This window comes from Oreochromis aureus, linkage group 17 (assembly GCF_013358895.1).
Source record: "Oreochromis aureus strain Israel breed Guangdong linkage group 17, ZZ_aureus, whole genome shotgun sequence".
Lineage (NCBI taxonomy): Eukaryota > Metazoa > Chordata > Actinopteri > Cichliformes > Cichlidae > Oreochromis > Oreochromis aureus.
Genome location: NC_052958.1, coordinates 19,770,536 through 19,831,483, shown reverse-complemented (window position 1 = coordinate 19,831,483; position 60,948 = coordinate 19,770,536). Strand labels below are relative to the sequence as shown.

At 41.5% G+C, this 60,948-nt stretch overlaps 1 protein-coding gene across 1 annotated transcript; it reads right to left on the bottom strand.

Annotated features, from left to right (window-relative positions):
- Nucleotides 1-955: 955 nt before the first annotated feature.
- On the bottom strand, nucleotides 956-45,868 carry LOC116336461 (SLIT-ROBO Rho GTPase-activating protein 1-like). Its single transcript, XM_031760348.2, has 23 exons — nucleotides 45,401-45,868; nucleotides 29,161-29,356; nucleotides 26,405-26,459; nucleotides 24,714-24,821; nucleotides 21,913-21,975; nucleotides 19,892-20,089; nucleotides 19,471-19,599; nucleotides 18,912-19,133; nucleotides 18,651-18,752; nucleotides 16,376-16,573; nucleotides 14,273-14,357; nucleotides 14,146-14,173; nucleotides 14,001-14,034; nucleotides 13,197-13,257; nucleotides 11,887-11,964; nucleotides 11,658-11,792; nucleotides 10,480-10,585; nucleotides 8,098-8,322; nucleotides 6,582-6,661; nucleotides 6,030-6,210; nucleotides 4,464-4,595; nucleotides 3,343-3,676; nucleotides 956-1,489 (listed from the first exon to the last, which is right to left on the bottom strand). Exons 1-23 carry the CDS (start codon nucleotides 45,465-45,467, stop codon nucleotides 1,028-1,030), a joined length of 3,279 nt encoding a protein of 1,092 aa, XP_031616208.1. The 5' UTR covers nucleotides 45,468-45,868; the 3' UTR covers nucleotides 956-1,027.
- Between the last annotated feature and the right edge of the window lie 15,080 nt (nucleotides 45,869-60,948).

The window sequence follows — 60,948 nt, the reverse complement described above, 5'->3', positions numbered from 1 at the left end:
TGACCTTTCGACTCTATTCGCAAAATTTAAAAAATAAATTTAATTTTTTTTCATAACTTGGCGCTGATGCTCCTTGATACACACTTACAACCGCTCACAAACACACAGCAACAAAATCGTACACCCACCCCACCCCTCACCCGTCCCAGAAAAAGCTCTAACCAAACTCCACCACTCACTCCACAACCCTGTTTGAATGAAGCTCTGGTCTGGGCGTGAGGTTCCCCCGTCTGAAAACACAAGAAGGCTGTTAAAAAGTTTAGCGAGCCGCCGCTGCAGCTCGCCGAACATTCAATAGATGGCTGAACAGTCGTTAAAATACAGGAAACATTCATTAAGTAGCTGGACGTTGGTTAAATAACAAGTTTTCTTTCACTGACGACCTCAGGAGGCGTTTTCGTGGTTTTGAGGTGCAAGTGAGCTTAGCAGCTGAACCGAGTGAAAAAATTAAAAAAATAAATTATAAAGTCCCGCAGACGTTGTTGAACCATCGTTTGCCGCGTCCTCTTCCCAATCGAGTCGCTCGTCCTGGATACAGCAGCCAATCGTGCTCGTTTCTTTTTTTTTCTTTTTTTTGTGGCAACAGTCACATCACTTAAACTACAGTTTTACTGGAGCTGAACTACACTCCCCAACTCCCCCCACACCCCCCACGCGTCTCTCTCTCTCTCTCTCTCTCTCTGATTACGATCTCACACAGGAAGCCCCGCCCACACTCGTACCTGCATCTCCGCATCAGCAGTTCTTTTAGCTAACCTTTGATAAATGCTTCGATACATGGAGAAAGTAAACTCCTACACACCAAGAGAGTACACACCAACCTGACAACACATAAATATCATGGCATATCATATCATAAGTCATGTCATATATTATATTTTATTACTACATTAAAAGCCTTTTTCATCTTTCCTACCATTTCTACCCTCATGTTGATTATAAACATTAAGCAGTACCCTGATCTCCTCTTCTGGCCCATTTTTGGCCCGGGTAGGCCTGATTCGGCCTCTTATTGGCCTGGTTTGGCTCACATGGTGCAGGATTTGTCCAGCGGCGGGGGTAGAGGCGGGGTGCTGCTCTTGGGTGGGACCATAGGTTTGGGTCTCAGGGCAGGTGGTCGCAGCGGACCCCCGATGCGAGCGGCCGCCACCGGCTTGAAGGAGCCCAGAGCGTCAGGGGATGGGTTGGCAGGTCTGGGAGGTCCAGATGGAGGTCCAGGGAGTGGACTGATGGGGCTCAGAGGACTCAGGGGGCTTGGGGTGCCTGGGGTACCAGGCGTCCCGGGAGTTCCGGGGGTGCCAGGGGTTCCCGGTGTGCCCGGTGTGCTGGGGGTGCTGTGTGGGCTGGGAGACTCGGAGGAGCAGGTGGTGACGGGGCCGTTCTTCACCTGCTCCAGGGTGTCCAGGACCACGTCGGGGGCCGGCCGGCAGCCCTGTCGCTCCAACTGCCTCAGCTCCCCCAAAGCCACACTCACGGTCTCCTCGATGTCCTGCAGGCGGGGAGGACGATTAAAGAATAAGTTAACAGTTTTAAATGAATCCATTCACACATTAAGTGAGATTTTGGTTCCTTGGATGATTGTTCAAAAATTAATACATGTATATTTTAGGGGACCTATTACGTTCTTTTCCAGCTCCATCTATTATTCCTGGAAAGTAGCTTTTCCGTATTCAGAGCTTAAAATAATCCTTACTTATCCTTTCTTAGGCTTCTAAAAGTAATTTAATTTTGACAAATCAGTTAAGTCTAATTTAACTTCTGATTATTAAAACGAGAAAATCAAGATGCAGCTGTTATTGTGCTGCTGTGCTGTGCTGTTCTTGTTTCCTTTATCTGCCAAAAAACGTATTCATTCAATTTAGCACAGTTCATTTAAATCAACTTAATTAAAAAGACAATTTATTTGAAAGTTTAATAAATCCACATTTTTTCCAGAGTGTGAGTAATCATGGTAAAAGTAATTATCACAGTATTGGCCAGAGAAAATGACTTCTCTGAAACAAACCATTTTACCTCCTCTCCTTTAAATGTGCTTTTTTCGCTATTGGCTGCCCCTCGCAAACAGAGCCGAGGGTAGAAAAAACTTTCTGAAAGAGAGTGTTGTATTAAAACCCAAACACACACAATTTGGAAGGTAGAGCCTTCAGTCGAACCGTATCTTTCTGTAGTAAATCATGAAAACCTCTGGCTGAATCTTGAGACAAATAAGGTAACAGATAAGATTTTACTTTTTAAAAAGTAACATAAATATATTATTTCTGCATGATTTATAACTTTCATTAGACTGGAACCTGTCGTTGTTCTGACTTAACATAGAAGCATTTCGACCTCAAAGAGGACCCCCCTTTCATTTTCGCCTCCAGATTAAAACAGCCCCTAATGATGTCATACAGAGCAGGAGTAGAAAAAAAACTGCCTGACCTGAGTGTTTAGTTCACAAGGATTACTTCGCATATGAGGACCTCATGATTTGAATTTTGTCCCAATATTAGAGAAATTAAGAAAAAGCAAACTTTTTTTAAGGAGTAAAAAAAAAAATCCAATAAAAATGTCTAAACTTAAAAAAAATGGTAAATGGCCTGTATTTATATAGCGCTTTACTAGTCCCTAAGGACCCCAAAGCGCTTTACATATCCAGACATCCACCCATTCACACACTGGTGATGGCAAGCTACATAGTAGCCACAGCCACCCTGGGGCGCACTGACAGAGGCGAGGCTGCCGAACACTGGCGCCACCGGGCCCTCTGACCACCACCAGTAGGTGAAGTGTCTTGCCCAAGGACACAACGACCGAGACTGTCCAAGCCGGGGCTCGAACCGGCAACCTTCCGATTACAAGGCGAACTCCCAGCTCTTGAGCCACGATTGCTCAATTAAACTTAAAACTGAAACCACAAATTTAGAGCTACTAAAGTATTTATAGCTTGTCACAAGAAGGACCAGTTTGAAGCAACTCGATATAAAATCCCTTAAAGCTTTTCTATTTTTTTTGCTGTCCAGAACTGGGTTGTATTTTCTCCCACTGGCAACACTGTGAGAAGTGTGGTGCTCACTCGAGAGGCGTTGTGGTACTACTGTGATTAAAATGGATGTGTCATTGTTGCCGTTCAGATTTGGCAGAGTCGTAGCTGAGAATTTTTAGAGTCTGATACCATCAGTGTCACTGGCTCACTGATATATAAAGGTGTTACTCAGCTGTGGATTTAGGATTTCAATCAGAGGTAGGTAAGTGAATTTCTGTCTGTTTTCAGATCCCCCTCCAGTCTGGTGACAGCTGCACGCAATGAAAACAAAGATTTTTTTCAATATTCATCTCACGTTACATGTTTTCTTGACGTACCTGTGCCAGCGCGTCGGGGTCGAGAGCTCGGGATCGATGGGAGTCTCCAAAGCCGTGCTGCCCGCTGTTGGAGCGTCGGATAGGTGTGTCCTCAGGCCTCCGCAGAGAATCGTGTCGGCTCACCGTCATGGTCACGGCTGCAGAGCGGCGGCGGCGCTCCGGGCTGTCTAGGGGCGGGGTCAAGCCCTGACCCCGTCCCAGCAGCAGCTCCCTGGGGCTGAAGTGACCCGTCACTGGAGGAGAGCTGCGCTCCATCACGCCTCCGTTCCCGTGGTTGTCGTTAGAGCGGCAGAGAGGGCGGCGGAATAAACCATCAGTTCGCTTCCTCCTGTGGCTGTCAGCAGGAAGTGTAAACAGCATGAGCTCAGGTAGAATGAAACAAATCATATTCACCAACTACTGAACTACCTTCCCTTTGGAGAACCCGCAAGCTCGTCTCTGCTTGTACCAAAGCTTCTCTGACTTTTTTTTCTTTAATTCAAATAATTAAACAGCTTTGTGGATTTTATAAATTCAGCTCCTTATATGTAATACTTAAGTGACGCTTCAAGTTTTCGAGTTTTACAAAAGTCCAGTTTCTATAAATCTTTAAGTAACTGCAGATGAACCAGGAAATCATGAAAATGCTCCCATTTTTTATTATACACAGCATAAAACATGGATGCAGCTACCGAGTTGGAGAAATGAAGCCAATGTGAAAGTGCCTAAAAACCTATTTGACAGCCACTAGATGGTGATAGGTGTGAGGTTTTTTTGTGTTTTTTTTAAAGAGTCCAACATAAAAACCACAAAATCTTATGCAAAGTATCAGAAAACGTTTGGTCTAATAAGCATGTCCACACAATCACACTGGTACTGACTGCTTTTTAAGCCTCTTGCACAGATTAGCTTAGCCACACTTGGGTCGCCTTCCTTGACGTGTTGTGAGGAATGACTGCGAATAAAATAAAAGGTGTCTGGAGTCTGCAGATGGGGAAACTGGTCACATGAGAACAGCTGTGACACCAGCGTGATGAGATCCGCAGGTATTTTTAGAGGTGAGAGAACAGGATGGGCTTAAAACGCGCCGCAGAAAATCCTCCCTCGTGTCACGATAATGAAAGGTGTCTTACATGACAGACCTGTTGTAGGTCTCTGGAGGTCTCATGTCGGTCGGGGAGCTCAGCTCGCTCCTGGACCGCTTATCGTCCGTGCTGCTGCTTCCTCCGTCGCTGTCGGCTTTCTGACTGAGTGTGTCTGACATGGCGTCGGCCCTGAAGACAAAGACTCTCAATCAGGACAAATCACTCTGGAAACTGGAGAGCTGAACTAGCACAGCGCACCAATCATCAATTAACTGATCAATAGTATGTGGTTAGTGACTGCCTCAGCCCAATCAGTCTGTTAATCAACAAGGTGTGCAATCCAGTGAGCAGCAATCCAGCCAAATCCATCACTGCAGCTCTTCAATGAGGCCATCAAGCCACTCATGCTAACAAGAACTTCTACAAAGAAAGATTTCAACTCAAAACTACAACTAAACTAAACCATTTACACACACAATGGATCCACTTTGTTCTTGTTCTTGTATTGGAAAACTGAAGATAAAAACTACGTAAATATGAATATTAAAAATGTAGATAAGACACTATATATCTGTCTATGTATATCTATACACATATATCTATATAAATTTATATATTATATTTACTGGAAAACAGAAATACTTACATTAAAATAAAGCTTGAACCAAATTGAAATATTTTGAAAAATATTTTTAAAAATGCTTGAGTAAAATTAAACTTTGCAAACACAGTTTATGCTGTGATAACATTACACTGTAATTTTAAAAAATGTGAAACGGAAGTGAAGGCTAAATTATGTCTAGAAAATATGTAGGAAACAAAAATAATTATACTATTTTTTGTAATTTTTTCCAGTGCTCTCATGTGGTATAATATACATGTTACATTGCGACGATGTGACACAAAGAAATGCAAATGAATTTAAAATGCTCTTGTTCACCTACATGCTGTATATGAACCCCCAAATTCTCAGTGTAATGTTTTTATATCAGAATATTATAAATTATTACGCGAATAAAAAAATGAAACAAAAATGAATCAAGTGTTAAAAAAATGAAATGGCTTTTCCCTTTCTTCCTCATTCTGATCCTGTCTACATGCCTAATCTCTACATGCTACATGCAATGAGCTGCTGTCGTATGATTGGCTGATTAGACATCTGCATTAACAAACTGTGGAACAGTTGTGTGTGTTATTTATTAAAAAAAAATCTGGTCACATTTAAGATGTAGTCACACAAAAAAGCCCTGAATGCACTGGCATTATTATCCTGCAAAATCATTAAAAAGTACATAAACAGTACAAACATATGCATTTCTGAATAATGGCATGAACTCAATAAACGACAACAGTTTTTGTAATTTATAAACGATATTTTGCAGTTTTATGAGGACGCAAACCAAAAAGAGGAATCATTTCAGAAGCCTGCAATCAGGAAAAAAATCAAATCAATGTGTTTCAGTGAAAAAACACAAACTAAAAATCATTGTTTTCTAAACATTTTAACACATTTTATGATGAACTTTGATTATTTTATAGATTCGAGTATTTTCAGACTGTGCTGCAGCTAATTTTAACTTTGTGTTTTTGATGTGTACAAACCATCTCGGGCTGTGCACTCGCCTGTCCTTCACCACGATGTACTGATGAGGCACCAGGCCGTGGTTGCCATTGTGCCGGCCCTCCCACCAGTCATGTGATGCACGCTGGAAGAGCTGTAGGGAGGCTCCCTTCTTGAAGGAGAGCTCGCGGCCCGACCGGCCCACGTAGTCGAACCTCGCCACCGCCTCCACAGCTTCACCCTCTGCCAAAGAGACAGAGAGAGAAAAGAGGAGGAGGAGGTGAAGATAAGAGCCAGACATCGAACTGGAGGTGAACCTGAACTTGTCAATCAACGGTCCCTGAGGCTTTGTTCCACCCACCGCTCCACCAGTCAGAAAAGAGCTTTAAAAAGAGTCTTTTCTATTAATTCAGATGGAGAGATGGGGAGGAGGGAGGGGAGGCTGGGTGGGGTGTGGATGAAAGGAGGGAAGGAGGGTGGTGGTGGTGGTCGTAGTGTCTCCATGGCTGCTGTTGCCGTAGCAACCACTCTCCAGCACCACCACCACCACCACCACGAGGGAGTACGAGTATGGGAGTGTGGGCGATTGTGTGAAGGTCAGGGGTCATGCGTACCCTCGTCGCTGGTCTGGGTCTCGGTGCCGGCGTCGGGCTCAGCCTCCTCCAACGCTCCCGGCTCGCTGAACGGACTCTCGCTGCGGGAAGAAGAAGCAGCAGATTGACACACACCCGTCCATTCAGTGTGGGAACAAAGGGAGAAACACGCACAGCAGGAGGCGAGCCCGCTCATCGAGTCTGAGGACGTTTACGGCTACAGCAGAATGTCAAGATTCAGAAGATGGTGGGAAAAGAGAAGCTGTAGGAGGTTTCCCACAGCAGAAGGATTACTGTCTGCTCCAACACCTCGTGTTCCTGACAGGCTGCCAGGTGTCTGCTCAAACCAACAGCTCAATTTATTCAAAGGCCCCACCCTGCAGTTAACCTTTATTTATATACTTTAAATGCCATTAAAAGAATGCAGAATTGCCTATAAGCACTTCGTCTTTGCAGTACACGTAGTGATAAACATAGAACTCCTGCTGAGTTACTGTGACAGTAAAGGAAACCTAAAATTGTTCTGGTTTAGGTTCTGCAGGGTGTTTCTTTCTCTGCCCTTTTAAGGAACTCTGAGGTATTTTCCTCTGTTTAAAAATAGCTTAAAGCCTGTATTGTATTGTGCAGAAGAGTTACCAACTCAAGCGGAACCACAGCCAGACTGTACTTTGGTGTCATTTTTACTTCCAGCAGCAGTGGGACATAAGGTAAAGCCTGTGGAAATGAAGGAAACCTAAAAAGAAATATTAGAAATTAAACAACTGCACACATCTGGAGACATTGCTACACACCCAGTGGTAAAAACAAATATTCTGCCCCCTTGTGGTGAAAGCTTTAGTTAAATCCTGCAGAGGATCATTACAGAAGGTACCTTTAAGCAGATTTGTGGTGTTTATTCTTGATGAACATCAGAATTATTGATGTCCTCGTGAAGTGCAGGTCATACTGCATGATATCAATGTGTGATTTATTTCTGCATTTTTGAATTAAAGATGTTTGAATTAAAGGTGAAATACCAGGGAATACGTGCTTGAAGCTGTCAAAGTAAGAATTTACCAAATTATCAGAAATGAAACGGTTAATCTGGAAACATTAAAATATAAAAACAAAATTCAAGGCTGGCGAAGAAATGGGCATATAGATGCCTTAAATCCTGGACTCTTATTAGCTGTTGTGCTAATGAGTCACAGAACACTTCAGTGAAAACTCAAACGCTTAAGTTTTTGTTTTCCTAAACCAAATATAAAGCTGTCCAGTCAAATCTTTAGTAGGTTTTTGTTTAAGTGTAGCCCTTGGAATTATAAAAATGGCATCAAAGTTTGATATTTAACACCAAATGGTGGACTTCCTGTTTGGTTAAGGGAATATTTCCCAGAGGTTTTTACTGCATCTGTCTTAAAATGTTACATGTGTGTAACAATTTCAAACAAATGTCTTTCTGTGTTCAGGACATCAAGTAATTTACTTTTGTTATTAATCAAATAAATGAATTTAAATTCCAACAGAGTGTAATAAAGGATAACATCCTGATGCTCACCAGTACTGGTCTCCAGTCATACACTTCTCATACACTGGGCCGGGCAGCTCCTTGGTGTCAGGGAAGATGTTGTCGTGGTGCAGGATGACCGTTTTGATGACCTCATTTACGTGCGCCTGGCAGGCCACCTGGTCCAGGGTCTCCGGTGTCGGCAGTAGGGTGGGGCCGAACACAATGGCCAGGTTTCCAGCATCCATCATGTTTTCATCGCTGTACTGGGAAAGGCTGCAGAAACGTGGGCAATGTGGCCAGACTTTACTTGATTACAATTAAACTGTTAATTACCAAAACTGAGAGAAACAGAAAAGTATGACTTCTTTTAATGTTTCACTGTATAGTTGTGTCTAAATATTAGAAATATGGCTCTGAGGAGCAGTGAGGAAAAAGAAAAGTGAGCGCTAAAAAAGACTGTAAACACTTTTCCTCATCTGTCTTAAACTGACATTATTTTTAATGGAGTCTAGTTTGAGAAGTGAAGGGAACTATAATTTTCCCCGAAATAAAATATCAAATCTTGCTTAAATAATAACTGTTTGAAAATGAGACTGTTATTAAAATAATTGCCAATTAAACTTCTGTCGATTAAGTGATTGATCACCATTTCGCTCTAAATGAGACCTACAGTGGCACAACAGTAGGTTTCTCATGTAACCATGGTTCTCTGATTCTTAATAGCAACATAAAATCATGATTTTTTTTCTGACTTTTTAATCAATAAAAGTTTTCTTCTTTTTGTCTGAGCAACAGTTCACACCTTAAAATATTGAATCTACCTTCAGATAAGACAAAGAAAAACTGCAAATGTTTTTGTTTGGTATTGCATTTTAAGCATTTTTGATGCTTAAATATGACTCACCAGATTAATTATGCAAAAGTCTGTAGTTTTACACTTCTGTGTTGTTTGCTGGTTTCAAAAGGTGACAAAGCAATAAGACTGTAATGGAGAATACAATCTCTATGCTTTTTATTTATTTTTAAATAAAAAAGTTAAAGAAGTTAGTAGATTACAGTCATAAAAGATTAAATAATAATTAAATAATTAAAGATTAGTTATTGATGTAACCACAGTTCTATGAATTTTTATGAAAAATAATAAAATGATAAATTAAAATGAAACATGAATGTTTCTGAACTTCGAAGCAGCAGCCCCCAATCCTCAGAAATATGTAATTTATGATCATATGAGATTTACGAGGTTATTGCTTTATTTTTTATTATTATTACTTGCTGTGTTCTTTGCATTAATTTAGAAAGTTTTGTAATTTTTTAAGCTTTGAGAACGTATAAAATAAATACATCCTATAATCCTGAATTTTTATAATTATTTTTAATTTAAAAAAAGGGAAAAAAATCTTGTATTTTCTGAATTATTTTATCAAAAAATATTCTAAGATCACCAGAAAGTTCCTAATATTGTTACTCTCTGCATGTTTTTTAACGTTCTCTTTTCTGCTATGAAACCATGTGTCAGGATTTGTGTCGTGTGGAGGCGAGGAAGTGACCCAAACGCAGGACTCGTGGATAGTGAAGAACTGAAGATTATGAAGCGTGGATGAACAGGGCAGGAACGAAAGGACTGACTGGCTGAAAGACTGAATGGCTGGCTGAACTGAACGCAGGCGGAAACGACAACATAACATCAATGACACGACAGTGAACGGGTGGAAACAGAGGACTTAAATACACAGACTGATGAGGATGATAATGAGAGACCGGTGAGTACACAGCTGAACATAATCTGGCTAATAACACAAGAGACGAGCTGACACAGGAAAAGCAGGAAATGAGAACGTTGATGTGGCAACATAACCTAAATGTGACAAAACTGAAAACACTGGATCACCGACCCAGGAACCCTGACACCATGCAGCGAATTACCTGCAAACTACGACTCCAGAGCTCTTTATGTGATGCTCTACTTTGTCTTATTATTTTAAAAATGCTTGCCTTAATACACTTCTAAAGCCAAAAGGCTGTATTCAATAAACTCTGGCATTTTTCCATTATTGCAGCTTTCATTTCAAATAGTGATTAAAATATCTTCTCTGCGCTCGACCGTGAAGCTCCTGGTTTAATAACACTGAAGCTGAATGCATTTCAGAGCCCTGCTAATAAACACACCAGTACATCACTCGCCTGGTACATCGCACCAGCTCATCACACTTCCTGTTCACACCTCCTGCCTCTCCATGCTGCTCTCTCATTCTATATTTATTTGAGAGGCTGTAGAAACAAAATGAGCTGTGTTTTATCATCTATACAAGTGTGCACTTCGAACCCTTTTCACTACAGGAGAGGCATCTCCCCACCCAGCTGGGAAAACACAAAAATGGGCAATTATCATAAATGTGAGGGCCCGGTTTTGTATAAGTGGATACTCACTGGTTGAGGAAGGCGAACAGGTAGCGCATCACCACCAGCGTCGCCCTCGGGACACCCAGCAGGATCTTACGGATACACTGCGCTCTCTCGTACAGGTTTTCTATCCCTGCAGCAGGAAAATGCACATAATCTAAAGTCATTATGAGTCCCTGAGACATCACGAGGTGTCTGTAACACGATGACACATCCTGAAACACGCCAGTCGGCGCCGCAGAAAGGGAAGCAGGCGGCTCCATGTCTCTGCTGTGGAGGGGATGGGTTTCAAAGAGACAAAGAGACACTAACGAGAAACAAAGACGAGGAAACCGAGAGGGAAAGTGACTGCGTGTGGGCTGAATAGATAGACAGAGATTCCCGCTGAGCTTCACCGCAGCAGATGGAAGCTGCACAAACGGTTCAGACTCAAGTGTTAAAGCAAATGAAAGTTGAGCTTCACAGACAATCACTTGATTTGAACATTTCACTGGGACACAAATAACCAACTGTTGGATCTTTTCACATTTCACTGCATCTACACCACCCACGTTGGTTGGAGCTCTGCATAACTTCATCCACTATGTAGCTTGTATAGGTTATACTTGTTCGCCATGTGCAAAAAGTACATGCACTAGTTGCTAGCATCTAGCAACTAGTGCATGTCATCGAGTGTTATGAAGGTTGGTGATTCCATCCCAAGCTCCTTCAGGAGTTTTTTCAACCCCAAGGTGTTGTATAGGTAAAAAGTGCTTAATTAAGACTTTACATTTTTAATTAACCTCCTGTTAGGAGTGATAGTTGTTTTTTTGGTTTGTTTTTAAAAAAAAGGAGTGATAGTTGGTCATATTTTCCCATGCTTTCTCCTAAAACACTGCCTGCTTCATCAGTGAGAATGATAATGTGGTTAAGCTATATTTGACAAGGGTTGAACGCCATCAAGTGGCAAAAACACACTGAAATTTGACCAAAGTTCAGTCAAGAGAACATCCAAAATGAGCCCATCCACAGGACGAGGTCAGTGGTTTGGATTATTTGCTATGAAAAAGTCCTGATCCTTAACTTAATATAAACATCTTAATATCAATATCAAATCTTTGTGATTCTTTTCTGAATCGTTAACATGTTCTGTGGATTTTTGGTTGCTCTGTGATCAAACTGTTTCTTTTACATTATTTTTCTGTTTTTATCAGTACAGTACTTACGGACGCAGGAGATGAGGTCATTAAACCTGTCCTTGGGAAACAAAGGGTTCTCTAAACCCCTGAAGTAGAGCTTCAACACTCCAGCCACAGAATTAATGTCATGGTTGCTTTCCTCGTCAATCAGCGGATCGTTACCTGGACGAGAGGCAGAAGAGAGAAATCCTCAAATACAAGTTTGCCGGCCTACTTATCATGTGACAGTCAGGTTACCTTCCCGTTGACCTCTCACCTCTTTCAAACGAGTTCTTGATGTCATTGACCTCCACTTGTGATCCTGATACCCGGAATATGCCTTGATGCTGAAGACCTGTTGGGAACAGCAGAGGGATGGAGGTTGCACATAGTCACAATCTAAGCCTAGCTGATCTGTCCCAAATGCTGAGAAGCAAATGTTGACATAAGTTGTAGTATGAACACTTTCTAGTTTTTTATGGCTAAGTGCCAAAGACTGATTTATCTACTGATTTAACAGGATAAAGTACTAATTAATCCATGAATCTTGTAATTCATATGCCTACTCACATAAACTACTGACCACTTCAAAATTGTAGTTGATAGCAGAGGGATGCTAGTAACTAGCTTCAAAAAGGTATTTATTAGCCATGTGACACCAGTGCCTTCGACATCAATGCCTAGTTGATAATACTGGATTGCTAGGGACTAGCATAACAGTCTGCCAAAAAATGGTGTTAGTTAGGATTGTAGTTCTTAATCTAGAAGTGCTAGCTGCCAACTTGGGCTACTAGGTGCTAGCCTAAGGATCTAATGACGAGTTACGTCTTTTGCATATTCAGTAGGCGGCCAAGTAGGCGCTGCCGAATAAACAACACAATCACAATGTCTATGAACTCTTGGGTTGGACTGTTTAGTGCATTTCATAGCATTTCAGACAAAAAGAGCTTTTATTCATGGTCTCTACCTGTTATTTTGCTATTGATTACATAAAATGTAAAATATATCAGGATATGAATATTTGAGTACATTTTACATGCCACCAAAAGTACATTGTAGAACACCATGTCGAGTATGAGGCTAAATTCATTTTTATAGCATAATTATAAAACAATGATTATCAGCTGCAGCTTGGGAATGATTGAATTAAAATGAAATCACTGTTTTGTACTTGTTCAGCTGTCAGATGCTGGCTGTGATGCAGTTTTGTTGTTTGCAGAGTGAAGAGAGTGAAAGGATGCCAACACGAGAGTTTGACAGTTAAGATTTAGGCGGCTTTATGTGATCAACAAAAAAGGATTTAACTGCCTCCTGCAGCACTACTCACAATGTCCCTCTTTTAGTTTATAAGTGTAAAACACCTCTGGACAGCCCACAAATGCACACAACAACATTTCTGAACCAGAATTATAGCTGATGGCAAGCAGGAAGAAGTACTTCAGTAAATTAAATTCATACCTTCCAGTCATTTTCTTTGCTGTAACTATGAAACCCTTCATCCCTTTCTCTAATTTAGCCCTTCATCTGACAGCATCAGCCACTACAGCATTTATTTCACATTGTTTAAAGCTGAAAAGTGACACTCACCATGTAGGTTGATGTAGCGGATGCAGCTCTCCACAAGCAAGGGTATGGCTTTGGTTGAATCCTACAAAAACGCAATTAGAGTGCAGAGTATTTTTAATTTTAGTATATTTATAATATTTTTGAAGATTTTTTCATGTACATTAATGTATGAATATGTTGTGTATTATGTGTAGACAGGTTGTGGACATGCACCAATAAACAGACATGCAAAACATTACATTTTTATGGTATATCCCTTGATTATGAGATTGATGGCAGATTGATAGCAGAAAAGAGAATTGTGGTGTAAATTGCTTTATTATTGTAAAACTAACATATTTATGTTTGAAATGTAGTTTTTGCTGTGTTACATTAATATACTAATATTACTACTAATACTTTATGATAAATATTGTGTGTGCAGCTTCACTGTCCTGCTATCTTTTAAGCCAACAATTGATCAAAAAGTATGCAATAAAAGTTCAAGGAGTTATTTTTTCTGCCCCGAGTAATGTCTCACATGGTGCAGGTGCAGGGATGGGTAATACTATGGGTAAATGAATCATAAAAATGAGTCATTATTGCTTCTTAAGCTTGCTGTTCTGAGGGCAACATTAATACACTTTCATTGCATTGTAGATAACAACCTTATTTATATTGCTAATATTTTTCCTCAGTGGTTACACACTCTGGGCTTTCAAATCCAAATTGTAGCCTTTGACAAATTAGCAGATTGCGCAGCTGATATCTTGCACAGACTACTGTTGAGGAGAACATTAACCCCCCCCCCAAATCCTCAAAAGCCCAGATGAGGTCAAACTTTACCTGGTGCTTGCTATGGGAGTTCTTCCGCCCACGGCTGAAACAAGTACAAAAAGGAGAAAGAAAGTGAAAGATGAGAGTTTTAGAGAGCTAAAGCACAGCAAAGAGATGCAACACTTATTATCAACGTGACAGGAAAACAGCTTACCTGGTAGTCAGCAGTTCAGCTTTGTATCCTGCAAGAGAAAAAAGGAGAAGATTTAAAAGTGAAGAAATGCTGATCAGAGTCTGTCTGACAAAGTACAAGACTAAAGAAGACTGAGAGAGACTCTTACCCTCTGCCAACGCTTTCTTTAATATATCGTGTTTAGCCTGAAGTTTGGAAATAAGATTACTTCCCTCCAGGTACTCGCGGAATTTCTGAATATAGGAAATCACATAAATGACAAACACAAAGGCTAAATTATACACAATCAAATAAAGTATGAGTGTACAGAATGCAGTGATAACAGTACACACTGTACATTAGTGCAAGTAAAGCAGCTAAAAGCAGAATGAACTTCACATTGAATCAGTACATCTGGTAAGCGTATGTAGAGACACCACCAGAAGACAGATGAATCTGAAATATAAAAAATGTGATAAATGAATAAAAAAAATCAAGGACAGCATTATGTGGTGTTATAAAGGAAACTAAGTTAACAAAACACTAATATAGAAGTTCAGAAATCTAAAGTATAACTGTATTCTGCAGCTGTAACAACTTATTTCAAATGTGATTTATCTGACTAAATGTAGTGTGTTTTGGATGTCACGCCGCCCTTTACTCTATACTTATTCAATATTTGCAACTTTTAAAACCAGCCTTCATCTTTTTTTTTTTTTTTTTAACCTGTCCCGTTTGGTTCTTTTGCCATCAGAATTATTGTCTAAAGGCGAAGAAAGATGCCCAACGGATTTACTTTACCAAATTGACCATCCCAGCCTTGCCGTAATGGTCCATTTGATTCACCTTTTATTGTTTATTTTATTTTCACTTGCTGAATACGGGACAGACTTAACTGGGGAAAGAAAGGGAGAAAGAAAGAGGAAAAGAAAAAAGCAGCGGGGAAGAGGGACGGGGAAAAGGGCAAAAACCAAAACCAACAGAATAAGCAGACAAAAAAAATACATATATCGATCATCTGGATCACCTGTTGAGAAAGAAAGAGAAAGCAAGCAGAAGAAAACGAGAGTAATAAACAACATCACAATGATCTATGGGAATATGACAGTAAAAACTAAATATTAAACATTATTGTGCAGCACGTGAGATCGACAGCGCACAGTGTGCTTTGAGGTAGGAGCCAAAAAGGGTGTAGTTTGTGTGTGATCACCTGTGTGTACACCTGTGAGCATGGACGCGCTTGTTTTTTTTTTTTGTTTGTTTGTTTGTTTGTTTGTTTGTTTTTTTAAAAGGTTCCTTCATGTAATGATCGGCTAGAGGGTGTGGGGGGCCACTGCCCCGTCCTCCAGGGCATGAAGCAGGTATGGAGGAGATCAAGACTCCAGACATCCAGAGGCCCCCAGAACACAAGAGACCAAGGAAGACCAACAGAGGGGCAGCTGCGTCACTATCCCAGAAAGAGCTGAGGAGAGTCCCAGATGAGGGGTCACTCAGCAGCCGCGGAGCAGAAGCCGGGGGGGTTGCAGTGACGTGCCCGTGAGCTCCGCCGGCAGCCAGCTGTGCCTGAGTGACCGAGCCCCGGGCCGAGAGGCCGAGGGCACCCCGCCTCCGAAGTGGCCCGAGCGAGCCCCAGGCTCCAGGCCCCGATCAGCAGCCGCCAAGGAGTGAGCCAGTGTGTACCTGGGCGCCCATCCCCAGACACAGAGAACCACCAACGCACCGATGTCTGAGGGCGTCCACCACCGGCAGGGGAAGTGGTGGGGGGAGATAGGCCTCCAAACCTTGGAGGGCCTGAGATGTCCCCAGAGAGGTGGCGTCTGATACCCAACCTGACATATAGACACAGACATACAGGCACACACAGATACAAACATCCATTCCCACCCTCATGCTCTCATAGGCAATTATTCCACACTCAACCAACGCGGAGACAGACATAAAGAGACGCTGTACACACAATCACTCTCCCCAAGCGTACTCTAAGAACCGGGTCTGGGTACCCTTGCCCCTGGAGGGGGAAACTGCACCCAGACCCAGGTGGTGTTACCCTTTTCCCTGCGGTGGGGAGAAGCAGACCGCCCCGACTCCGCAGCAGCAGGGAGGCCCCACATTCCAGACCCCAGTCGGACGGCCAACTCCTCCTCCTAGCCCCCCCGCTCCAGCAGGCCGCAGAGAACGGGGGTGTGTATATTAGCCTTCATCTAATATACGTAACGGGGGTGAAAAACTGTGTAAAATCTAAAGAAAAAAATCTCTGCTCTGCTGGGCTTACAGAGAAGTAGAAGAGCTCGGTCTCCTGCTGGTTTGCCCGTCTCTTGGCCAGACTGGGTTTGTTCAAGTAGCCGTCCGACACGCTGGACTTCACCGACTCAGAAGACGGGCTGTGGGTGAAGCTCTGGGAGACGTCAAAGTCGTCCAGCACCGTCATGTCCTGCAAGGTGGTCAGAGTCGCACCCCAGGTCTTCTTCACCTGGAAGGTGGCAGAAAAGTGGAACAGCATAGTAAGTATCCACATGTTACATGATACTGATCCACAGCCACATGTTACTCTCAATATGAGGTCCAAAGAGATGTTAGTGAAGATGAGGGAGGCCATCATTTGGCTGAAAACCCAAAATAAACCTATCAGTGAAAGTTTAGAAGCCACCAATTAATGTACTGGTCAGCTCAGCATCACAAAAAATTCCTGAAAGACCACAGACGACAACTACAGTGCATCATGACAGAATGATTTTCATTGTTAATCAAAACAACTTCACAACATTTAAAAAGTCAAAAACACTTTTGAAGTAGAAGGCAGATCACTGTCAAAGTCTACAATCAAAAGACACCTTCATGAATGTAAATACAGAGGATTTATGACAAGGTGCAAACCACCGGTTACACTCAAGGAAACATCTGAAAGAGCCTGCTCAATACTGGAATAAAAGGAGAAACTGAACCAAGATGAACTTGTATCAGAAAAGTATGGAAAAGGGGGGAAACAGCTCGTGATGCAAAGCATACCACATCATCTGTCCGACATGGTGGCGGCATCGTTATGGCATGAGCCTGTATGGCTACCAGTGGAACCAGACCACTAGTGATAGAAGCAGCAGGATGAAACGTGAAGTATACAGAGCTGTACTCTCTCCTCAGATTCGGCTAAATGCTGCAAAACTGATCAGACGGAGCTTCTCAGTGCAAATGGATAATGAACCAAAGAAAATGGCAAAAATAAAGAAATGCAATATTCTGCAGTAAAGGTCATGCAGAGCATCTCAAGGTAGTAAACACAGCATTTGGTGATGTCTGCTGGTCTACTGGACTCAAGTTTTTCGACCGATCGTAAATGGAAGAGCAACTTTGTAAGCTCTGAACACATTACTCAGTCTCAGCACAGCTCCATGGATCAATGCATCTGAATTACTGTCATTATTTTATGGGCGTGGCTTCATTTTCAAAAATGCCTAAGGAGGTGCAGTGTTTACATATACTACATATGCAAAGAGTGTTTATATTTACAGCAAGAGTAATGAGTCTATGAGTGTTTTTCATTTGTGTTTGTGTGTGTTGTAAGCCGCTGAGATGTGCAGATGCAGCTCATTAATCCAGACTCCTTCAGCATTTTTATGCCCTTCGGGGTGAGTTAACAGCTGCCCTCTGTGCACAACAACAGCGAGGACACCGGCAGTCTGCAGCACCACGCCGCTATCAGATGGTTCAACTTTATTTTTAGAGGCTACATATGCCACATTATCACCCCATTAAATCTGTATAAATTACCATAACTTTGTGCAAAGTTTTTAACTGTTAGAAAGAGGCACCTTTATTAATAATCAATAAGGGGTTTTGGCCACTTTTACCAGAGTCTCTGTGTTGTTTTAATTTCTAAAGCAGGAGCTAAATATCTCAGATGGACAACAGGACAGATTAGTGCAAACATCAAGTAAATTTGTGTCCACATCAATGACATTTTTTTTAGCAGCTCAAAGAAATCTGTTGTTGAACTTACTGGTAGCCACTTTCTCGATCAGCGCTTTAAGAAGGATTAGTGGAAAAAAATAAGAAAAAGAGGTAACTTCCTGTACATGAGATGAGACCATAAAAATAAACACAAAAATGTGAAGTCTTAGTCCAAATACCAATAAGTGCCCCAGGTATTATTGGCCAAATTTGCAGTTTTCTTTTAGCAACGTGGGCCTTGAATGATGGCTTTGACTCAGTCTCAGGTCCACCTTATATGGGCCAAATTTCAGGCGAGTTATGTCATCTTAGCCAACATTAACACTTGCAGTAACACATATCAGGCACATATCATGACTTTTGAGCCACATTACAGCTCTAACTGCACCATAACGGGCAAAAATATTCCACATTTAATTGAATTCAATTAAATTCTTCCATCTGGGATTAAACGTTAGATCAGCTTCTGTGTGGGCCTACCGAGGTTGCTTATAAAACATGGCTTATAAACCATCTTAGTGTAGTCCTAGTTAGTAACTCCAAATAGAGTTAATGTCAAAATGGTTTTCCTGAGTTTTATGAGGTGTACTTGTGTTTCTGACCTCCTCATTTTCTATCTTCAGAGATGCCAGGCGGGTCTGAAGCTGTGTGAGGCGGAGGCTGAGCTCTGACTGGACCTGCGGCTGGGAGGTGATCTGGGCCACCTGATATGAAGCAAAAAAAGAAGACAATTAGAAAATGGCTGTTCAGAGGTCTAAATACTCTGTGGTGAATATTTAAATTTAATAATATGTGTCAGACTCTTATTTTGAAAGGACAAAAAGAGGATTAAAAAATCTGAAGATGTGGTGTACTGTACTGACTGTGTCGCCCATGTGGGCCTGGAAGCTGAAGTTCTGTGGGGGACAGAAGGCAGTGGGGTAGAGATCCAGCAGACGCTGCCTGTCACGGGCGGGGTCCAGGCCCTCCACAGCCCCCTCCAGGACCTCCAGACCCGCCCTCCTGGAGGCTTCAAGGCTCAGTTCAGCTGACAGGTAGGTCCTCAGTGCCCGGCTCAAAGTGGAGTGGTACCCAAGGTCACAGCACTAATACAAAGATGGGGATTTATTCATGGGAGGGAAAAGACCGCACATATTTTGTAGAAATTGGTGAACATTTATGAGGAGAATTAAGAGTTTCATGCCAATTCAAGTACTAGAATAGCTTCAAGTGTAATGGATGTAACATTCGCTATGGGAAAAATCTAAGGGAATTTTATTCCTATTACCAGAGGCCCTAAAAATAATCTCATAAAACCTCTCTCCATACATTTTAAAACTGCCTTTAAACATACAAATTCCTATTTTGGCTTACAAACCCAACAACCTTTTTAAGTGATGAATATAAGGTTTGTGCCACAAATACACTCTGTAATTTACTCACATCTATGATATCGGGCAGATCGTGGATATAGTATTTGAACACCGAGGCGTTGGTGGCCTCCAGAGTCAGCAGATACTCATTTCTGGCTTTCACAGTCTTCAGTTTGTTCTCTGAGTACTTTGCCTTCCTCTAGTAAAGAAACAGACATAAAGAAGATTAAATGGTTGGTTTCTGGTTCTCGTGTACCGATTCCCCTTGTTTGTTCTGCAAATGCGATCAACAAGAAGCAAAAAATAGCTTTCATAATTAGTCCTTTCTGCTTTCAAGTCATGTTGAAATCAAGAAGAAGTGGAAAGTATTAGGATTAAATAAAGAAAGTATCTCATTCTAAAATATCTCATGCAGGAACAGGTTACCCATCTGGTTGCTTTGGATGACACCTGAGAGGAAACACAGTCTCCTTTCTTTATAAAACTGTTACCTTCTCTCTCATTTTCTCCATCTTACGGGCGGCGTTGCGTCTCTGGTGGCGCTCTTCTATCCGCAGGCCGAACACAGGCTCCACCCCTCCGCCAGTCCCTGACACGCCCTTCACGCGCCCCTCCTGGCGCTCTGCCTCCCGCAGCTTGGTTTCTGCGCTGATCGTCTCCGCGTGGTACATATGATATGTCTTCATCACCTAGGCAACAGCAGCCCATAATAACCCAATCAAATAGGAAAACAGCAGCGCACTGCAGCCGGGGTCGACTGTCTTTTTTTTTTATCCCCCCAAGGTTATCAGCGCTGCTCTAATCTGATTTCTAGTGTTTGGACAAGGAGCTTTTAAGGCCAGCGCTCTGACCTGAAGAAAAACCTGATAATTGGCAGCCAATAGGAGGCAGATTTTTTACTTTAAAGCAGGTTAGAAGGATAACGTCAGACAAAAAGCAGAAGAAAAAAATGAATAGTTGAAAAGTGTGATTTTTGCATTTAAAAAGGAAGCTTTCTGAGCTGTGAAAAGAAGCCACTGACTTTGCTTTGACAGTTTCCCTGTTACTACCATTAAAGGAACCTATTCTGCTCATTTCCAGAACCATATTTTAATTCTTGGACTCGAATAGCTCTGCAGGGCGGTGAATCAACTCTGAATCACTGCTCTGCAGCCCCTCATCCTCTGGAACTGCCGTATAGGCTTCTTTCCTCCTCCCTTTCAGCCAGCTTTCTCATGATTGGCTCCTCATTGTTAAAAAAACCCCAGTTGGAACAGCAGGTGGGTGGGGCTTTCTGAGACAACCATATTAGGAATATCTGCTCTCTATGACACCATACAAATCCAAGAGTAGAAAAAACCTGCCTGAAACCTAATTTTTTTTTGCTCACTGTGATTAATTGCACTGACCTCATTATTTGAAACTCTGGCCATGATTTAAATGAACATTCAAGAGAAAGGACATAAGCAAAAGCATAACAGGTCCTGTTTACCTGTTTAAAGGATCGAAAACAAAAACCTTTAATGCCATGTAATGTTTGAAAGGTAGCGTCTACTAATGTGTGAAAAACCGCAATGAATCACTTTTAATAACTGGCAATGAGGCTTTTGAAATGGCCCACTCCACTTTGAAGAATTGTTTTAATTCAGCCACATGGGAGGGTTCTCCATCATAAACAGCCTGTTTAAGGTCATGCCGAAGCATCTCAGTCTGATCCCAGACTTTTGACTAGGCCACTCCAAAACAGTTTTTTTTTTTTGCAGCCAGAGGTGAACTTGCTGCTGTCTTTCGGATCGTCCTGCTGCAGAACCCAAGTGCTCTTGAGCTTCAGTGCACAAAATAATAGCTTGAGCCATGAGCTTAATTCATGGTTCCATCAGTCGTCCTGAAGCAGCAAAGCAACCCCAGACTGTCATACTACCACCATCGCCATGTTTGACTCTTGGTATGATGTTCTTTTGCTGTGTTAATTTTATGTCATCTGAAAAATGTATGTGTGACAAATGTGGAAAAAAAGCAAAACAATTCAATTCAATTATAGTTCTATAGCGCAAAATCACAACAACAGTTGCCTTCAGCGCAACCAGGCTCAAAGAGGGGCAGCCATCTGCTGTGACTGGTTGGGGGTGATGGCAAATGATTTGGAGTGACTATAAAATCAGGAAGGGGGTAAATACTTTTTCACAGTGCTGAAGATGCAGAGGTGGGAGGGGAAGTTAGTGAGTCAACAAAAGGCTGTCAGACACTTGTTAGTGTATTTAATGTGTCATTTTTGTGCATGATTATTGTGCAACCCATTATTGAGGAATGACCCCAACACCAGCTTTAAAAACCTGATTGAAATTTTACAAGAATCCTTCCTTGGTCTTGTTTTTTACTGCTTTATTATCTGATTAACTGCAGATGAATGAAATCTTTAGAAGTGCATTCTTTTCTTGTTGCATTTGTAGACTACATAAAAATGTGTTTAACACTAACACATTAAAAAACTTGTGTCTTAAAGCCTTGGAAGAATAACTTTTGTTCCACTTACGGTGTAAAGCTCATTCAGAAGCTTCATGAGGTCTTCCTGAAGCTGGAAGAGGATCTCCTTACTCTAAAGCACACAAATGAGAAGAGAAACATGTCACCAGCATATTCTCAAATAACGGCATTCACAGTGGGTTACCAACAGATTTATGCGCCATTTTAGAATTTTCTCTTTATACAATGACACTTACAAGAAGCACTCCTCTAACAACTCACATCTTTTTGACCTGAATGATCACAACATTAACAAGCATAAGAAGGGCCCTGCATGCATTTGAACCTGGGACCCTTTTGCTGTACTAAGTGCCAAGCCAGACGCATTATAGGTCGCTTGAATTTTTCTCTGTGTGAAAAGAAACCAAGCCACAAGGAGAAAGCTACAAGTTTACAAACTCATCAACCGATTTGGACCAGAGTAAACACACTTAATGCATTTTCACTCCTACACCCAGAACAGCAAATCCTCCGACCTCCAGACTTTGAGGTGATAATTCTCCTTTCATCCACTTCACACTCAAATACAAGCCAGCTGGAGGTCACAACTGAGAGGTGATCCTGAGGCCACCAAAATGGAAAATTCTTAACAGAATCTATGTTTTATTTTACAAGTAGTTTCTCTGAACTCCTTTATAACTTTGCTAAAGAAAGTACTGTATAAATTTATTATTATATTTTATAAATAGCCTAGTTTTGACTACTGTAATTATTAATGCTTAAATCACTTACTTTTTAAGGTAAAACATTTAAAAATTCACTTTCCCCGTGATGCACCTGCTTTTTATAGTTTTTCAGAGAACAGCTGCCCAATCACATTGTCATTTTATAAATTGTTAATATAAACTACGGATTATAGAAGTGGCTCTAAGCACAAGTACCTCAGTACTGTGCTCGAGTACAGCACTAAAGTACCATTAATGTACTTTTACAGTGCTGGAAACCATCCGTGTGCGCAGACCTCTGGGGTTGTTATTTTTTCATACGGCTTCTTTAAGTCGAAGAGTTGATTTTAATGAAAAGTAAAGTCAGTATTCCCCTGAGCTCTGCTGGAGTTTGGCAAATTAAACACACACACACACTGGTGTACTTTTAGCCGCCTCCAACTTTAGCTCGCCGTGTTCATTATTAATCTTGCTTCCGGCTCGTCTTTTATTCATGCTAACTAAAGTGCAGCTACTGCCAGCAGCTATAAACAGCAAGACCTCCATCACATCGCTGCGTCCTCTCAGAAACTCTGCTCTGAAGAGGAACGCCGGGAAGAGACAGACGGCTGAGTGGCCATGACAACGCCGACAGCCCTGTGGCCATGGCGACAAGCTCAACTGATCTTTTCTCAGCGGGCGCTATGGGAACGGGATTCATCCATCCTGGGATTCCTCAGTCATTTAGCATAATGTAATATTAATGCTGCCACATAGCTCCTTCCCAAACTGCTCGGCTGTTTAATGCATGAGACAGAAATCCAGTCTGAGAGCAGGCAGCGGAGCGCGGCTTGTTTCATTTATGAATTCATTTGTTTGTGTGTGGTCAGATTCATTTATATATCTGCTGCTGTTCAGCCTGCCTGATGGATAACCACTGTTTCTGTGCAGGGGCACACACACAGTTGAGGGAGAGGCGCTCAGATCCTTTGCTTAAAGCAGCTGCTAATCAATATTCTGATGGCAATAAAGTATGAGCTGACGTGATGAACCTAATGAGAATGAACAGCTGAGCTGAGTTTCAGCTTGTTTTTTTGCTCTCAGACTCTGAGTTTGCTGTTTTACTTCTATTTTTTTCTTCTCATAGTGTCTCAAAAACGTTCCTAAAGGCAACTAGAGTGCATCAGTTTGAAAGTTGCATGAAATTTTGACCTAAAAGTCCTTTGATATTAAGGAAATGGAGCAATTACAGAAACATTGAAAGGAAAAACTCTTATTTTGGACAACGTTTGAGTGAGATGGAGACAGGTGGACAGGCAAGGAGTAGAGATAGTGAAAGCACCCGGGGTCAAACGTTCAAAGTAACTGACAGTGCACAAGGCGGGTGAAGGAGAGAGTGCAGGCAGGGTGGAGTGGGTGGAGACGAGTGTCAGAAGTGACTGGTGACAGAGGGAAAGCAGCGAGAGTGAAAGGAAAGGTTCACAAGATGGTAGTGAGACCTGCTGTGATGTTGGGTTTGAAGATGATGGGACTGACAAAAAGACAGGAGGCTGAAGATGATGAAGATATTAAAATCTTCAATGGGAGTGAGAATGCACAAATAAATGTGAAGATTTGAGTGGTTTCATCCGGAAAAATGTAACCACACAAGTCAGCACAACACTAACTTTTGTAGACTTTTCTGTTTTGTTTTTGATACTAACTCAAAAAAATCTGCTTATTGATCTGATGGTACATCTTTAACTTTAGCTTACAAGAATCCACTGTGGTGCTATTGTTACATATTGAATAAAAGTGAAAACTTAAAAGTTGCGTAACAATAAAGCAATGTCATAAAGACAGGAAATTGACTTTTCTGGTGCAGCAAGAAACCTCATACTGTCGTATGTAAAAAAAATATTCCTGCACTGATTTTCATTATTCTTAGACAAAAAGGTTTTTAGGACATATCAACAGAAATATAATTATGAGACCGGGCTACATTAATTTATTTGACAACGTAAACAAAATTAGTCTAAAGATGCTGCGGAGCAAATACATACAAAGCATTAAGAATAAAGACCTCTGTTCTTTTAGAAGTGGAGAAACCTTTACTATCAGACTAACACATGAAGGATATATTGTTTGCATAAATATCACAGTATACAGTGATGATAATCTTGCTCACCCTCTTCAGCAGGCGGGCCGAGTCCTCGCTAATGTGTGTGAGGCGGGTGATGACGTTGTTCAGGTAGAGGTCACTGAGGGTGGCATGGTCCTTACTCTCCCTCCTCACCTGGAAAACAGAGATGGGTATGAAAGAATGTAATAATTAATAACAACAGTAGCAATAATAGTTTATTAATCATAATAATGATCCTTGAAGAATTATACGAGATTCTGAGAACTATTGTTTTCAGTGCAAAACAGTAGGTAAAAAGACTGAAAAAGAATAAGTGTATTTAAAAACAAAGAAATAAATGTGGTTTTAAAAATTATACAATGCATAAAAGCATTAAGGGCAGACACACATCTTTAGGACATAATGGACTTAATGGAATGCCATTCCCTATAGAACAGCTATTGCAGTCCTTTATTTACAGCAGACGAGAGTTCTGATGGACCGCGGGGAAGAAGCTGTTTTTAAGTCCGGCTCTTTATGTACCTGTACTGTCTGGTCTGCCTGCGGGCAGGAGGTTGAACAAGTGCAGTCCAGGGCGGGAAGGGTTTGGATTATTTTCTTTGCCCTGCTGAGATACAGAGAGCTGGAGATGTCCTCTAGAAAGGGCAGCGGGCAGGCCGATGCTTCTCTGGGTGGTGCTGATAAACCTCTGCTGTTACCGCACTGTGACGCAGTACACTCTCAAAGTGGAGCGTTGGAAAGCCACCAACAGTTTTTCCCTCTGTGTAGTTCCTTCAGAGCGTTCTCAGTAGCCCTGGTCTCTGATGGGATTACTGTTGATTCTACACGATGTTGGTTCCCATGAATTTAAGGAGGAAACCCTCCTGACGTAGAAGAGGGCTAGCAACATCCAGATAGCTCTCTGTATGCTGACTCACCTCCACATATGAATCAAACTTTGTCGGAGGTTTCATCCTGTTAAAAAGGAGTTTTTCCTCCCCACTGTTTCCAAGTGCTTGCTCAAACAGGACTACCTGATTGTTGAGTTTTCTCTCTATTATTTAAGGTCTTTACAATATTCTCTTGAGGCAACTGTTGTTGTGATTTGGTGTTATAAAAATATAATCGAACTAAATTGAATATGTGTACAAGGCGTAGAGGAGAGGACTCAGCACACAGCTCTGAGGAGAGCCAGTGCTAAGTGTGATGGTGGCCAACATTCAAAGTTTGTGGATGGTAAGGAAGTCTTTAATCCCAGTGGAGATGGGGGCGAGGGGTCTAGGTCATATATTTTACCAACCAGTAAATACGAGACGATTGTGGTGAAGGTGGAAGAGCATTCCAGGATAATTTTCTGGGTATTCAAAATGGCTCGATGAAATCTGGCGGCTGTTTGGTGTATGAGCTCACTCATGTGGGTCAAAGTTAAGAGGGAGGCAGTTTTTGATGTATTGAGATACAAGTCTCTGCAGACATTTCATGACTACTGATATAAGTGCTATTGGTCTGTACTCATTTAGACTGTTGATGGCTGGTCTCTCTGGGACAGGAATTGGGAACGTGTCAAGGAAAGATTGAAAGGATTGAATAAAACCTCTAATAGTTGGTGAGCACAAGCTTCAGCCACATTGCTAAGTACACGATCGAATCCAACAGCTTTTCTTACATTTACCATCTTAAGCACATGCCTCATTGTATATTCATAGCTCATGGATTTCAAAAAGATTTTGAGGATATTCACAAAACCATCAACTAACCTGATTTAACAGCAAATACCAACAGTTGACTGGTGAGAGCAGATTCTGGTCCTTTCTGAAAGAGGGAAAGTGAGAGATGGCTTAAATATAGCAAAAACATTAATTTATACAACTTATATGTGGATCATTAAAACTGTGTGGAGATAATCATTTAGATAAAAGATAAATGCATTTTAGTTCAAGCCCTTAATATCCACTGTTGGCCTTTTCTTTTCCCTTAAGTACCCATCCTATCCTTCATTGACAGACGGTAAAGGTTTGAACAAACTCCCTGGTAAACACATATCAGGGCTCGCAAAATTTCAAAATCCCTGGTAGCCCTTCGGGCAGGCACTCTTCAGTTTTTGGTAGCCCAAAATAAATTTAAGTAGCCCGAATAAAAAAGAGAGCAATTTTTTAATGTTTTGTTTCCTTTACAATATTATACATTAAAGTATAATATTGTAACGGAAACAAAAATAAATCAGAAAATTGTTAAAATACAAATTACAACAACTGTATAAAAATTACAATCATCAACTCAAATACTTGTTTCTAATTGAACAGAAATTTCTATGAACTTGTAAGAACTGTGTAGAACATGAATCAGTCTGTGTCAGATCCTGAATCTGAAATTTCCACTGAAGTCAAGGGTAAGAGGCAAGTGGAACCAAGATTGAGGCCATTTGCCTTTTGAAGTTTGCAAAGACTGCTAAATTTTGACAATGGTAGTTCACTCTTTGCAACATAGTACGCTTTTGAAAGATTTTTCAGGACTTCTTCTTGTGCTTGGTTTATTTTTAGTATGTTTTTTGCAATTGCTGTTTGTTCTGGGAAAGATAGCTCGTCATATTCCAGCCACATAAATTCTTTTGTCCATGAAACCAAAAAAGCTGAACTTTCTTTTTGCCTCAGTCTGATTTGTCATAACTTTTCCGTTTTGTGGTAGGCTTTTCATTGGCTGCCCCTTCTTCACCCTGACCTGTCTTATTTGGCTCAGCAGAACTAAAATACCGGCGTAAATCCTGCTGCTTTTACACACGTACTTAAATAACGGTCAGCGATTCTCTGCGCAATCAACCTCTCACATGTTTAAGCTTGCTGTGGGAGATTTCACTTGTCAGGTTTGAATAGTAAGCTAATGAGTGATAAGACGATGTCAGAGGAATTGGTGCGCAGTTAATCGTCACTCACCAATCAGTGCTGCCGCTCTCTACACACCGTTCGCGCGATCGCAAAGTGAAAGTGAAAGCAAAAAACAAGCACAAATTCAAACGCGATTTCAATATGTCACATATTGACAGAGGCTCATCGATGCCAATGACATAATTACTCAGCTACATTTGCGAAAGAAAATGCAAAAGCATTGACACATATTTTTCCTTCCTATGATAGCCCGACGGGCAGGGCTGAGGTAGATTTTGGTAGCCCGACTGGAAAAATCGCTAGCCCCGGGACGTCGGGCTAGCGATTTGAGCCATGAACATATATTAGGTAATACTGAGAAATGCTTTAAGCTTTTAAATGAATAATGATTTACATTTTTTACACCGATCTGTTTTTGTAGACATGAAATAAAAGTTTTTAAAGATATTTTGTGCTTCATTTTATATCATTTTCTATCAACATTCAGCCTGTATTTGATTTTAAAATTCAGAATGGAATTTAAACTTTATTTATATCATTACATCATTACTTTGTTCACGACCTAAAAGTATAACGCCCAAATACCCAGGGGTCAATGTATGTTATAGGATATAACATTTTTTTAAAGAACAGAGCACAATAACTAAAAAAAATACTAAAGCCTTTCCTTCCTTTTTCTTTCTTTTTTAAAATTTTTTTTAAATGGGTGCACGGGAGGACCAAAAATAAACAAATAAAATCAGGAAAACTAGCAAGGAAAGAAAAAATTATAAACCTATAACCAAAAAATTTGTGCTGTCAGCTAAATCTCATTAAAATGACATTAACGCCATAACCCCGAGTTAGCGGAGAGCCCTGTACGTGAGGCTACATGGTGTCAACGCGTTAGCACGGTTAGCTCGTTAACGCGTTAGCACTACAAAAAAAATATTAAATATCTTAATATTGGACAAGTTTTATTAAATTTGTTGTATTAAAATACATTTAAAGTACCTCAAACAAACATACTTATTACACAGAGTGAAGCTTTTCAGAATCATGTATACTTAATTATTTTATCACTGTAGCTGTTAATTATTTTTCTTATTTATATATCACTGGGAGGTTTAATATATATTGAAGCAATTTATCTGCAAAATAATAACTATGTGGTCATTCTTATTCTGGAGGGTCCACAGCTTTAGCTACAATGCTAATAGAGGCTATCAAGCTTTTAAAAAAGCCTACTTAAAACACTTTTCTCCATACTTTTAAATGTTTCTTATTGATGTGACGTGCTATAAGGGGTTATTAAAATGAATTAAAATGAATAAACTTGACTAATATCTGAAAGTGAGTAAATTAGCTTAAGCTTAGGCTAACAGCTAGCGATAACCAACTCAGTTTTAAAGCTCCAAAAGTCATAAAAACCACATTTTTATGGTAAAGTAAATCCCTGATGTGTCACCTTTCAGTAAATACATTTTTTTGTGTGTTTCAGCAACTGCACTTTAATCCTTTCTAATCTTTGTTTTTACTAAAAGATGAAAAAATATCAATTTTAAATCAGAATCAATTTAATCTATTTAATACACAAATATGTGCCTCCGAAACATGCAAACATGCATGCGTACTCAGGTAAGCAAGCCTACTTGTATTGCTGATGATCTTTCGTGCTGCGTGTTTTGGCCATGAACCTCTCAGCGAGTTTCTCCAGGTTTCTCGAATACTCAGTTTCGATTTCGGCCTTCTTCCTGAAGAAATCCTGGAGGTCCTGAAGCAGCTGGACCCGCATCTCTGTCTGCTGCTCCAGACAGCGCTGCTGCTCCACCAACTGGGTCCGCACATCTGCACACGGATAATTAAAAAAAACAAAGATACTTAACAAATATTTGTTTTCACAATCATTTCTGTCCACTGGTAGGTTAGACCTAATTGTGTGGAAAATTCATAAATATATATTAATACTACACACACCTACACACACCAAAATGACGCTTGTCTTGTGGTACCAAATTGGCCTGTTGGGCTGGTTTTGTCACATAGACTTGACGACTCTTCCAGAGTTTTACAGATTAAAAATAAATCTGTAGGATCACCTTCTTTTTCTCAAAATTAAAAAAAAAAGAGTGATGCTGATGTGATGCAGTTGTTACATCTATGTTGTTTCTGTTGACTGACTTTATTTAAAAAGAAATATTATAAATATAAATACATATTTTTCACAAATAAAAATATATAAATGGTAAATGGCCTGTATTTATATAGCGCTTTACTAGTCCCTAAGGACCCCAAAGTGCTTTACATATCCAGACATCCACCCATTCACACACACATTCACACACTGGTGATGGCAAGCTACGTTGTAGCCACAGCCACCCTGGGGCGCACTGACAGAGGCGAGGCTGCCGGACACTGGCGCCACCAGGCCCTCTGACCACCACCAGTAGGCAACGGGTGAAGTGTCTTGCCCAAGGACACAACGACCGAGACTGTCCAAGCTGGGGCTCGAACCGGCAACCTTCCGATTACAAGGCGAACTCCCAACTCTTGAGCCACGATCGAATTCAACTAGTTATTTCTAGAAGTCCAAAAGAAATTTAGAGTTGTGCTGTAACAATAACAATCAACAACCGATCAAAGCTCAGTGTAAACGTTATTTAATGTCCTCCTGATAACCACCAGTAGCGGTTGAACAAAAGTCTGACTCTTCGCATCCAAAATATTCCGACATTCAAAGACCAGAACTGTTGATGCTGAGATAAAGCAGCATTTATTTGAAATAATAAACACATGCAGTGTCCAGGAATTAAGCTAAAGTGAAAATAAGGGTTGCAGTGATTAACTGGAGATTGCCTGAACTCCAGAGCAGTGTCTGCAGAGACCTAGACGTGAGATCAAAGATTGCATCATCCTGCTCCAACCACATCCTCCATGTAGCATCACCTGCCTTAACCTGCTCTGCACACCAATTCAAACCACTGGATGGGGCAGACTCAAACAAAGGAGTATCACACTGAAACCATGGTATAGTTTACACAATCTTATCTTCCATCATGTCACTCCTGATTCAGAGTTGAATATGCAGATTATATTCTATACTTGCTGTAGTACATGCTTTAAAATGGTTTCAGTGATGGTAAATTTGATTATAGATTTGTCGGTCTACCAGCTACATATGTCACTGAACTAGAAGTGATATACTACTGACCACACTTTGACCTTGGGACTGACACAAGCAGTCCGAACACATTTTCAAAAGAGAAAATCGTGATCCCAGGAGGACATGAGCACACCAAGACATGAACAGGCTGGATTTAAATAGACGGGCACTGGGTAGCAGCTGCTTAATGATAATCTAATCAGTTAATTTGGTCAACAGAAAGGCAACCACTGAGAGACAACTCATCTTTTTTTTATCCCTTTCATCCAAGAGAATGATTTAAAAGTGTACAATGCGCTTGCTCTTTTTTTGTAAGCTCAGCTGCTGATAACCAGGCATCCCTGGCTCATTTCAGTTTGGATTTCCAGGAAATTGCTTGTAGTTGTGGTTGTCTTCAATATCATTCAGCTGCCTCTGCAACAGTCCTTTCAGCACTGTCTACTACACACTCACTTTGACAGTGGGGTTGGGATCTAAATATGGGACTCACTGGAGAGGCAGCTCGTTATTGCTTTATTGTTTATTTGGCACAAAGTGGGCCTGCATTTGCAGAGGAACGCCTTTTATATGTTATTAATGTTATTAAGAGAACGCAGATTTCTCCTGCAGTGAAAGAATAAAGTCTATCGCTTAGTACACAAGTGTATTTAAAACAAATCGTTAAACTAATCGAGGCGACTGCTACAGTCAAGATAATGAGTTTAATTGATGGGTCTGGTTCTGGTTTAACATGCTAAACTGCAGTATTGATTAACTTTTAATTAACATTGTTTAGTTTTCCTCTTCTTCCTCATCTTCACTCTCTTTGTCTGTTCTACCTCGTGCAGCTGCTGATGAAGATGATGACCATTTTTCCTCTGAGGAGTCACCTTGGACGACATCCTGTGACCGCATTAAAATTACTATACATAAAAACCCACATTGCAAGTACACACACACACGCACACACTTTGAGTCCTACAGCATGGTAAAGCCTGGCTGCACGCTTCACTGCTCATGCCATTTCAGAGCTCGATCAATCTGCAGCAGCAGGAAGAGCGAGCACAGAATACACAGTAACTCCACCTGTCTCTCTCACACACACACCAATCCCAGGGCTCTCTATCCACTCCAATACCTGTTGTCTTGGCAACCACACACTGTGTGTGAACCATGTGATGAGGAAGGTGAAGACAAGAGCTTGCATCTGCCGCATCGACACACACACACACACACACACACACACACACACACACACACACACATAGGGGTGGAGAGTTTTATAGACTGACCAGTTTTCTGTGGAAATCCATAAAAACATGTGCAGCAAGCAGTGTGTGTGTGTGTGTGTGTGTGTGTGTATTGATTCTGGCATTGTTTGCTGTTGTTTGCTTACTAATTTAAAATGGCTGCCATCTCACGCTGCTCTCACACATTGTGTTGAGCCGCAACACTTTCATATGAATGAATGTCTGCTCCACTGCTCCGTAGCTGCTTCACATCTTACCCCGGGCAGGGGGGAGAACACTCTGCTCTGATTGGCTGATTGGCCCGATGGATCAGCGGTTTAATTACTCCTCTAAGTTGGTGTCGATGCCACGTTCACTATGTATCCTTTAAACGCTAATTATGAGCAGCCGAGTGAAGAAGAAAGGTCTCTAATGTGCTATTCTGGGTCTAAGACATCGGAAGTGTGGCGATGGGGAAACAAGCTGCTACTGAAAACCATAAATGGTTTCATAATAACAAAAACGTATTAGATTCAGGTCTGTTATGTGGATTCATGTCTGGCTCCAGAAGGGGGCCACAATTTCCTGCTTCCAGATGATTTTACCCAGCACTGGATTTTAGAATTTTCACTTTCATTGAAGTTTTTTCAAATGGAATTATCATTCTCATTTTAGGTTTGACAACATTTCTAGTAGGTGATGGCAGATGGCTTGAATAGAGACTGAGGTTTGAGGAAGGCCTCAGAGGGGACTGGCAGTGTCTCCCGGGCCAGACAGATCCCCAGAGAGGGCATCCCCTAGCACAGGGGTGTCCAACTCCAGTCCTCGAGAGCTACTGTCCAGCAGCTTTTACATGCATCTTTGTTCGGACACACCTGAATCAAATGAATGGCTTGTTACCAGGCCTTTGCCAAACTTGATGGCATGCTGAAGAGGTGACCCAATCATTTGATTGAGCTGTGTTGGCAGTAGCTCTCGAGGACAGGAGTTGGACACCCCTGCCCTAGAAGCAGTAATGACTGTATGTTACAAAGGTCGAAGACTGTTGCAAAAAATATAACTAGTAGGCAGGTTTGCAATGATAAGCAACCCGTGACCTTGATTGGGTGGTCAGGGATTCCACTGAGTGGCGCATGTGCTGGAAAAATTTGGAAGGAATGGCAGGAGAAGAGATCAGAAGAAATTCTGGACGATGACAGACACTGATAGAGGAATAGCGATGCGACTCAACTCTTAACAGAAACTCTACCGCTGGGCGCATGCTGGGATTTTTGATGCTCGAGGTAATGACCCAACAGCTAGTGAAGAAGTGTGAGTTTGTCTTGAAGTAGTTGTCCTGAATGACTGTGTCCAGGAGAGAGGGTTTACGTGATGCTTTACGCATCTCCTAAAAAGAGGCGCTGCTTTTATTTGTGTGAGAAAGCAAGAAAATAGGGAGCAATGGCAGAGAAACTGACAACGCAGTGCCAAGAAAAGTTTGCTGCTGTTTACTGGAAAGGAGGGATAGTGGAGCAACAAACTGGCAACCCGGTGCCAGTTTGGAAATGATGGACAGATTGCAGAGAAACCAGCAACCAGTGCCGAAAAGTTTTGCTGCTACATTTTGTGAAGAAGGATAAGAGGAGAGAGAATCTGGCATCCCAGTGCTAGAGGGGTGCCCTGCTGCTTTTTGCATATGAAGGACAGAAGCAGAGAAACTGGCATCCCAGGGGTAGAAAAACTTGCTTCTGTATTTTTCGAATGAAGGACAGAGAAAGAGAACCCGGCACCGGTGCCAAAAACCCTACTTCTGCACTTTGTGAAGGAGGGGTAGAAAACAGCGAAACTGGCATCCTAGCAGAGATAAACGGCAATGGAGCAGCAGCAGAACATGGAACTAGCAACTTGTTTACAGTAGTGCATGAAATGGTGGTCCGAGGCAGCTGCACAAAACTGGGGACGTGATGTTTTGAGAATCTAGCTGCCCAAAGAAACATGGCTCCTACTTCTGTTATCTGACCTTGTCCCTGCTACCTGACGCTGGTGGATGAGTTGAGTTGCAAGGCATGAGGTAGCTTTGCTGTTAGAAGAGCTATAGAGCAATACTCACTTCTGCCCAGAAGAAGACTGTTATTTATTTATTTATTGTTTTTTTTTATTGACATTTAGATATAGAAGCGTTAAGAAGCTACGAAAAAAAGTCCTCTCTTTTAGGACACGTTGTAACTGGGCTTAATGGAAGGATATTTTCAAGTGTGGGAAGGTTTTTTTTTTTTGCTGTATCTGTGGATGTTTCACCACAACCAAAACAGCCACAGAACATAACAGATTTTGTGAAAAGGCATACTTTGCTTATGTTGGTATGAAATTGGGAGACCAAGACAATTCACGAGCACCTGGTTCAGTTTGCTGGGCAAATGTAAATTCAAATGATAAAAGACTCATCTGTCACCCAGAGCCAGAATTAAATAATCAGAATTAAATAACTTTGTTTGAGATTTGAATCTGCCAAAAGAAGCGACTGAGATACTTGGGTCAAGGCTCAATTAGAAAAACCTCTTGGCTCCAGGAATCAAATTTTTCTTTTCACAGATTTCAATTAAAATCTACTTTTTTTAAATGTAGTGCCAAATCACAACAACAGTTCTCAAGATGTTTTATATTGTAAGGTACAGACTCAACAATAATAGGAAAAACCCCAACAATCAAACGACCCCTTTGACCAGACACTTGGTGACAGTGGGAAGGAAAAACCCTCTATTAACAGGAACCAGGCTCAGGAAGAGGCAGCCATCTACCACACCCACCTGGGGGTGAGGGTAGGGAGACAGATCAAAAGATATGCTGTGGAAGAGAGTCAAAGATTAATAATAAATAATGATTAAATATAGACTGGTGTGTAAAGACATGGTGAGTGAAGAAGAAGCAGTGCATTATGGGAAGCCCCGAGTAGCCTAGGCCCTCTGTAAGGAGGTTTCGGGGTCACCTGACCCAGCCATACCTATAAGCTTTACCAAAAGGGAAAGTTTTAAGCCTGATCTTAAAAGCAGAGAACGAGATTTTGTTGATGGTGAAAATCTACTGGGTGAAATGGATTATGAGTATGATGCAGGTACGTGGAAGCTGTTCACTGACAGCTCAAAGCCAGCCTAAAATGTGCATAATAAAAATTAGTCTTAAGAGTTTAAAAAGTCCATTCGCCTTCTTTTTTCAAAGACGTTTCACTTCTCATCCAAGAGGTTTCGTCAGTTGAATAGCTGCAGTGACTTTGCACCTGTGTTAGTTGGTCATTCTGTCCAGTTTAAAAAACCTCTGAAAATATGCAACAATGTAGAGAAAAAAGGGCAGTGTTAGTAGTTATTGTTTACTATGCTATTACACTTACAAGTTTGAAATTTACCCTTTTTGAAGTCTCAAACTTCATCATCCTTTTGAAATCAGATGTGACAAACAAGGAGAAACCGAGCGACACTGCACGTTCACACAGCAGCAACTTGTTAATCATACGCCTGCCCCACCATATGATTAGCAAGTCACTACCATATGAGTCACACCGTATGACTCATACACCGCTTTACTCTATAAATGGGACCAGACTTTACAAAAGGAGCATCATTTTGTGTTCAGTAAGACTTGAAACTAGACAGCGCCAGTGTGTTTGATGGGCTACACTCCCATACATCCCACTATTGCAACTGAAAGAAAAAAAACTGGGTTCTCGCCAGACTGAACATTTTTAAAGGATAGGACTTTTTATTTAGAGGTAAATGTAAGCTGATGCAGTAATTCATTTATAACTGCTTTGTGCAGTCGTACATTGAAATTAGAACATACGACCATACAACCACATTTCTATCCACTTATTTATATTAGGAATTATTAATGGCAATGACTGAAACATACAATTAGAAAGGGGGTTTTGTGAGTTTCAAGTGGTTGTTGGTAGCTAGCAGAACAACAGCAGTGCCTGCAGTGACTCGAGACATGATCGGTCTATCGTATGGATATATGGCACATATCCAGAGGGGGACACGTGGACATGTAAAACTTTATATTCAGCCATGTATTTTAAAATCTACTGCAAGCTATGTTCATTACTTTTGAAATCAGATGATTCTTAGTGACAGTTTTATAAATAGAAAGCCAGATTTGATTTAAGAGCTCACAAACAGAGGGACCTTCACAATGTGATAATAAAATATTAAGATAATAAAATCCGACATCCAACTTTGAAAGTTTTAAATACTGCAATATTTAATTTATCCAACAATATTAAACTTTCATTATTTACTAGTACAGGTACAGTACAAAATAGGAAATGTTTAAGTTAAGGTAAATATAATATCGATAATAAAAATCAAAACTTTTCTGTTATTTTTAAATGTTATCTTTAGTTACATACACTCACATATGTTATCACCATGCACACACTTTCTCGCTACACTGCAGCACCAAACACTCTGAAACATGATGCAGTAATTTTCTTTATTTCATAAACAAAACAAACTGTGGGAGGCTCTTTCTTTGCTCTTCTTGGAAATCCCTTTCACACTTTCCACTGGGATTTCTGACGCCACATCAAAGAGTGCAAACGCTAACTCTGCCTCCAAAATGATGTGAGACTGATCTTTACACAAACGTGCATCAAAGGCAGACATACGATCTGTTGTTGAGTTAAAATCCTCCTTGGATTAAAACATAACTGCGATCAAATTTAAATAATACAAATATTAAACAATATAAAGACACATTCAAGATGAACTATCAATTATTTTTATTTCTGTTGTACCTTCTGTTGAGTCTGAAAGTCAAAATCAGAAACAGTCCTGCTAGTTTAACTACACTTAGAACCTGGAATTTTATTGCTCATTTAAAAAATAATTTTTAAACATATACATCATTTTATATGTTCATATTTCTCTAAATCCCACATTCCCCCCTGCAGTCCATCTGAAGCTTTTTACATTAAATTTATTCATGGTCACCTGATCTGCTAGAGGCGCAGCTTTAAGATCACATGTAGCCAAATTTGATAAATTCAGTTTTGATCAACACGTGTACAGAAGCCCTCTGCTGCACAGCTGAGGCACCTGCAGAATATTTCAAGATTATGTCAAAGTGACTCGATCAGTTAAGAATTGATTAAAACAAGAGGAGCTGAGGTGTTAAATTTTAGCTGTGCACAACCTTTAGCAGCTAACACCTTCACATAGTCTTCTATGTTACACTTCCACTGCTCTCCTGCTTTGCTTGTTTTCTACTCTAGTCACCTGCCTGCAGTCATATGATATCCAGCTGTGACGAGCAACTTCAATGCCACTCAGTCTCAGGGAAGAAGACCTTACAATGTACAACATGGCAACTTTCCACATTTTCAATCCCAAACTCTCCTTTTGCTTTATACATCTATTAACAGAGTTCTTCTACTGCAAACGAACATTGAGGCAATTTACAGTAAATTCCAGGATTCCAATCCTGCAATCCAATTCAGTTATGAAATGTAAGATTTATTTTCTAAAAGATAGAGATAAAAGATATACTTGTTTTTGTGAAAAATCTTGTATATGTGTTTGAAATGGCAGCAGAGCACAACGTCTGCTAATCAGATTCCTGGTTTGATTCCTGGCTGCTCCGGTCTGCATGGCAAACTATTCTTAGGAAAAATATTAAACCCCAAGCTGCGCTGTTAGATAGACCTCAAACATAGAAAAAAGTGCTTGTATGAATGTGTGTGAATGAGCTTCAAGTGCTCACGTAGAGTATAAGAGCCATTTATAAACAGAAATTTTAAAAAATGTATCTAAATTCAACATTAGTTAACAATATTCATTACTTACAAAACCAATCTGTTACATTACTTATTATATTCCTTTCACGGTACTCTGTAATGTGACCTGAAATGCACTGTCACATAATTACCAGTTAAGAATATTAAACTAAAGCTACAGTCCCACACACTGATGTAAATGCTGATCCTAATGAAGACACACAGGATCTTTCGTTTCTTTGAGGGTTTCTTTGAACACAAAGCAAAGCTGAAAACTAGCCCAAAGACACTTCAAAGCGATCGCCACAGCGATTCTACCGTGGAAACGGAGACAGGTACAAATGGAGGCTGCAGGCCTGACTGCTCATCACTGCCTCTGTTATGCTTATTTTATGGTACTGTGGTTGTTTCAGTCTGGGGAGGTTTTTGCCAACAGAGACAAGTTCACAACCACTGCAAACATGCTCCTGTGCCAGTCCTCCAGAATCCCAACTGCATGCTGCTCAACATGGATGATGCTGTGCATCAGCTGAATGTAGAGTTGTTGGCAAGTGGGCAAGAAAAAGGAAGGGAGCGACAGTGGAGTTCACCAGGATTGAGAGACGCCGCAAATAAACACCAAAAATAAAAAAGTACAGCATGGAAATTTCAGACAGTGGCTAAAGAGGACATTTTGTTTTTAACTGTTGCTCTTTGTATGTTATATCTTTTAGCTATTCTCCACGGCTGGCTTACAGACCAACAACAGCAGTAGCAAGAGTGGCCCACAGACCAGTCGCAGCACATAGTTCGTATACTGCCTCCATCAAAAACAGATCTCTCTGCAGGTAGACCGGCAGCCCTTGACTGCTAACAGTAAAGCATAATTTAGCCGTTACCTGTTGAATATCAGGCTCTGGCTGCAGGACTGGGGTCCGCATACAGTTAGCTTTTACATGACTCATGCTTTCAAAGCGACCCCCCCCCTCCCTCCTCTTTTTCTTTTTTCAGCATAAGTAACAGCATAATTGTAACTGTAATGTGATTACTGAATTTAGAACAGTACCTTTACACTACCATGTTACTGAAAATGTAATAGGACTACAGTAACGCATTACCTTGTAGTGCATTACACCCAACACTGTTAATTAATGAGCAAAAAAAGTGTGGCTATTATTTTGGTGATATTGCAAAAAAAATCAACAAAGCCAGATTTTTTTCCAAAAACAATCAACATACGACCAACTACATTAACCCTTTGTATTAAACCACATCAGTTAAGAACAACTTCTTTTAATGTGTAGTGGTAACAGGAAGTGGGCCCGTTTTACACTTTTGTGAAACGGTACTGATCAGTACTGTGAGGCAGTCAGGCTGCAAAAACAGCTGGACAATGGTAGGAAATTTTGGAAAAAAATGATGGACCTTTCTGAAATACTGCAGAGAGCAATTTAAAGTAATAATTTTAAAAAATGCCAGACAACCCTGAAGAAAAATCTTTAAAACCAGCCAATACCAAAGAAGAAGGTTGCTTGAAGAGAGTATGATAATTAGAAACATTCCCATCTCAGGTTATATCAGGCAACACTGAGTCTATTCAACAATGCAACATAAAGTTGTTTTACAAGCAAAGATTTAAAAGGAGGGTACAATCTGGTTTATTCTAAAGAGAAGAACACAGAGCCTTACTTTGACTAATATGACAGGAAACTAAGTGTTTGGATTATTTGCATTTTTCACTACAATCAGTAGATCTACAAACCAAACACTTCACGATGAATTAACAAAAATGTCCAAAAGAAGATGCCTGCTTTTCTGTTTGCTTTCTAGGAATAGGAAAAAAAAAATAGGAAAAAAAAAAATAGGCTTGCTTTTGCAGAAGAGGAGGATTCAAGCAGATCCACCGAGGAGGCGAGATTATATAAATGAAACTTCTCGGCTGGGATCACAGTCAACTGAGTGAAAGAGGACATCCGCCGTGCGTACCTTTTGATCTCTGAAACGCCTCTTCTTAGAAACCTCCTCGCGTGTCCTCGTAGCACCCCGACGACTACACTCACCCTCTTTGATCAGACGAGCTACAGTCAGCGCAGAATAACGTAGTAAAACACTGACAAAGGGGAAAGCATGCAGGAGTTACCTAGAGTGTAAAGAATTAGTCTTGTTAAATCTGTGGACTGATTTAATCTGAAAGCTCCCCGGAGCTCGTTTTATTCCTTTTGCACCGGGGATGGCGTGCTCGGGTCATGCACCGTCAAAGGTCGGAGCACAGAACCACAAAATAAGAATGAACTGAATGCATAATTATTTATACATCCATTTTCTTTGTTCAAAGTGACCTTTATTAGAGTAAAAGTAAATTTAAATGCTTCTTAATCGCCTAAAAACTTTTACATTTGTACATCTACACACCATCAGCATCATCTTAAATTTAGATTACCTGTGTCTCTGTTATGGAGTCTTGGATAAAGTTAAGTGAGATTAATTTTTAATCACCTTTGTTGCTCTGCGTTTGTGAGATTAGAGCATGGATGAGATCCCAAACAGCTGAGAATTGAAAAACAAATAAATTAGAAAAAGACAGGTTTGTGCACAAAAACCTGCCTTTTTAGTTAGTTTATTTAAAATTAGGACTTTGTGTCAAAGAACAGACCTGCATTGACCCACAAGGCTGTCTTTGTCAACAAACAGAACAGAATACAACATATTTTATTAAAAATTCAAGGTTGTGTTTGAACACTGAAAAAACCTAAATCTACCAGTCGTCACAGATTTTTATGGAACAAAATGAAAAAGTACTGCATGTGGGCTGCAAACGGTCATGTACAATAAACAATATTAATAATTTTAAAAATAAATCAGCCAAGTGAAATGACTAATTTTAGAAAAAGGGGCTGTAAAAGATCTTCATATTTAAAACTGGGCCAAAGTAGTCTGAAGGTTGGGAATGGCTGACGTACGTTAAAACGATCTCCAGGGGCTTTATTCAGAGTAACAGCCCTTCTCAGTTGGTCTCCTTTCTCATCCAGAAGAGTGTGTTCAGCTTTGGCGAACTCGGTGTTTAACTCACTAAGCTCAAAATGGAGAAAGAAGCTAACAAGTAAATCGAATAAACCCTACTCTGAAGCTTTGGAGAAGCGATGTGGAAGTAAATTGGTGCATGTGTCGTGACTTAATTTTCTGGTTTCTCTCTACCAGCTTCTCAAACACTGAAGATTTGTTTTGTAACACAATAAGATGTGAACTATTTTGCTCTCTGAGAATTTGCAATGCGATTTCACCATTTTATACATTTTAGAGACCAAATTACTCCTCTTCCTGTTCCCAGTTGGCTGACTTCCTCTTTCTTGTGTACTTCCTTAAAACGGCCGAAGACATCTTTCAGATGGTTGATGAGGATTTATGAATTACTCTTCAAGAATTATTAATCATGGTGACTTTTATCTATCCTGACCCTTTCTTTGTTCATTTTTATGGAGAAACCTTTTCTGTGCAAAAGCTGCATTCACATGAGCTTTCATTATGTGCTTCTAAAATCGGAGGCACGCAGACTCGTTTCATGCATCTATGCAATATTGGCGACCTGGCAGTGAGAAGATCAGGCCAGCTTTAACAGGCGCACTGAAACCCTGAAATGGCCTTTAGGGAGCTATTTGATTGATCATCATTCTGCAGCATGATAATGAGCCTCACCATCCAGCTAGTCATAAAGAACTGAACTACCTTCAGCTACAAAGAGTCCTACTACAGATTTTTCAGGCACTCGTGAGCCATTTTCACACATGAACTCTGGAAAATGGCGGGACAATTTGGTCAATAAAGCCCAAAGTTGTGCACAAAACAGGACAGAGCCTACTTCATGCTGGTTCTCAATACTGGAAATGCTGAGCAGTTTCATTCCAGGCTGTTTTCCAGTCAAATACCTGCACTATTCTTATTTTACTATAACTGGACATCACAAGGACTTTGTGCAAGAGAGATGGGAGGTCAAAAATGGTTTAATGTTCAAACGGACTGTTTAAGAACAGCTTTGGAGTAAGACTGGAATGGCAGAAACAGACTAAAAGCTGAGTGTTGTGAGTTCTTCAAGTGAAAGATCCAGACACTAACAGTAAGAAACAAAAAAAGAGCTAAAAAGACAAGTAGTACATCGACATTCTTCTGCACTTTTATACTGTTGTGGTGAAATCTGGGAACCCATTGGTTCGGTCTAGTTATTGACCATCTTGTTTTTTTTTTTCTTTTTTTTTTTTTTTTAACCTGTCCCGTTTGGTTCTTTTGCCATCAGAATTATTGTCTAAAGGCGAAGAAAGATGCCCAACGGATTTACTTTACCAAATGGACCATCCCAGCCTTGCCGTAATGGTCCATCTGATTCACCTTTTATTGTTTATTGTTTATTTTATTTTCACTTGCTGAATACGGGACAGACTTGACTGGTGGAAAGAAAGGAGAGAAAGAAAGAGGGAAAGAAAAAAAAACAAAAAAAACACCTGGTTATTGACCATCTTTGACTAATAGCCAGTGTTTCAGGACTTCCAGGCATAAAGATCGCAATCCAAAACACAAAGGTGTAAACTCTACATGTAGAAATTTTATTCTTTTGGAACATCAAGCGTGGACATCGCCTGTCTGGACCTAAACTTCCTGTCTGTTAATAGTTCAACTCTGAATGCAGAAAAATATTTTTAAAAAGGTTAAATCCTTATGTGATAGTTGGCAATGCTTTTGATATCTTTTGTCACCACATGGACAGCTTACCTGCATGCACTGAAATCTCGCTCAAGCAAATCAAGAAAGACAGCTACAAATACGAAATTACATGCATTACCTAGAAATTCTGCATATTCTTCCGATTATAGAGAGTGAGTGTAGTTCAAAGAGGGTAGGAGGAGGCAGAAGGTGGTTTACGACACCATCTGACCATGTGATGTGCAGCATCAGTGAGGTTCGGAGCCACCTTCACGTCACACTTAAAGGAACTGCTCGGCTATGAAAACCCATGCAATGAAGCTCCCGGCACACGTTTTTGCTGATGTTAATGCCAGAGAAGGTTTGAAACTCTGTAGTTATGGAGTCAGCAGAACTCCGCTCTGTAACTTTACCTGGTCTAACATTGGCTGAGCTGCTGTGGTTCCCAAAAACTTCCACATTGCAATAACACCACTTATGGCTGATCATGGAAAACTTATTTTAATACCACTCTTGCCTTTTACCAACATGGCCTGAACTAAACAACACAGAAGCACTGGAGATGCTTTGGTCCAAGGTGTACCCTGCTTTAAGGACCCTGAACTGAATAAGAGGTTAAGAAAAATGGATGGTTCCTGTCCTTGGAGCCATTTGTACTAAAACTGCTATCTGGGAGGGGATCTCTAACCAATATATTGTCCCTAGTAAACAACATGCTGCTAAAGCTGACATTTTAATACATTCATATCAGTGGTTTTGTATTCCAGACTTAGCCCTGTAGATACAGGAAAGTGGATGGTGCCAGAGTATTTACTGAAAGGTTTAAGATCTTTGCACAGATCTAACAAATCTAATTCTTTAACAATATGCTGAACAGTTTTCTGCCTCTGCTACCGTCTCTTCTATCGCACACTGCCCTGAAAATGCAGAGAGACAAAACTGCTGCAAGCCCTCCGTGCCGACCCGCCGAGCACCTTGAAAAGTGACTTTGTGCCATTATCTTTCAAACCATCCTCACGTTTGCAGTCCTATAAATACAGCATGTGTGAGCATGATGTCAGAGGAACAGGAAGCTCACGCCGTGGTTGTTACCACGACGACCAGGTTCAAGGACACAGGGGCAGAGTAGTGCTGGATCATCATTAAGAAATGCACACACACACACACACACACACACACACACACACACACACACACAGATGAACGTACGTGCACACTGATCGGGGCCTTTGATTTGGCCCTTCAGAGCATTTAAAGTCAAGAATCACTTCCTTCCCTCTTCTGTAATTATTCACCTGTCTGCATGTCTGTATGTAGGTGTGTCTGTCCTGCAGGTATGCAGATGTGAAGTTACTAATCAGCTGTGTGCAGGCGCAGGCAAAAAAAACCCCCAAACTTGCAGCCGTTGCAGCAGGAAACACTTTATCTCTGCCTCTCCTCTCCTCCTGCAGAGCTCTTTTTTTCCTTTCCCCCTCCTTTTTCTCATTAAAACGTTCCTCATCTCGCTCGTTCAGCCAGAGGAAGCATGACACGCTGGAGATGAGGTGACGGGGTGAGTGTGCTCAGTGCAGTTCCAAATATGTATTGTCAGCACTGTGCATAATCTCCACCGCTACCTTTACACCAGGCTCAACTCACCTCAGTGAGTAGACCCCACCTCCCCGGCGGCAGCAGCCACCTCCTGTGTATACATTACACACCACCTCCTGCATCCACCAATCAGGAGCCAGAGCAGGGAGGCAGACTTGGAAAGCACATAGTTACAATGGTGGATCTATACGTTTGGCTCTCGGCAGGAGGCGACAGGGGCGCAGAGATGGTCGGCCGCCCGGAGAAGGAGGAGCAGCGGGGGGCTTTATCCGAGCGGTCATTATGATGCAGGGCATCCCCGAGCGCGTTCTGGCAGGGTGCCAAAGCGAGGGCACACAAACACAAGCAACCACAAACAACACAGAGTCACACACACACACTCCACTCTTGGGGGCTGTAATGGCCACTCTCCATTAAATGTAATCACTCAAAGTCTGTGTCGATTCATTGGAAAAGGTATGAAATACACACACACACACACACACACACACACACACACACACACACACACACACACACACACACACACACACACACACACACACACACACACACACACACACACAGAGGGGAGAGGCAGGATTCTTGAATGAAGGTGCTTGGATTTTGAACATTTCCAAAGATTCGGGATGTGATTGAGGTGAGAAAGCACGAGCGGCTCCTTTTAAAGCGTGGGCGTAGGTGACAAGTGAAGATGGCAGCCTGAGCGTGAGGAGCCATGTGGAGCTGCACAAAAATGAGATGCTGCTGGCATTTTGCAGGCGTTTGAATGAGGCTGTTAAAAGGTCAGACATTTGGAGGTAAAGAGGAACATACACACACACAAACACACAGACGTAGACACAGGTGGATTTTGGCTGATCTCCCATCATCCACCCTGCTTCATGAAATGAAAATGAAGCAGCCTGTAAAGAGCTTTTCATAAAAGGTCATTTGACTCGCCCGCCCCATCAGAGCAGGGATGGAAGGAGGAAGAGGAGGAGAGGGGGTTGTCCCACAATCATGGCAACCACTATTTAAGAGTTTTTCCCAATCATCATCATCACCTGAGAGTGTCCCCGGGGTATCAGGTGCGCACACACACACACTGCTGCAGTCACAGTCTCAGAGGAATACAAATACCAGACAGCCACTTGCCTCAGGTCTGAGCGTAAAACCACACACACACACACACACACACACACACACACACACACACACACAGTGGGTGAAAAAGATCAAGGGGATCTGCAGAATACACACACCCCTCTTCCTCCTCCTCTCCCCCTCAGGCGCCATGCAGCACTCAGGATGAACCCAGAAATCCTGACGTCTCACGGTGAGGTGTCAGCTCCCCTACAAACACACCCTGCACGGGACTCAATGCATGAGCAGTGAACGTGCTGGCACACAGGTGTGTGTGTGTGAGTTTAACGTGAGCATGCAAAGGTGAGAGAAAAAAGGGTGGGTGTGACTGGGAGATTTAGGTGCAGATGCGCGTGGAGATGTTCACACGTGACGAGAAATCAGCTTACCTTTCACATGGCTCTCGTACTCAGCGAGGATTTCTTTGTCCTTCTTGCTTTTGTTTGAGTTTGACATGTCGCCACAGCGCAGGTGACTGACCGGCAGGTAGACAGGAAGAAGAAAAAGAAAACACACACAAGAAGAAGAAAAAGAAAATTATTTCCCTCCGCGTGCACCGCCCGAGGCTTCACCCACAAACATGCTCGGCGGATCCATCCAGTGCCGCAACAACACAGCCAGCAGTGGCCCCGCACCTCTCCACGCTGAGGAGGGGGAGGAGGGGGGAATCACGCACACTCAGAGAGAAATTACCCACTCGTGACCGCAGACGAAGCCTCCGCGAGGACGAACAACCAGCTGATTAAACCTGCATAAAAAAGAAAAAAAAAGAAAGAAGCCCGACTTCACCGCGTGCAATTACACTCGCGCGCGTGCACACGCATGCACCGGTCTGCAGGGAGGGAGGAGCGGGAACACGCCCACTAGGTAGACATGCGCTGGACCACACACTCATACACGCGCGCGCGCGCAGAGAGGGTCGAGTGTCCCTGTTTAAATGTTATCCTCACCCCGCCGTGACCGGCACGCGCAGACGCACCAGCCCTGCGCGCGTGCAGATAATTCCAATAAGGGGGGAAATAAATAAATAAATAAATGAAATGCCGGTGAGGAAATGGGTGTGTCCGCGCGGTAGGCGGAACCGGAGGCATGATTGACAGCTTCGGCGGCCAGTGAGTCAGAGAGAGAGAGAGAGAGAGAGAGTGTGTCCAGGAAATTAAAGCATCTGTTAAAAAAATGACATTTAATTTTTTCATGTTTTATTTTTCCAAATCACAACAGCAGTTGCCTCTGGGTGATTAATATTGTAAGATAAAACCCCCACAAAAATACAGAGAAAACCTCGACAATCAGATCAGCGAGAACATGGCCACGGAGGGAAGGAAAAACTCCCTTTTAACAGGAAGAAACCTCCAGCAAAACCAGGCTCAGGGAGGGGCAGGCATGTGCCGTGACCTGTTGGGGATGTTTAATCTTTCTATTTAAAACGAGATGAGAACAACAACAATAATAATAAGCTTATAGCACTCTGTAAACTCCAGAGAGCTTCATCAGCAGGATAAAACAAACACTGGAGGACAGTTAACTGTAGACAAAGTAACAGAAAAACACAGAAAAAGCAGTGTGAAGGAAGTTAAAACTCAAATAAAATCAGGAGGATCTTTAGCTTCCGACTGGGCCCCTGGAACAGACTAGAGACCTCTGCGGTCTGTACAGGTGCATCTGGCACTGAGAGGTCTTTGTTGTATACTGATAGAGAAACCTGTCTAAAACACTACGTATCTAGGTTGTGTTCAGTCTGCAGTCGCAGTCAAAACAATTTCTAAGATGACAAATACATGAATGTATGATTCTTTGCAGCAGATGCGCAGAGGAAGTAGTCGACAGGCTATAATTTCTGTTTTTACACGTAAGTAAAAAAATGACTTCACACTCTTTCTGCTGCATTTGGACTGTATGCATGGAGCAGCGTGATATCAGCTCAGACAGAAGCAGCACAGCCTTTTAAAACTGAGCTTATGGTTATATGACGCCACCTGCTGGCTGTATTTGATAATGAGCTGCACCCACAGAAAGCGACTGTAAAAATAATTCTTGCAAGAATCAGCCACTTGTCCCTTCATTTTGACTTGAGAGAGAAATCCACATAAACGTTGATTAAAAAAAGCAAGAAAATACACTCTATACAATGTACAAGTACACTAGAATAACAAATCAGGTTTGGTGTGGATCAACGTGGCCTTTTCACATCTGTTTTCTTTTTCATTTTATTTAATGTTCATCATGTTGATGTGCATGATGGATTTACTATTATTTAATTTTCTATTATTTAATACAACAAATAGCTTAAAGCAAAAGAGCTCAATTAAACACAATAAAACATCACAAAATAAAACCGCACCATAAGGAAAAATTTACAAAAGCGAAAGAAACAATTAAATAGAAAATGCTACAAAGTTGAATACAGTACAATAAAGTGGCTCTTCTTCATGTTTTGCTGTTTTTGTGTGTGTTTAAATAGCACTAGGTGGCAGCAGAGTGTCTCAGATCTGCTCTCTAACAGCTCCACATAACAGCTGTAATCGTGCCGGTCTGACAGCCTGAGATACACCAGCAGCAGCAGAGATCGCAACACATAACACAACACTACAATTTTTCTTTCTATGTTCAGCTCTAACAGCACCGTTTTCACAAAAATGACATTAACCTCAAAATGAAAACAAAATTTAAGTGAAAACAGAAATATTTTAGAACTGTGGGGTTTGTTGACCAAAAGGAGACACAGACGATCCACAACATAAAACAAAACACGAAACAAAGAGTTTTTCCAAGTATTGTTTTGTTGTTACATCTTCTACGTCTCCTAATCACTAAAAGTCATTTAAAGGTTGTTTGTGAACATTTGAAATTTCTGTGGTAGTTTTGCTTCATTTATTGTTCCTTTTGTGGCTTTTTTTTACACCTCTGTGGTTGATTGACATGTGTTTTTTAGTAGTTTTGCATCTTTTTGCCATTGTTTCACATTACTCTTGTTATTTTGTGTGTTTCTTTTGTTTTCTTTCATCTTCATGTGGGCGTTTTATGCTATTCAATTCAATTCAGGTTTATTTAGCCCCAAATCCCAGCATGAGTTACCTCAACACGCTTATAAAGGTAGGGTAAAAAGCTTAAATTAGTGGAGAAAACCACAACAATCATATGACCCCCTATGTGCAAGCACTTTGTGATGATGGGAAAGAAAAACTCCTTCTTAAAAGGAAGAAACCCCTGACATAACCAGGCTCAGAGAGGGCCAGCCATCCACCATGGACAGTTAGGGGTGAGGGGAAAGAGAAGAAAATAAAGGGTGACAGAACAAAACACAGACGAAGGGAGACAGAAGTCAGGAAGTTTTTAGGTAAAAGGTGAATGAACTAGTTTTTCAGCATCACTCTATGTTTCTAATTTTAGAGATATTGCGCAAATGGAAGAAAGCAGTCCGACATATTTGTTTAATATGCACATTGAAGAATATATCCTGGTCAGAAACGACTCCAAGATTCCTCACAGTGTTACTGGAGGCCAAGGTAATGCCATCCAGAATAAGAATCTGATAGATACCATATTTCTAAGATTTAGGATAGAGTACAATAACCTCAATTAGGAAGTAGAAAATTAGAGCTTATCCAGGTCTTTATGTCTTTAAGACATTCCTGCAGTTTAACTAACTGGTGTGTGTTATAGAATAGAATAGAATAGAATAGAATAGAATAGAATAGAATAGAATAGAATAGCCTTTATTGTCATTGTACAGGGTACAACGAAATTGGAGTGCCACTCCCTTGGTGCAAAAATACAATAATAAATATAAATGTAAAATATAAAAGGTACATTAAAACAAACAATAGTAAGTACAATATATACAGGATAGCACAATATATACAGGATAGCAGCATTAATCTGCTGTTATCTGGCTTAATGGATAGATAAAGTTGTGTGTCATCTGCATAGCAGTGAAAATGTATGGTATGCCTTCTAATGATATTGTCTAAGGGAAGCATGTATAATGTAAACAGAATTGGTCCTAGCACTGACTCCTGGAACTCCATAACTGACCTCAGCATGTGAAGAGGACTCTCCTTTACATGAACAAATTGGAGTCTATTAGATAGATATGATACAAACCACTGCAGCACAGTACCTGTAATAGCTACAGCGTGCTCTAATTGCTGTAATAGAATATTTTGGTCGACCGTATTGAACGCTGCACTGAGGTCTAGCAGGACGAGCACAGAGATGAGTCCACTGTCAGAGGCCATAAGAACATCATTTGTAACCTTCACTAAAGCTGTTTCTGTGCTGTGATGAGCTCTGAAACCTGACTGAAACTCTTCAGATAAGCCATTCCTCTGCAGATGATCTGTTAGCTGTTTGACAACTACTCTTTCAAGGATTTTTGATATGAAAGGAAGGTTGGAGATTGGCCTAAGACAGCCGAGTAAAGTGATGCCTGTTTAAGTAATGTTTTAATTACTGAGACCTTAGCCTGTGGTACATAGCCTGTTAAATGAAGCATTAATTAATGGTGAAACATTCTTGTAGAAACTATGTTTAAAAGAGAGCTTTATGGTTATGCAAGAAATTATTGAAGTTAGTTTGGAGAGAGTAAGGGAGAAAGAGTCAAAGTAAGTCAGCAGTAATTAGAGTACTTAATGACACAACTGTGTGATGGCTGTGAATATATTGTTGTATGTCTTCTCTTCGATTTTGTGTCTTTTGTTTTTTGGTAGTTTTCCAACTATTTGCTGTGACTTTTCATCATTATTACTAGTTTAGCATCTTTTTGCCATTGTTTTGCATAACTGTGATAGTTGTGTCTGTTTGTTATTGTTTTCTGCCCTTTCTAGTTGATGCTGTTGTGCATCTTTTTGCACGAGTTTTTCTCCTTTTCTGTTTTTAGTTTGTGCATCGACTTTAGTCTTTGCTTCTTTTGTGACTGTTTTTACATGTCGTTTTTTAACAGATCTTCCCTCTTTTTTTCCTTTTCATTTTTCTTTGTTTTTTTGTGGATATTTTGCCTGTTTTTGATTGTTTTGCACTCTTACTGACAGATGTTGTTTTGAATCTTGTAGTGTTTGTTTGTGTGGGTGTGTGTTCCTGCCTTTCTGCGATCGCTCGAATCAGAAAAAACATCAACAATGAAGCCAAAAAAAGAAGAAAAAAAAACACACACCACACATTCTGGGGGGACTTGATAATGCCCCTGATAATATACCTTCCTTGAACTATTACTTTAATGATTCTAAACTGTTTCCTCGTTTTGTTTGATTCCTGCTTTAAATAACCCAGTTGATTGTATCAGCTGCCTCACTGTGGCACCAACATATGCATCGCATGCTCTGTGCATCCATTAAGAGCAGGGACCTAATGGTTGTGTTTGCTGTATAGCTTCCTGTTGCTCAGGCTTATCTGTGTTGGGCAGAAAAACACCAGTCAGGGTCCGCAGACCTGAAATAGACGCTCAGGGTCTCTAAATATTTATGCTACAAGTCCACAAGGACACAGAGGGTTAACCAAACTTTCTCCCTTCTTTTCTCACCTTGAGATTAAACAAAAAATTGAACCAGCTCAAAGACCTCACTGCCTTTGGTTTCAGTTGAAATGTATTATTAAGCTGATTGTGGAGCAATAAAGGTTATTGAAACGTCTGCCTCACTTTGGTCGCCCTAAAAGATTCTTGTGGAAAAGACATACTTGAGATTTCATCAAATCTCAAGAGCTTAACCTTCAATGTCAGCTTGAACCAGTGTCTCTGTGGCTGAGCGCAGAAACTCCACATGGAGAGGACGAGATGTATAAAAAAAAAAAAAAACACCCAGCACGCCCCTACGGGCGGTTTATCCTTCAAGCTCGGGTCCTCTACCAGAGGCCTGGGAGCTTGAGGGTCCTGCGCAGTATCTTGGCTGTTCCCAGGACTGCGCTCTTCTGGACAGAGATCTCCGATGTTGTTCCCGGGATCTGCTGGAGCCACTCGCCTAGCTTGGGAGTCACCGCACCTAGTGCTCCGATTACCACGGGGACCACCGTTACCTTCACCCTCCACATCCTCTCGAGCTCTTCTCTGAGCCCTTGGTATTTCTCCAGCTTCTCGTGTTCCTTCTTCCTGATATTGCTGTCATTCGAACCGCTACATCGATCACTACAGCCGTCTTCTTCTGTTTGTCTACCACCACTATGTCCGGTTGGTTAGCCACCACCATTTTGTCCGTCTGCATCTGGAAGTCCCACAGGATCTTAGCTCGGTCATTCTCCATCACCCTTGGGGCATCTCCCATTTTGACCTCGGGACTTCCAGGTTATACTCGGCACAGATGTTCCTGTACACTATGCCGGCCACTTGGTTATGGCGTTCCATGTATGCCTTGCCTGCTAGCATCTTGCACCCTGCTGTTATGTGCTGGATTGTCTCTGGGGCATCTTTACACAGCCTGCACCTGGGGTCTTGCCTGGTGTGATAGACCCCAGCCTCTATGGATCTTGTACTCAGAGCTTGTTCTTGTGCTGCCATGATTAGTGCCTCTGTGCTGTCTTTCAGTCCAGCTTTGTCCAGCCACTGGTAGGATTTCTGGATATCAGCCACCTCCTCTATCTGCCGGTGGTACATACCGTGCAGGGGCCTGTCCTTCCATGATGGTTCCTCGCCTTCCTCCTCTTTCTTGGGTTTCTGCTGCCTGAGGTATTCACTGAGCACACTGTCAGTTGGGGCCATCTTCGTGATGTATTCGTGGATGTTTCTTGTCTCATCCTGGACTGTGGTGCTGACACTCACCAGTCCTCGGCCCCTTCCTTCCGCTTAGCGTACAACCTCAGGGTGCTAGACTTGGGGTGAAACCCTCCATGCATGGTAAGGAGCTTTCTTGTCTTGATGTCAGTGGCTTCTATCTCCTCCTTTGGCCAGCCTATTACCCCAGCAGGGTACCTGATCACGGGCAGGGCGTGGGTGTTGATGGCCCGGATCTTGTTCTTACCATTCAGCTGACTCCTCAGGACTTGCCTGACCCTCTGCAGGTACTTGGTGGTTGCAGCTTTCCTAGCGGCCTCTTCATGGTTCCCATTCGCCTGTGGGATCCCCAGGTACTTGTAACTGTCCTCTATGTCTGCAATGTTGCCTTCTGGTAGTTCAATCCCTTCAGTTCTGACTACCTTCCCTCTCTTTGTTACCATCCGACTACACTTCTCCAGCCCGAATGACATTCCAATGTCATTGCTGTATAGCCTGGTAGTGTGTATCAGTGAATCGATGTCTCGTTCACTCTTGGCATACAGCTTGATGTCATCCATGTACAGGAGGTGGCTGACAACCGCTCCGTTCCGTGAGTCGGTATCCATAGCCAGTCTTGTTAATGATCTCACTGAGGGGTTCAGGCCTATGCAGAACAGCAGTGGGGACAGAGCATCTCCTTGGTAGATCCCGCACTTGATGGTGACTTGTGCTATGGGCTTGGAGTTGGCCTCTAGTGTTGTGTGCCACATCCCCATTGAGTTCCTGATGAAGGCTCTTAGGGTCCTGTTGATCTTGTACAATTCTAGGCATTCCAGTATCCAGCTGTGGGGCATTGAGTCATAGGCCTTCTTGTAATCAATCCAGGCTGTGCACAGGTTGGTCAGTCTGGTCTTGCAGTCTCGGCTGACTGTTCTGTCTACCAGTAGCTGGTGTTTTGCGCCTCTGGTATTCTTGCCAATCCCTTTCTGTGCCCGCTCATGTATTGACCCATGTGCCTGTTCATCTTAGCCGATATGATGCCTGACAGGAGCTTCCATGTAGTACTGAGGCAGGTTATTGGTCGGTAGTTGGATGGGACCGGTCCCTTCTTGGGGTCCTTGGGGATCAGGACCGTCCGACCTTCGGTTAGCCATTCCGGTGTCTCTCGTTAACTAGCAGCTGGTTCATTTGTGCTGCCAGACGCTCGTGGAGTGCAGTCAGCTTCTTCAGCCAGTAGGCGTGAACCATGTCGGGCCCTGGTGCTGTCCAACTCTTCATACTGGAGACCCTTTCTTGGATGTCTGCCACTGTGATGGTTACTGGACCCTGTTCAGGGAGGTCGCTATGGTCTGCCCTCAGATCCACTAGCCACTGAGCATTGCCGTTATGGGTTGCGTCCTTCTCCCATATGCTCTTCCAGTATTGCTCCGTCTCCTGCCTTGGTGGTGCTGTTCTGTTATTGTTCCCTTGCCACCTTGAGTACACCTTTGCTGGTTCTGTGGAGAACAGCTGGTTTATTCTCCTGCCTTCTATCTCTCTGGTGTACCTCCTCAAGCGGCTGGCCAAGGCTGTGAGTCGTTGCTTGGCAGTTTCAAGGCCTCAGGTATGGACAGCTTGCTGTATTTCTTATGCACCTTCTTTGTCCCGCCTTTCTGCAACTCCGTTAGTTGGCTAACCTCCTCCGTGCTACTTTGATCTTGCCCTCTAGCCTCCTTCTCCATGGAGGGTACTGCCCCTGTGGCTGTTCAACTTGTAGCCAAGCATCTCACTGATCACTGCTGCCGTAGTGTAGATCAGCTTGTTAGTGTCGGTAATCGTGGTTGTAGGTATCGTCCGTGGCGCTGCATTAACATCATCTAGCAGACCTTCTGAGGGTACTTCACGTAATCTTGGTAACCGGCTAGGGGGTCCAGGTTTCAAGCTTGGCCATGATCCTATCTTTCAGGTCAGTTCCTCTCGCACTCAACGATCCTTCTCCTATCGCACTTGGGGCTATGTACCCAATCTCGGGTGGGGTGATGATATCTCCCCCCTGACCTGGCGTCCTGACTCCTCCTTGCCGTAGCATTTATGTTGTACCTCGTCAATCTCTAGCTGTGAGAGCAGTCCCTTCTTTCGAATGTTGGAACACTGAGCTACTAGTTGTTTCGCCGTCACTGTGGATGTTGGGTATCGAAGAATCCATAGGTCCCTCATCCTATTCATGTAACCCCTTCCGCCAGGGTTACTTGCGTAGTAGCATTCCAACAACGCCTGTTTTCGTCTCTTGCCCACCGATGCCTTCTTGTTCCAGTAGCCCACTTGTCGTCAGGGTGCCCTGGTTCCTCAACACCTGACGCGGACCTTGTTGATCCGGGCGACGTCCGAGCCGGCATGCCTTCATATTTATCTGTCTCGCTCATGTCTGCGGTAGGCTCACTTTAGCATAGGGGTCTAGCCTTAGGACCCTTACTGGATACATATATATATATATATATATATATATATGGAATGACTTTAGGTATTAAAGTGGCAGCTCCTCTCCATGGTTTGAGGACTGCAGTTTGCGGATATATATATATATATATATATATATATATATATATATATATATATATATATATATATATATATGGAATGACTTTAGGTATTAAAGTGGCAGCTCCTCTCCATGGTTTGAGGACTGCAGTTTGCGGATATATATATATATATATATATATATATATATATATATATATATATATATATATATATATATATATATGTATATATATATATATAAATGTGTGTGTGTGTGTTTGTGTGTTAATGAATGGAGTGAATGGAGTGAATGGAGCCCATTTTTATGCAGGTGAGATGGTTGCTCATTTCCTTTTCACAAAGCCACTGATGTTTTATGTGACCTGCCATTGTAAGCTGCTTAACTCCTGCACAGATCCTGCACACACAATTCACTGACTCGGTCCACTCATTGTTCTTTCTCTTATATGGCAGCTTTTAAAGTATTTTGTTGTGAGATAACCTCTCTGACACCACTTCCCTCTGGTGTTCTACAGTCAGTGCAGAAAACAACATAAAAATCGGAACCTTTCTTCTTTTCTTTTTTTTTACCTTGAATACTCCCGCCTACACACAAGCCCTAACGTGAGCTGTGCAAAGAGGAAAATGAACAATTAATTTCAGAACAGAAGCAAGGACACCAAAGACGACAGAGAGAGCGAGAGTTACTGAGAAACCGAGTCGCCCTCGGCCATCAAGTACACCACACTCCCACCAGTCGCTTTAGAAAAGCTTTCCAGCCACAATTATCCTGTTTCTGCAGTCAGAGAGCTGAACTATAATCCTTTACTTTAGATTATTTGTGAAGAAAAATCATTAAGTTTGGTAAAAGCAAGACTAGAAAATTATCTAAAGACTATAAATTAGGATAATACAGAATTTCTTTTTTATGTTTAGAGGCCAGACGAAGGCCAAGTCTTTTTTCTCAGTCAAGTTCAGGTTGCAATTGTTGCTTTTTAAACAAATTGCTGACCAGAAGGTAACAGAGAAAGAGAATCTTAATGGGCTTAAATGAGCTTTAAAGCTGCTGGATGTTATTTACAAGCTGCTTCCTGTCAAGACGCCCTCACCATCTCTACTTCTACAAGTCTCGGCATCATGTTCATGTCTTCAGGTTACTAAGTAACCTTTTTTTTTTAACATGCATCCAATCTTTTACTGTCCTGTGCTGCCCCCCTGGCAGGCTGGGGTTGAAGAAGGGGGTACAGGAAGGGAATTATACGGCTCAGTCTCCACGAGGAGGTGTGTGATGGACACGAGAGTCTGTCTATTGGCCAAATCCAGCTATTTATCCTCTCGAGGATATTCAAGGGCGCTTGGGTCTTTGCCCAACCAGTCTACACATTCTTTGTGGACATTCATTCCTTGGGGCATCATATGGGCGGGTACTCTGGGAATATGAGCTATTTGGCCTGTTGTCAGAGTGCCATGAAAAAATATTTGCTTCCTGATTTCTTAGTTTTGTGCATATTTGTCAAATTTACATAAATTATAGTGTCTGACAAAGATAGCCTGAATAAATACAAAATGCAGTTTTTAAATTATGATTTACTCTATTAGGAGGAAATAAGTTATCCAAACCTTCCTCGTCCTCTTCAGATCGTCATCATTGACATGGAGTTTCTGTATCTCAGGGTCTTATTCAGGGAGAGGGGCTGACAGATGGATCAGAGGGATGGTGAAGCTGTGATGGACTGCTGTGCTAAAGAGAGACCTAAGTAAGTAAGTAAGGTTGTGACTCACCTCCTAGTCAGCTCGTCTTTTAAAACTTAAATCTCGTTTCTTCTTTCATGCAGGAATAAAAATCAGGTTTTTATTCTTCTGTGGTTTGAATTTTCTTCATTTGGATAAACATGCACACACACACACATACACACAGAGCTCGGTCCAAACCCCTGGTACTGATTAAGACTTTAATGTCCACTTTGGAGAAGCCGCAGGGATTTCTGTGACGGATCAGCATAAATTCCTTTAACTCCTTCACTCGCGCTCCCGGATTACCTGATCTGACATAATCCGAGTTTTATTACAGTCGCTCTGACTCAGTCATCAAACAGCGACGGCCTCAGGGAAACGTTGCAGTTTACATCTGCTGCACACCCTGTGCCAACAGAGACAGAATGATCAGAGGCGGTCATCATCATAAAGATTCACAGGTTGAGAAAAATGATTCCTGCTTAGCTTATCATAAAGACAGCTAGGCTCATCACAGGGTTTGTTTCATGACCGAGAGCCCTGATAATTGTCCCTGACCTAAGTCGTCTCACTGATGTCCAGCATGCTCGTTAAAAATCACTGCTCGACCTTCACTACACAGTTAAGAGGACACTATGGACTGACTGACCTGCTACCTATATTACATGCCATCATTAATACTCCTGGATAAATCTTACCCTGAATTATTTCACAGTGACTGGAGGAAAAACAATATATAAATTAATAAGAGGGCAGTTATTTCCCTCACACACAGTAGAAATAACTTCCTTTCAGTCTTCACCCACAGTTTCTGCAGTTCTCCTCAAGTGTATCCGATATAAATCTGGATTATTTGCTGTGTTCCCCACACAAACAAGCCTAAGAGATCACTCCAGCTCTCCTCAAACAAACATAGCAGAAAGGATTCATCTGGCGGCGAGAGCATCGCGAGCCAGACAAACACACACAAACACAAGCAGTCGATGTGGAGATGTGGGTGGCATCTACAATTAGTCATTTATCATCAGGACACAAAGCTGAAGAAAAACAACATAAAGCTTGCATGCTCGCTGTGTCACGGCATGCAGAAAATTGCGAAAATCATCTGAATGAAGAAAGAGTTTCAGTGGAATGAGCTGAGACCGAGGGGTCAGTTTTCTACACTTATCTGGGGCTGAGTCACGGAGGCAGCAGCCTAAGCAGAGAAGCTCAGACCTCCCTGTCCTGAGCTACCTCCTCCACCTCATCCAAGAGAACATCGATGCCTGCCAGGCCAGCTGAGAGATGTAATCTCTCCTGGGTCTACTCTATGGTCTAATCCTAGTAGGATGTGCCCAGAATTTTTCACCTGGGAGGCATCCTAATCAGATGTCTCAACCACCTCAGCTTGTTTTTGAAGTAGAGGAACAGTCATTCAGGAGGATGTCTGCCCCGAGATCCTGCCAAATGACTGAACTCCTCACCCTATTTCAAAGAGCTGCAGCTACTCTTTGGCCTGTGTTTACAACCTCATTCTTTCAGTTCCTACCTGGAGCTCATGAGGACTCTGGTACCTGCTGGGCGTCCCACAGGCTAACCAAGTCCAATAGGACTCCTTAAACCCCACTGCTCCCTTCATCTTCACTAATCCTTTGAAATAAATGGTAAAACATTCACCAGAAAAAACATACAAGCTCATGTAATTGTGATGTTTGAACTATGATCACATGAAGGACGGTGTGCGGCGCGTTAGTTAAATTTTTGCTTTGCAGCAACCTCATCAGTTCTCTAAATGCTTTGGTGCTTCCTTTATAATCGTCTTTAACAGAGGAGACACTAAAGCATCGTTTATGAAAGGAGAGTAGATAATGAGGTCCCAACAATTAACATGAAAGACCACTACACTGATCATGTGAGCGGTAATGAAAAGCCATAACCTGCTGATGTGTTCTGAACTTTAAACCTGCTGATGAACGTCACAGTGCTGTAATTAAATCTGCTTCTTATGAACACAGATCTATAATTTATACGTATATAAAGCTCCATAAATAAACACTATGCTATATGAAACCAATCAAAGTGAATTTAACATTCGCCCTAATTGAGTTTGCATCGGTTCATTAGTTTGGGATTATTGTCAGTATTATTTAATTTGACCACAGTCATGGAAAGCTTTAATAAAGGAAAACACGAGTGGACAGGATATGCAAGTCATCTCCGTGTGGTGAGCATTTTTGTTTTACTTTTTAAGTCACTGCCTTAGTAAGTTATATTTTTGATATTTATGCTTTTATATGGCTTGTGTGAAGCAACACAGTCAGAAAACAGAGTTTCTAAGAGGAGCTTTTTGTTATTCCCCTTCAATGTGAACAATATCTGATTATTAAACAGTCTATGTAAGTGCAGTCGTCTTCTCTATGTAAGAATTCTCCTTCACATGTTTACCTCATGACATAAAGTCAACAAAGATAATACAGTACATAAAGCAAAAACAGAGTTTAAATGATTCTAATGCATTTGAAATTGAATATTAGGTATGACCAATTTCATTCTTCAGAACTCTGCGGAAGATTTCTGTAATTTTTTTTAAATAGTCTTCAGTAATAGTTCTTCATGGGTCTTGAAGGACATTCAAAGCTTTTCTTTGGGTGTTTGCTACCTTCTGTTTTGTTCTCTGTTGAGGTCTGGGCTCTGGGGAGTCCAGTCCATGACTGATAGTGTTGTTCTATCCAGATTTGCTTTCACTGCATCGGCAGTGTGTTTGGGATTTTTGCCATACTGAAAAATAAACTGTTGCCAAACAGATGCCAGGTGGATGCAGATCTTTTTTTTTTTTTTGACTGACACTTCTTCTTTTGTCCAATTTCCTCAAAATTTTAAGGGCACACTGCACATCATTCTGAGATGATGTTTTTAGCTTAAAGTTCTTTGTCCTTGTTCCTGAAAAAAATAACATTTTATGTCTGTCAGTCTGTGCTATCTTTCATTTTTCATACATTCAACTAAAGAAATGGGAACAAATGATGGGTGTTTGTGACGCAGAGTGCTTAAAGATTATGTCATATGTTATGTGAATCATTCCTCTGAATGGTCAGGTACAAGGACTGGACTGAAGTGAGTGACAAAGCAGCTGCTGTCAAAACAAGAACTTTGAAAGACCTTCAGAAAGCCCAGAGAACTACTGCTTAAGACCACTTTAAGAAGAAAGTCTGGCTCCGTTAGAAACACAATATAAAGAAATCAGGGATGGCTCAAGACTTTTGCACAGTACCATAAATATTCACAAAGAAAAAGAAAAATGATTGGAGTCCAGAGCGAAGGATGACAAGGACACGATCAATGAACTTGTCAACATGAAAGTCAACTGCATGGGGACTTTTCTTTCCAGCAAAATCCAAAAGTTCACTGCCAAAAAACAACAACAGAATTCCTGAACTCCAGCCGGACATCTGTCTAAACACATTTATTCAAAATTTCAGAAACAAAATATCTGAGATTGCCATTAGAGCGCCGTTTGGAAGTCCTGATCACATTTTCCTGCTGATCTTAATCCAGGTGTTGAGTTTCTGCAAACCAGAGTTCAGTTCAGTGTTTATTGCTGTTTGCCTCTGCCTTCACATCGCAGCTGCAAAACAAACTGAGACTGTCTGAATCAGAACATATGTTCTGGATTGTAATGAGTGCAGGGAGGGGAAACTTAACAGTGAGTGAAATTTCAAAATAAGAGCAGAAGCAGAGGAGGTAGTCTGTTAGTAAATTATGTGGGTATGCTGTTGGGTATGGAAACAAATAATAAGAAGCAAGATGATGACAGACACTTACAGAGGGGTTTTCTTCAGATGAGAAACATTTATGCCCATGAGACTGAATTTCCTGATGGCTTTGTTTTCACAGCAGAGAGAAGGTGTTAATGATGCTGTACGACTGAGCAGCTGCTTAAAATTACACCAGGATGACTTCAAACTGACCTGTTAACACCTCAGTTAACGGTTTTTATTCCCTATTCACACCCGATTACAACCCCCCCCCCCAAACCAGATAATTAAAAAGGATTCATTCAATAAAATCAAAACACTCTGCAGTTTGTGAAACACTCACAACCTCTGACCTGTTTTTCACCATTTGTATCAGTGTATAATAAAAGGAATACCATCCAGTTTTAAAGGATAAATAAGTCCACATTCAGACGCTAATTTTTTATTCTTAATTTTAAAATTAAAAATAATAATAATTTAAAAAAAAAAAACAGGCTTGGGTAGGTTTAGAAAAAAATCAGGACACTTCTGATTTCAGGACACACTTCACGACACTTATTCTTAGAGAAAATAAAACAGGTGAAGCCTTTAATGGCTAAAGTAAAAATAAAAATAATAAAATCCAAGAACAAAAATGTAAAACAAACAAAACCAAAAAACCTGCAGAATCAGACAAAGGCAGAGACAGGACTCAAGACATGAACAGAGCAGAACAGAGGAGGGCAAGACACAGCAGGAAACAGCCAGGAAGGAGCAGATTATCACAAAAGGAGGGAAAAGACAGGAAGTAAAACTGGTATTAGATGGAACAGAAACTTAACCATCACAATTAAAAAGGAAAAAAAACAAAAAACATGTAACATAAAGCATGAAGGGGAAACCTGAACAATAAGTCAGGGAGAAAACAGAAGGAACACACACAGAGAAGACTATAGTAATAACTTTTTATTGAATTCAACAAACTGATCACATGATTATGCGGTGAAAATATTTTGACTGACGGTACACAATTTGCCCGACAAATCGGGCGGCGGCCAGGAGCGATCCCCGGCTGCCAAGACTGGCAATAGGGACATGGAATGTCACCTCTCTGGTGGGGAAGGAGCCTGAATTAGTGCGTGAGGTTGAGAAGTACCGGCTAGATATAGTCGGGCTCACCTCTACGCATGGCTTGGGCTCTGGAACTAGTCTCCTGGAGAGGGGCTGGACTCTGTCTCAGTCTGGAGTTGCCCCTGGTGAGAGGCGGCGGGCTGGGGTGGGTATTCTAATATCCCCCCGGCTTGCTGCC

Bases quoted from the DNA above. Each gene is read 5' to 3' on its own strand.
- LOC116336461 (XM_031760348.2), bottom strand. From the start codon at position 45,467: ATGTCAAACTCAAACAAAAGCAAGAAGGACAAAGAAATCCTCGCTGAG. The intron at 14,174-14,272 runs GTAAGAGTCTCT...TTTCTCTTGCAG, and splicing joins AAAGAAAGCGTTGGCAGAGG to GATACAAAGCTGAACTGCTG. The intron at 8,323-10,479 runs GTGAGTATCCAC...ACGTTTCTGCAG, and splicing joins CTGTTCGCCTTCCTCAACCA to CCTTTCCCAGTACAGCGATG.